Here is a 72,089-nt window from a genome sequence, read left to right on the forward strand (position 1 = left end):
TTCTTCTTTAAGCATGGGCGTTAAATCAGTAATACACACATTTGTAGAGGAAATGGGCACAGCGGAAATGAAATTCAAGTTGGTTAACAACCCATTTGCCATCTGGAAGGGGTGTTTTCTCCTTTCTGCTGAGATCATCATCATCATCATGTGCTCTATAAATGTTTTGCACCCTGACAGCTATATAAATTAATACTAATTATCAGGGCTTCTTTTTTAGCAGGAACACAGTTCTGGCTGGTTTGGCATCAGGGGGTGTGGCCTGATAAGCAAATGAGTTCCTTATGGGCTTTCTCTACAAAAAATCCCAGTGTGGAACAATGGTGATATCAGGGGGCATGGCCTAATATGCAAATTAGTTCCTGCTGGGCTTTTTCTATGGAAAAGTCCTGCTAATCATGCTAATGTTGGTATAACCAAAATATTATTAATAATGTTAACTTACTGCTATCATCATTACAAAACTATTTAAAGTCATAATTGAAATTTAAAGTAGGAGGAAAACTGAAATGGCTGATTTAACAAAAAAACTGCTTTGAATGCTTCAAGTGCTACATAAAAGTACTATGATTTTTCAAGGCAAGAAATGAGCATAGGTGCCTTCCTCTGTGTAGCAGCCCCGGACTTCCTTAGTGGTTTCCCATCCAAATACTAACCAGGCAGGCCCAACCCCTGCTTAGCTTTCAAGGTCTAATGAGATCAGGCTAGTCAGGTCTATTTAGGCTGCTAATCATTAATTACTAACCATTAATATTAATGAGATCAGGCTAGTCAGGTCTATTTAGGCTGCTAATCATTAATTACTAACCATTAATATTAAACAAAAAATAATATTATCTAGAATTAATAATGTATTAGGATGTATTATTAATATATAATTAATGCCATTTTATACTATTTTCCCTAAAACTGAAGTTGTATATAAATCACATGGTTACATGTTATTTTTACAGCTCTGAATCTATTTTAGTTTTTGCTCTGTTAGGTGAAATTTAAGGTATTTAAAATGTTTTATCAGAAGTGGTGACAAGGAAGTAATAAATCTAGAAAGACAGGTCTCCGGACTGCTGGGGTCTGTTTTATTTCCTTCATACAGAGTTCAAGAAATTTTCCACAGTAGAACCTAACAGGGTAACCTAAAAGTGTAAGCTAACAGTCATGCTTGGTCATTCTGAAACGATAAATTGCCAATGCGGCATAAGATTCCCAGGCAGGAAGATTATTTATCATGTGCTCCTAAGGAAACTTTTTGGTGGTTGTTGCTTCTCACCCCTTTGTTTTAATTAACAGAAACTGCTGAATATGTGAGCTTTTTTGCACTCGAATATCCATGTCTACTCATACACATACAACAAAGTAATTTAAGAGGTGTGGTTCCACATTGATCCCCAAGTATAATATGTACATTACACATTCCTGCCCAGAAACAAAGTCCCATGAATGGTGCTCACATTCATGCTTGAGTTGCTGCACACATTGCTAGCTTTCCCTATTCTCTTCAGCAGAAAAGGCAGATATGTGGCTGTGCTCACAAAGCCATGAAACAGCTTCTTCCCTTAGGAATGGAGCATGTGTAGGAACTGATACACCCACTGCAAGGTGCTGAACAGAGCTGTTTACTGTTCATTTGTGAGAACTTTTCTATAAACATACAGACACGATCAATCGATTTCAACTGATGTCAGAGTAAGAGAGAGATCTTATGGAAGTGAGTCACGGACTATTCAATGAGGTTTACTCATGATGCTGTGTGCACAAGCTTTCCATTCAAGACAATGGGAATTGAATGGGGATTGTGCCCAGTATATTCTTCAGCTACTACTCCTGTAAGCAAAAATAAGCTTCCAGTCTCGTGAGAATCCCAATGTCTGTCTGAAAAGTACTAAGTAAATAAATCTCTAAGACCTTCCCACCTTACAACATGACAGGGGACTCAGATGTACATGAAAAAGTTGCTAATTTTGGTGTAGTGGTTAAGCACACTGAATCTTATCTGGGAGAACCAGGTTTGATTCCCCACTCCTCCACTTGCAGCTGCTGGAATGGCCTTGGGTCAGCCATAGCTCTTGGAGAGTGGACCTTGAAAGGGCAGCTTCTGGGAGAGCTCTCTCAGCCCCACCTACCTCACAAGGTGTTTGTTGTGGGGGAGGAAGGTAAAGGAGATTGTGAGCTGCTCTGAGACTCTAAGATTCAGAGTGAGGGGCAGGGTATAAATCCAATATCTTCTTAAAAAAGAGAAGAGGTGGAGAGCAGAAGACCAGCTTGCTAGTTGCATTATTTTTTTTTTATTATCTGAAGGGTCTTCTCCTTGATCCTAGACATGCTCAGCAGTGAGAGACATGCATTCTACAGAAGCTGATTATTATTATTATTATCATCATCATCATACCACTATTGTCAAGGATGAGTCTTGGGACTGAAAACAGAAAATGTGACGCATTACAAAGTCTTTTGTGTCTACCACAGATCTAGTTGCCATATCAAATCTGGGAATTCCATGCTCCTCCAGGCAACACATGGGCCCAAGTCAGATCAAGGCCATGAATCTTAGGGTTGCCAGCTTCCAGGAGGCACCTGGAGATCTCCCACTATTACATTTGGAGAAAACAGATATTTTAGAGGGTAGATGCTATGACATTAGACCCTGCTGAGGTCCCTACATTCCCCAAACTCCACCCTTCCCAGGCTCCAACCCTAAAATCTCCAGAATTTTCCCAATCCAGACCTGGAAACCCTAGCTGTGACACATGGCTAGAAGAGGCTTAACCCTTTTCCCCCATTATACTGCTTTCCAGAACCAAAATGCCTCTCTGTAGGAGCTGCTATTTGCCCTCAGGCCCATGAAGTTGCAACCAATTTATGGCAATCATAGCAAGGGATATTCCAGGAGAATGAGAAGTAGTTGTGGTTTACCAGTGCCTTCCTCCAGAACAGGGGTGGCCAAAGTTGCTTAACGTAAGAGCCACAGAGAATAAACGTTGAATATTTGAGAGCCACAAAACATAAACTTCAGATGTTTGAGAGCTGCAAGACAGGAAGGAAAGGTGGAAAGAAAGCAAATCTAACTTTAAATGCATTCTCCAAGCCACTGGCTGGTTTGACTTGGAGAAGTGATTTAAAGAGACAAATGCTTCTCCAAGCTGGCCACTGGGGGAGTGGGGGCTTCAAGAACCACACAGTATGTGTGAAAGAGCCACATGTGGCTCCTGAGCCACAGTTTGGCCACCCCTGCTCTAGAACATACATAAGAGAAGCCATGTTGGATCAGGCCGATGGCCCATCCAGTCCAACACTCTGTGTCACACAATGGCCAAAAAAAACAGGTGCCATCAGTGTCAGCATATGCTTGCTAGTAAGAGTTCAGGCTGGAGTCTAATGCAAATGACAGTTCATGATCTGTGACAGTTCGTGACAGCTTCTCTTAGCAGGTGCATACCGGTTCTGTCTAGAGTACTTGTGCCTATGCATGATGACTCAGCACTGTGTGCTGATTGGTGCTTGTGTATAGCTATATGTATATAACTGGGAAAAACTTCTACAATGTATGCTCTGCTCTCAAACATGGTGTCTGGTGACGCACTTTGTTAAAGTGTGTACCAGAACAACTATAAACTTGTATATTTGTAAATAAATGTAAATAGTTAGCACACATCAGTGTGCTGTATATTATTAAGCCTCACATATCCAAAGCATACCAGTGGATACGCCAACAGGGTTATGGGCCCAGCACGCTTCCGCTGCGCCGTGCTCTGGAGATAGCTGGGGAGATAGAAAAGATGGAAGGTCCACAACAGGTTATGCTGTGTATATGCATGGAGCTCTTGTATTGTGAAAATCTTTGAAACAACCACACGTCTCAACTAGCACTTGTGAAGCAGAGTATTCTGCATTAAGTGATTGTGCTGTTCAGCTGGAATGGTTATATCAGCTACTAATAGACCTGAACATGGACTGTAACTTACCTATATGTGTATTTTGTGACAATACTGCTGCTCAACAGTTGGCAAATGCACAGGGTGTCAAAACAAGAAGCAGACACGTCAACATTCGCTATCAGAATGTCAGGGAGACTGCACATAGAGGTTTGATTATGTTACAGTACTGTTCTTCTGATGTAAATGTAGCAGACATGTTCACTAAGTGTTTAAATGTGGACAAATTTATAACTCTGAAACAAAAACTGGGACTCACCGCCTAAGTCTTAGGGGGAGTGGCAGCATATGTTTGCTAGTAAGACTGCAAATGACAGTTCCTGACAGCTTTCCTTAGCAGGTGCATACCAGTTCTGTCCAGAGTACTTGTGCCTATGCGGGATGACTCAGCACTGTGTGCTGATTGGTGCTTGTGTATAGCTATATGTATATAACTGGGAAAAGCTTGTACAGTGTATGCTCTGCTCTCAGATGTGGTGTCTGGTGAAGCACTTTGTTAAACTTGTATATTTGTTAAACTTGTATATTTGTAAATAAATGTAAATAGTTAGTATGTTAGTGTGCTGTATATTATTAAGCCTCGCAGATCCAGAGCATACCAGAGGATACGCCAACAATCAGGAGGTTCACCTGTGAGACCAGGACACTAGAAGCCCTCCCACTGTTGCCCCCCTTCCCAAGCACAGTCTTCCTTGGAGGCCTCCCTTCCAAGTACCAACCCTGCTTAGCTTCTACAGAAGATCTGGCTATACCATGCCACTTTCTCTTTCTCTGGGGAAACTTACAGGTAGTCTGATTTTTCAGTCAAGACTCTGCAGCTCACATCTGTCAATAGGACTCATAAGGACTCTGCAGCCTGTTGTGATCCTCATCCTTGGCTCACACGAAGGCCCCTGAAGGCTACAAAATGGTGATGCATTGTTTTTCACTGTTCCACAACTTGATGCTGGTTTAAGTATGCATATTGCTTAGATTACACAGAATTCATCTGGAAGAAGAGTTCTGTGTTAGCTTCAAAACTTGCATATTTTTAAAAACCAGACCACAAGGAGATACCATCACCTCTCTTATTTCACATCCTGGGTCCACAAGAGAAGAGAACAAGCCAACAGAGCCTTACCTAACATTTTCACTGTTTGTGTATTGTTTTTGTCTCTGATGGAGGTCTTTGGTCCGATATCCTTTCTTTTTCTCCGCCAGAGTTTCCTCACAATCAGGCTGTACAGGACAGTCAAGCAAAATACGGGCAGGAAAAAAAAGACACTAGAAGTCCACACCATGATGGTCAGGAGGCCCGAGTGGATCGCATATTCGGTGGCCCTGCATTCGTTGGTCTCCAAGGGATTCGTCCCGTTCTCATGCTCAACCCCAACCAAGACAAAGATAGGGCCCGCACTGACAAAAGACACCACCCACAGCACAAGGATAACCAATTTGACTTTGCCTTTAGTGATCACCACTTTAGCCCTGAGCGGAAAGCAGACGGCGAAATACCTTTCCACGCTCAAGGCGGTGATGTTCAGGATGGTGGAATAGGTACAGCACTCGCTGACAAACTGGAAGAGCTTGCACAGAAGGTCCCCGAAATTCCAAGGCCGGTACTGCCAGAGGCGGAAGAGATCCAGGGGCAGGCAGAGAAAGATCAGCAGGTCCGAGAAAGCCATGCTGGAAAGGTAAAGATTGGTGGTAGTCCTCATGTCCTGGAACTTGGAAACGACCAGCATCGTCATCAGGTTTCCTAGGATGCCAACCACAAAGAGCAGCACACAGATGACAGTGACGCCAGTAAGCAGCGGGGCGGGGAAGAGGTGCAGCGGGTAATCCGGCCACGTGTCATTGTGGTAATCCATGATGGTAAGCCCCAGATCAAATCCAGGCTGCGGGTGGCTCTTGTTGTACATCCTTTGGATCTAGAGACCTTTTCTGAGCACAAAGAGGGTTCTGAAGATCTTGAGAGGCAACGTCAGCAGCTCGTCATGTTGGTGGTGACCACGGTGGCAAGTGGGCATGGACATCCGGGTGGGGCTGTACAAAAGCAAGCCAACAACAGGTGAGCAAGATAGGGAAAGGGGGCCAGAAGAGGCTGAGATCTGAGATAAAGCCAAGCTTGCCTTTTCTGCTAATTCATCTGGGCTAACTTCATCAAGTTTCTGCATTCATGACTCAGAATGGAATTATCAAAAGATCAGTTTACAGACAGAAAACGCTGCTTGAAAACTGCCCCGGAATGTGTGATCTTATTCACACAAGGACATTACATGAGCCCTGCTGGATCAAAACCCATGTGGAGAAGCTGTAGCTCAGTGGCAGAACATTTGCTTGGCATGCAGAAGTTCCCAGGTTCAATCCCTGGCATCTGCAGTAAGGATCACATGGGAGCTGAAGTGGAAGACCTAAACCTGAGACTTTGGAGAGCCACTGCCAGCCTGAGTAGACTGAACTGACTCTGGAGGGACAAGAGATATGGAATAGAGGCCAAGGCCTTCCTTCCCTTGGTCTTGCCTCCTAGCACAGCCTGGGAAAAGGGTGGTAACCCATTCATACATACACACAAGTCATCGATGGCTGTTGCACTGACAAACACGCATGTGTAATGTAAACAGGATCATAGAATTAAGGATCTGAAAGAAATGTTGTCCAGTCCCCTCCCACAAATTCTAACAGATCAAAAAGCAAGAACCAGTCTGGGGTTGCCCTGATACGGATAGCTCAGGCAAGCCCAATCTTGTCAGATCTTGGAAGTTAAGCAGGGCCGACTCTGGCAAGTACTTGGATCAGAGACTGTCCTTGAAATACTCAGTCAGGAGGCAGAGGCAGGCTTATTCAGCCACCTCCCTGAATATTCTCCAGGCCCCCAGCAGGAGTCAGTCACCAGGGGTCACATGACTTCCAGGTGCACGCACATACATACACACAAAAAAATACCAAGGAAGGAAGGAAGGAGCTTGGCGTAATGGTTGGACTAGGAGCTGGGAAGCCAAGATTCAGCTTGCTGGGTGACCTGGGGCCACTGACACACCCTCAGCCTAACCTACCTCACAGGGTTATTGTGAGGATAAAAATGGAGGAGAGAACAATGTAGGCCGCTCTGAGTCCCCACTGGAGATCAAGGCAGGGTATAAATGAAGTAAAACAAACAAATATAAACCATCAAACGCTTGTGATCTGTCTTTGAAATTTCTAACATTTGTGCTTAAAACAGAGAGGGAGTGTTTGTGGAATGAGAATCCAAGGTGAGTCAGAATAGGAAGCCAGCTCTGTTCTGTACTGGGGAGACACTGCTAGCTCCACTGCAAAAAAGGACCCCCATGCTGCAAAAGCCAAGTTGTGGTAGGGGGGAAAGTAAGAACATAAGGAGAGCCCTGCTGGATCAGACCAATGGTCCATCTAGTCCAGCATCCTGCCTCACACAGTGGCCAACCAGTTCCTCTGAACAGCCAACAAAAGGCATAGAAGCTGAGGCTTCCCCCTGATTTTGCCTCCTTGCTCTGGGATTCAGAGGTTTAGTGCTGTGAATGTGGAGGTTCCCCTCAGTCACCATGGCTAGTAGTCACTGACAGATTTATCCTCCATGAACCATGCATTTAAAGCTGTTTATTCCTTTGGCCATCACGACATCCTCTGGCAGTGAATTCCACATTTTAATCATTCTCTTTTATAGTAGTATTTTCTTTCTGTCCTGAACCTACTGCCCATTGCTTCATTGGATGCCCTCAAATTCTAGTATTTGGGGAGAGGGAGAAAAAGTTCTTTGTCAACTCTCTCCACCCCAAGCATAATTTTATAAATCTCTATCATGTCCCGCCCTCTCAAGTCATCTCCTTTCTAAACTAAAAGTGGGGAAAGTATTGTACCATGAATTCCAACATTCAGATCAAGGGGTCAACCGAGTGGCTCAGGGGAAGAAATCATTGGATTTATATTCCGCCCTCCACTCAAGAGTCTCAGAGCAGCTCACAATCTCCTTTATCTCCCTCCCCCACAACAGACACCCTGTGAGGTGGGTGGGGCTGAGAGGACTCTCACAGTAGCTGCCCTTTCAAGGACAATCTCTGCCAGAGCTATGGCTGACCCAAGGCCATTCCAGCAGCTGCAAGTGGAGGAGTGGGGAATCAAACCTGCTTCTCCCAGATAAGAGTCCACACACTTAGCCACTACATCAAACTGGCTCTCTTAACCACTTAACCACTACACCAAACTGGGATGACCTTGGATTCATCATTCTCTAACCTTCCCTCAGAAGGTTGTTGCAATAATAAAACAGAAGATAGCTCCGTGCATGCTACCTTGAAGAAATGATGAGAGGCAAAGTGAGAAATGGAAACGCTAGAAGAAATCACACACTGAAACATTCTTGCCCCAGTCAGTGCTGAAGAGGAACGAAGGTGGGGTGACACCTTTGCTTTCTGCACTCAGGTGTGCTCCGAATGGCCCTTGCGGCTTCAAAGAGGCACTGGAGGTCATGCGAATGAAACAACCAACCAAAAAAAATTTCTCTCTTGCTTTGGGGCCGCTTTTTAACCCTTCCTCCTCCCACGTTCAGCCTGGAGCACCTCACCAATCCATGTGCAACGCAACCAGTTAAAAGTCAAAACAATCACAGGCACAAATTCAGTGGCTCTCCACCAGTAACGCACCTCAGAACGTGAAGGGGCCATGGCTCGGGGGTAAAGACTTTGCCTGGCGTGCAGAAGGTCCCGATCCCCAGCATTTTCAGTTAAAAGGATCAGGCAGGAGATGATGGGAAAGACCTCAGCCTGAGACCCTGGAGAGCCGCTGCCAGTCCGAGTGGACAATACGGACCCTGATGGACCAAGGGTCTGATTCAGTACAAGGCAAGCTTCGCGAGTTCATGAGACTCCCATGCCAGGGATAAAAAAACGGCAATCCTTGCTTGGACATAAATCCCCCTGCACTTGGTGGGACTTGCTTCTGGGTATACACCAAAGAGGAAGGAGGTTGTCGACATGCATTAGAAAGGCTGAGAATCCCCTGACTTCTTCACCCTCTTTCCTGCCCTGATAATTACACAGGGCACCTACAATGGATGGAAAGGCCACTTACTCAGGCTTAAGAGGGCTTGTCTTGCCAGGAGGAGAAGGCAGGGGTCCTGCCCCTGAGATCCTTCCCTCTTGCCTGTTGACACCCTCCCCTCCCCCCAAAAATCAACTTTCTTTCTGCAAAGTCCTGGTCTGCAAAAGAGCAACATCAAAGGGAAGGAGAGGGGTTGGGTTGTGGTGGACAGAGCACCCGACCCCCCACCAGTATTCCCTCTAAGCTGAGTTAGCGTGAGTTAGCTCACAGATTTTTAGCCTCCAGCTCACACATTTTTGTCTTAGCTCAGGATGGAGGACCCCAGAGCACACTAATTTATGCAGTAGCTCATAACTTTAATGCCAGTAGCTCACAAAGTAGATTTTTTGCTCACAAGACACTGCAACTTAGAGGGAATATTGCCCCCCACCCTCGAGCTGCATCTCTCAGGTGCCTGCAAGATTTAGCCCCAGGGCTTGTTTTCAGTATCCGTTTAAACCCGCGGGAAACCGTGCATCAGGAAGAACGGCTGGAGGAGGAGAGACACGTCCTTCGAGCACGTGCAGAGTGCCTTTTCCTTCCCGGCTTAATAGAGGGGCAGAGGGTGAACTTACAGGCAGCTTGGAGTAGAGCCCCGGAGCCTCTCCGGTTTTGCAGCGGAAAGAACGGCGGGGAAGCGAGTCCGGCCGAGGCGAGGTTCAGAAGACCCCGCCGCGTGGCTCAGACTCTCGGAGCGTCTGCGGCAGCCTCGCCAGCGCCCGACGCGCCTCTACCTGCGGCGGCTCCGCCTCCCTCCCTCCAGGCGGACGAGCCGCAGCTTAGCTTGGAGGGACAGTCGGGCAGGTGGGGGGGGGGGGTGAGGTAGGCGGAGGATCCCCCCCTTCCAACGGCGCGTGCAGGCAAAGGATCCCGTGATCTGCCCTCCCCCTTTGGAACAGGGGCTCAGAGGGTGTGTGGGGAGGAGGAGGGCTCATCAAAGGGGTGCAAGCAAAAGTGGGTGTGTTTGGGGGTCGGGTGCGCGAGTGGAGCGCAGCTAGCTGTCGGGTAATCGTGCCAGAGCCTAATCTTCATTCATTCATTCATTCATTCATTCACTGATGAATGAATTAATCGTTCAATCGGCTTCCAGCTCGCCCCCTCCTCTCTCCCCCCCATGGCCCAAGTCGGGTAAACAAGGCAGCGAAGAAGCAGTATTTCCATTCAAGAGAGCGGTGGAGCCCGGAGAGGGGCGATTGCGCAGCAGCTCCAGTTGCTTCTTTGCAAACCAGACGCACTGGTTCAGTTCTGGGCGCCAAAAAAGGCCTCGACCCTGGCGTACTCCTTCCGGGGGGTGGGGCGGACCCTTAACGGATATTTTGAGCGCCGGGTGAGAAGCTGAGACTCAGCCCAGCCGGCCGGATCGGGTCTTGGACGGGAGGGCTTCTTCGGGTCGGTCCAAGGGGCGGCGAAAAGTTGCAAGAAAACCGAAGGAGCGCAAGGTGGTGGGCGGGAGGAGGAAGGCTCTCGAGAGCTGCGAAGTGGGGAGGGAGCTGGTGTTCAGTGGTCTTGGGGAGCGTCCCCGACATGAGCGGCGAGGTGGTATCTGAAGAACCAACCTACCCTTCTATAAGCGACCATCTGCACAATCCTAGACGTGCCTACTCGAAAGTAAGCCCCACGGTGTTCAGTGGTAATTCCAGACAGCAACCTTCTTCGTCTTTAGCCGCAAAATAAAACAGGAGTCCAGTAGCCTCATGTTAACGCTTCCTGTGTCGGATCTAGGGGCCGGTGCCAACTCCAGGCTGGGAAAGTGAAGCCTTGAGAAAGCAGGTTTGGGGGAGAAGGACTTTAGCAGAGTAGAATGCCATAGAGTCTACTCTCCAAATCAGCCATTTTCTCCAGGGGAGCTGATCTCTGGACATGTTATAATTCTGAGAGCTCTCCAGGCCCCACCTGGAGGTTGGCGACCCTACTTCTTCCTCAGAGACATTGGCGTGTACCTCAAATGAACTGAGTGCTGACTCAAATCCTGTGCTTTAGGGCGCCACTGGATTCCAGTTTTGCTGTGTTTTTCTCAGAGCAATGCCTTCTGCAGGATTGCATCCTAACAGTACCAATCCCATCCAGGAATCAAGGGACAGGCTGGAGTGACTTTCCATGGGATGGAACTGTTGCTTCACAAACCTGTGTACATATACATGGAAGTAGACTCATACATTTATTCCCTGCCTTTCTCCTTTGCGGGGACTCAAAGTGGCTTGCCCTGTACTGCATTCTATCCTCATAACAACACTCTGAAGTAGGTTAGACTGTGTGACTGACAAGCTTCCATGGTAGAATGAGGATTTGAACGTGGGTCTCCCAGATCCTAGACCAGGGGTGGACAAACTTGCTTAATGCGAGAGCCACACACATAGAATGAACATCAGATGTTTGAGAGCCGCAAGACATGAATGTCAGATGTTTGAGAGCAGGAAGGAAGGAAAACAGATGGTGGAGGTGGAAAGAAAGCAATTTAAAATGTGTTCTCCAAGCCACTGGCTGGTTTGACTTGACAAAGCAATTTAAAAAGAAATCCCTTCTCCATGCTGGCTGATGGGGCAGCGGGGACTTCACGAGCCACACAGTATGTGTGAAAGAGCCACGTGTGACTCCAGAGCCACAGTTTGGCCACCCCTGTTCTAGACTCTCCAACGACTAAACCGCACCAGCTCTCTGTTAGGTTCAAGTAAGTGTATTCCGTGGGACTTATTTCCAGGTAAGAGAGCAGAGGATTGCACTGCCGGTAAACTAGAGCAATTTCCTTCCCTTTTTCCCGATGCACAATAAGAAATTCTGTTTGCATCCTGCACATCATCATGCACTGAACGAGCACAATAAACCACCTCTCTGTTTTTCAGCTGTTCCTCGTGAGTGCTAATGGTCAGTATAGAAAGAGTAAGGCATCTGCACTGCAGGAGTCTTGAGCAAACACCTCTCATAGACAGCAGAAGTGTGTTCTCAGGGCATGAATGAATGTGAGCAACTAACTGGGGGGCATGAGTCAATGAGAAATAGAACTGCAGGCGTTCATGCATGAGAACAATGAGAAACTAGTTTTGTGATGCAAAGACCAGACATAATCGTGGGTTGCTGGGATAGGATGTCAGGCAGAGAAGTGGTAGTAGAATAATAGAATCACAGAGTTGGAAGGGATCTCCAGGGTCATCTAGTCCAACCCCCTGCACACTGCAGGAGATTCACAAATACCTCCTCGTAAATTCACAGGATCATCATTGCTGTCAGATGGCCATCTAGCCTCTGTTTAAAAACCTCCATGGAAGGAGAGCCCACCACTTCCAAAAGAAGCCTGTTCCACTGAGAAACCACTCTAACGGTCAGAAAGTTCTTCCTGATGTTAAGACAGAAACTCTTTTGATTTAATTTCAACCCATTGGTTCTGGTCCTATCTTCTGGGGTCACATAAAACAATCATGCACCATCCTCTATATGACAGCCCTTCAAGAACTTGAAGATGGTGGTCATATCATCTCTCAGCCACCTCTCCAGGATAAACATGCCCAGCTCCTTCAACCTTTCTTCATAGGACTTGGTCTCCAGACCCCTCAGCATCTTCGTTGCCCTCCTTTGGACCCATTACAGCTTATCTTCTTAAAATGTGCCCAAAACTGAACACAATACTCCAGGTGAGGTCTTACCAGAGCAAAGTGAACTCATCATTTCACGTGATCTTTACACTATACTTCTGTTGATACAGCCCAAAATTGCATTTGCCTTTTTAACCACCATATTACACTGTTGACTCATGTTCAGCATACAAAAGAATGTAAGAGAAAGCATGTTGGATCAGACCCATCCAGTCCAATACTCTGTGTCACACAGTGGCCAAAAAAAACCCAGGTGCCATCAGGAGGTCCACTAGTGGGGCCAGGACATATGAACATATGAAGCTGCCTTAGACTGAATCAGACCTTTGGTCCATCAAAGTCAGTATTGTCTTCTCAGACTGGCAGCGGCTCTCCGGGGTCTCAAGCTGAGGTTTTTCACACCTATTTGCCTGGACCTTTTTTTGGAGATGCCAGGGATTGAACCTGGGACCTTCTGCTTCCCAAGCAGATGCTCTGCCACTGAGCCACCGTCCCTCCCCACCGTCCCACTGTGCCCCCCCACAAGCACCAAGAATACAGAGCATCACTGCCCCAGACAGTTACAACAATACACTGTAGCTAATAGCCACTGATGAACTTCTGCTCCGTAAGTTTATCTAATCCCCTCTTGAAGCTGTCTCTGCTTGTAGCCGCCACTCCTGTGGCAGTGAATTCCATGTGTCAATCACCCTTTGGGTGAAGAAGTACTTCATTTTATCCGTTCTAGCCCAACTGTTCAGCAATTTCATTGAATGTCCATGAGTTCTTGTATTGCTAGAAAGGGAGAAAAGTACTTCTTTCTCTACTTTCTCTTTCCCATGCATAATCTTGTAAACCTCTATCATGTTACCCCTCAGTCAATGTTTCTCCAAGCTAAAGAGCCCCAAGCGTTTTAACCTTTCTTCATAGGGAAAGTGTTCCAACCCTTTAATCTTGCTAGTTGCCCTTTTCTGAACTTTTTCCAATCCTATCATATCTTTTTTGAGGTATGGTTCTCTAAGACCCCTAGATCTTTTTTGCACATTCTACTGCTAAGACAAGTCTCCCCCATCCTATAACCATGCATTGGATTTTTCCTACCTAAATGCAGAACTTTACATTTATCCCTGTTAAAATTAATTTTATTGGTTTTAGCCCAGTTTTAAAGCTTGTCGAGCTCATTCTGGATCCTGTTTCTGTCTTCTACTGTATTTGCAACTCCTCACAATTTAGTATCATCTGAAAATTTAATAAGCATTCCTTCATCCAAATCATTTATAACATTTGTTGAACAAAACAGGCCCTAGGACAGATCCTTGAGGACCAGTTTGGTGTAGTGGTTAAGTGGGTGGACTCTTAGCTGGGAGAACCAGGTTTGATACCCCACTCCTCCACATGCAGCTGCTGGAATGACCTTGGGTCAGTCACAAGTTCTCTCAGAGCTGTTCTTTCAAGAGCAGTTTTTGTCAGAGCTCTCAGCCCCACCTGCCTCACAGGGTCTGTTGTGGGGAGGAGAGGAAAAGGAGATTGTAAACCACTCTGAGACTCCTTTGGGTAGTGAGGGGTGGGGTATAAATCCAATCTCTTCTCCATTAAAATAATGTTAAGCTATGTAACTTAACTATGGAATAGGTGTGTTTTCAAGATGGAAAACAGCTAGCCAGGTTGCTCAGAGGCTTAGCAAGAGCAGCTGGCCAGTTGGAATGTGCCCACTGCCACTCCTCCTTAGCTCTGTTTGCAACCAAATCCAATAAAACGTACCAAGCAGATAGATCAAGATGGATAGCCATGTTTGCCTTTTGCAGTAGAAAAAGAGCAAGAGTCCAGTAGCATCTTAAGACTAACAATATTCGTGGCAGAGTAGGAGCTTTTGTGAGTCACTGCTCATTGCATCCAAAGAAGTGAGTCGTGAAGTATCTGAAGAAGATGCTATGTGTGAAGTGAGCAGGGTCTCACCCTACCACAAATGTTGTTAGTCTTTAAGGTGCTACTGGACTCTTCATCTTTTATCCTTGGCAGGATATTGCTGCTGGAGGAAGAGAAAAATGGATCTGTGTGAAGCCAACAATGTTTATTTACACGGCAGCTGGAGCAATGCATGAGAACTGTGAAAATTCTTAATTTCCAAAGGTATTCAAGGTTCATTGCCATTATTAATTCATCCTCATTCTGGGCTAGGGAGCATAAAATTGGGAGTCTGCCCAGACTTAGAAATAACAGGTTATTGCAGACAAGAAATTCTGCTGCTCATCTTGTTTAGAAATTAACCTCCAGTTGATTAGCCAGTTTCTCATAGGCTTGGTACAGCTGAATGCAAGAGTAGAATTCTGAACTGGTTACAATGAACTACACAACTTCAGACTGCTGGTGGACACGTTTTAACACTCAGTTTTAATGCTCCATGCAAGGAGAAAGGTTCTAGCACAGCCTATCTTTATGTAATGCTTATTTACATACAGAGCCAGTTTGGTGTAGTGGTTAAGTGTGCAGACTCTTACCTGGGAGAACCGGGTTTGATTCCGCACTCCTCCACTTGCAGCTGCTGGAATGGCCTTGGGTCAGCCATAGCTCTTGCAGAGTTGTCCTTGAAAGAAGAAGATATTGGATTTATAGCCCGCCCTCCACTCCAAAGAGTCTCAGAGCAGCTCACAATCTCCTTTACCTTCCTCCCCCACAACAGACACCCTGTGAGGTGGGTGGGGCTGAGAGAGCTCTCACAGCAGCTGCCCTTTCAAGGACAACCTCTGCCAGGGCTATGGCTGACCCAAGGCCATTCCAGCAGGTGCAAGTGGAGGAGTGGGGAATCAAACCCAGTTCTCCCAGATAAGAGTCCGCACACTTAACCACTACACCAAACTGGCTCTCCCTGCTGTGAGAGCCCTCTCAGCCCCACCCACCTCACAGGATGTCTGTTGTTGGGGGAGAAGATATAGGAGATTGTAAGCCTGTTTGATTCAGAGAGAAGGGCGGGGTATAAATCTGCAGTCGTCTTCTTCTTCATGTTTATTTTGTATTTATATCCCACTTTCCTCCCTAATGGGAACCCAGCATGGCTTCCCACTCATTGTTCTGCCCTCCTCTACTTTAGCCTCACAACAAGCCTGCGAAGTAGGTTAGGTTGACCAAGTGTGCCAGAGCCCAAGGTCACCCAGCAAGCTTCCATGGCAGAGTAGGAATTCAAGCCAGCTCTTCCGGGTCCTACTTTGACACTCTAACCCCTATGCAAGATTTCCATCAGCTGGGATATTTTCGTTTTTACACAGGGCAGCTTTCAAGAAGTGTAGTGAAGGAAGGAAAGTTGGCTTTTACACCCCGCTTTTCTCTACCTTTTAAGGAGTTTCAAAGTAGCTCACAATTGCCTTCCCTTCCTCTCCCCACCACAGGCACCTTGTGAGCAGGGCTTTTTTTGTAGCAGGAACTCCTTTGCATATTAGGCGACACACCCCCAAGAGCAGCCAATCCCCCAAGAGCTTACAGGGCTCTTAGTACAAGGCCTACTGTAAGCTCTTGGAGGATTGGCTACATTAGGGGTGTGTGGACTAATATGCAAAGGAATTCCTGCTTAGGGGTGTGTGGCCTAATATGCAAAGGAATTCCTGCTTGTGATGCAGGTAAGGCCAAGAGAGTTCTGAGAGCTGAGACGGGGTGGAGGGGTGGGGAACCAAATCCTGCTCTCTAGATTAGAGTCCGCCGCTCTTAACCACTACACCACACTGGCAGCAATGCAATCCACTAACTGCAGTTTAAGCCATCATCGCACCAATCAGGGTCCTGCCACCCCACCTTGCAGATTGGAGCTCCAGAGTCATTTTCTGTTGCAGCATAAGGCTTTTGGCCAATCACATCCTTGAGGAAGGAGTTGATAGCCCTTGAAATTGCTTTCTGATTTTGCTTCCTTCGACGTTTTGCCAACCAGCTGGCTCACGCAGCTGCAAGACTTTGGGCTCAGCAGTCCTGGAGAAATGTTTCACGGCCTCAAAATGTGCCACATTAGCTGGCGCTAAAGGAAAGAAGAAATGACACAGACCAGAGGGACACACAGGAACGTGCACATTGAACAAAACAGAAATAAGCCGCAGCAATTGAATCAGTCACACCAAGGCTGACACAAAAAGCTGTCTGTTCACCTAACAGCTATGAAAACCACTGAGCTGAAAGGCAGAAATATTCTTTGTTCCTTGCTTTTCTGGAAAGTGCGGCTAAAGCAAACAGGCTATGTTGCTTTGGTCAGCATGCATGCTACTTACGCCTACAGATATAGTATCCCGGGGAGAAAGGTTTTTGCATAACTGTTTTCCATACACGTTAGGTATTACATAGTAGAAGGGTTTTTTAATGTGGGAAAACATTGATAGAAACAGCCTGAAGCAGGGCAGTCCAAATCTCATTGTGCATTATGTAGTCAGCGTCATCCTTTTTTGCCAGATAAATGGTTTGTAGCTCATTTCCCAGCAGGCGAGATGGACTTCCATCCAAGAGAGATGGACTGTACATATCCTGAATCTTTAGTAAGCAGCAGGGGCAGCAGACATATGAGTATATCTGTCAACCCAACAATGCTGTGAAGCAGGTAAAGCTGAGTCACTGAATTATTCAAGGCTGCCCAGAGAAATTCAGACCTGGGAAGGAATTTCAGCCCAGATTACACTCAAGTCAGTCTAAATCTAACTTCTTTTTTGCACCATATCGATCTTCAAAAATCCTTATATTTTCAACTTCTTGCAAAAATAGATCCAACATCCTGAGAGTTAAATACACTGCAATCTTATCCAATTTTGAGTCAATTTAAGTAGCTCTTCCTTTGATGTATTTATTCCTTCCTTTCCCTTCCACCTTTTAATTCAAAACAGGGTTGTTACATCACAGTAAGTTGTCATGGAAATATTTTTAAACTCACTGGTTTTATGGGTAGAAATGGGGGGGGGGGGAGATGACCACCAGCAGAACTAAAAGAGAAAAATTATCAATATGTATTTTTTTTTTTTAAATACTTCTATCAATTCATGGAAGGGTAAAAAAAAAAGGGGGGGAGACTTATTTGATCACCAACTTTAGCCAGATTGCTCATTTTCTGCATTTTACTTGAACAGAAGCTCTCTTTTGCTGGAATACAGCTGCATTATGAAATTTTCTTCTGCAGAGTATGCTTCAGTGATTTGTGGTAAATTTGCAACAGAACAGGGTGTTCTTGTGCTGCTGTAAAAAGGGTCCCCACTGAAGACAATACCATGCATGCATCTGAGCACCCGGATCCCATAAATTGCTCTTGCTTTAGCCAACTAATGGCTGCACGTGAAACCTGGAAAGAGATTGCCAGCTATTCTGCTGATCCCGCACTGGTGCATTGACCAGCAGCTTGCTGTACAGGGACATGTTTTTCCCACTGCATTTTTCATAAATTCATTTATTATTTATTTAATTCAATTTGTATTCTGCCTTCCCTGCCGAGGCAGGCTTAGGGAGGCTCACATGGTCATGCGTATGCACGAATATAAACATATAATAAAACAGTAAAACAGTAAAAACAATTTAAAACATAGAAACTGACATTTCATTTCAGGTGCTATGATCTTAAGTGTGTTGTCTTGCTATTCCAGCTAGGTGTTCTCCGTAAAGCAGATCTTAGTGGTCCGGATGTTCTATATGGAGCAGATTGCAAGAGGTGGTCCAGATATTTTTCGGAGACTGTAGTAGCCAATGATCTAACTTGCAAATGCCTGGTGGAAGAGTGCCATCTTAACAGGCCCTGCGGAACTTGTACGAGCTTTCACAAGGCCCTGACCTCCTCCGGGAGCTCATTCCACCAGTGTGGGGCTGCTGACCCAGATTGAGGTGCTCTCCGGGGAACATGTGGGGAAAGGCAGTCCCTAAGATATGCAGGTCCCTGACCATATAGGGCTTTGAAGGGAAGAACCAGCACCATGAAACGAATCTGGTATATGCAATGGGCAACCAGTGCAGCGCTTTCAGCACAGATTGAATGTGCTCACCTCTTAGCATCATCATAAATGATGCTAAAGGGTGTGGCTGTGATTGTGAAAGGAGTGCATGTCCCAAATACCTTGGTGAGTGTATGGAAGTCATTTCCTAGTTTCATACTGCAGACCCCTGGGCAGCATTAAGAGGATAAATTTGCTACAATTTCCTCTTCTCTGTGCATGTGCAAAGATTGACAGCAGACTTACAGTGACCCTGTTGGGTTTCCAAGGCAAGAGATGAACAGAGGTAGTTTGCCACTGCTTGCCTTTGCATAGCAACCCTGGATTTTCCTGGCAATCTCCTATCCGGATCCTAACCAGGGCTGATCCTGCTTTGTTTCTGAGAGCTCTCGAGACCTGGCCCCTTTCTGTACAGCTACTAAAAGTGAAGGCAGCTATCCTCCATGAAAGCACATCAAGCTGGTGCTCTCTAAGCCATGGCGCCCACCAAGTGTTTTTAGAGTGGAGCTAGGTGGGGGCTCTTGCGGGCATCTGATTTACCACTGATCCGTCGATGAGACAGATTAACATAACATTAGAGCAGTGGCAGCTGCCTCCACTGTTCATTTCATTCTTTTTAATTACACGTCTTCCCTGAACGTGGGCTTCCCCTATATATGTGGCTCTGCCTCCTGTGGCAGCCATTTTATGGTTGGCTTGACCTCAACGGCAGCCATTTTGAGATTGCACCCACCACTCTGTCAACATTCCAAAGGTGCCTGCAGTCTCAAAAGGGTTGGGATCCCTGCTCTAAGTAGTTATCATGACTCAGAGAAGCCAAACACATAGCTTGGTTGTGATAGGACACACAGAAAGGGAAGACTCCCATTTTCTTCAAGCACTGGGGAAACATGATTTCCCTTTTAAGAGTGTCAGCTTTCCGGGAAGACAACCTAGTCCCCTGCAATGGTTACAAATGCAATCTTGATTTTTCCGGTCTGTTCTGTCCAGCTGTTGTGCTCAACCGCTGAAAGTTCTTCACAGATTGCAGATACAACACGATCATGGTGGCGTTGCTGCTGATCAAACCAGTTGAAGGCCATTTCAACAACCCAGCAACCCTAACCACCAGTTAGGGCGTAAACAGAAGAGACCAGTTTTCACACTGGTGCAACAAGGAAGAGGAGAGTCCCTTCACACACCTCTGTCCTATGTGGCTTTTTATACAGTGGAATCCTCCCAGTTCCCAGGCAACCATTTCAGGGTCCACAAAAGAGGCTCCGAGTAAAAGAGCTAGAACAATCCACCCTCATTTTAGCCATCTACACACTCACAGGATTCCAGACTTGCCAATTTTTCTATCTATAGCTGTTCCATTAGACAGTAGGTTGACGCTCAGGCTTAAGTGAATGACAACACTGTGTCTCTGAGAGCCAGCAAGAATAAGCAGAGCCAGCAAGAAACACAGGGCTGCTTTAGGTTCAGGCTTCCTACTCCCGCCCACCTCCCCTGTCAAACCTAAGAATGTGGTGTAAGAAAAGACCTTTAAACAAATTGCAACTTTCATACAAGCAAAAGACGTATGGTAGTGAAAAGACAAAACACATGGTTTGTGAAAAGTCATTTCTTATAAAAAATACATTTACAAAATCAACAGTATCAAGGAAAGTAAATGAAATACAAACTGTAAAAAACAAAACAAAAAACCCCCAGAAATTCAAATTAACAGACATATGGTAGCTTTTTCTTTTTCACCTGGCACATCTTCAATACAACAACACACAGACAGACAAGTGAATCTGCTACATATGGGAACTCATAATCAAGGGACACAGAGGAAGACCTGGGAAATGCAGTAATGGGAAGCCCAAGGTATTTCAGTAACTCAATTATGTTCTTTTATTGCAATCTGCTGGCATTCTCAGAAAGAGCTGTACTAGTAATGGCAAACAGTCATCTTGTGGGGTTGTTTTAAACCAGGTCACCCTGCCCTAACCTTATGGGCAGGAAGGAGCTGTGCATATGTGTGGGAATGGGGAGGGAAACACGGGTCACTTCGACCCCACCAAATCAACACAGCTGCAGAAGGGGTGAACAAATGCTGGAAAGATAAGGGCCTTTCAGCTCCGTACTCCCCATAACCTAAGATGGCTCACATATAGGCAAGAGATTCCCTAAAATGATGCCATCAACTTTCTGCACCAGCTCAACATTCTTAAACTGGTCCTGAGAATGAGGCATATAAGCCAAGGAAGCATTTCCCTCTGCAACTTCCATATAAATATATGGATCTGGAAAGTGGCACTGTATTTCTCTGCATCTACTTGTCAGGAGAAAACCAGATAATACACAGCTGACGCACACAATGGGTGTTAACATCTGTCCTGATTTATCCTCATCTGTTGCTCTTGTGATGGCCCTCTCCAAGCCCCCAATTGGTTTCCAACTGTATCTCCTGGAGAATGGTAAAGACAGTAGCTAAAGGGCTACCACCTTTTTTACAGGACAGAAGCTCCGTGCTTTAAATAGCTGCAGGACAGATGGAGCAAAAAACGATCCATGCATCTTATTTCAAGGTTGCCCAATACAGCCCCTGAAAGATTTTAAAGAGGTTTACACGGTGCAATCCTGAACAGAGCATTACCCTTCTAATTCAAAGGATTTAGAAGGGGAGTACTTTTGCTTAGGATTTGCACTGGCATAAATCACGTACAAGTCACTCGGAAAGGAAGGCTTTGTCAGGAGTCCCGCCAATGGGGAAAGCCACATCTGATGTCTTCCTTTCATTACAAATCCAGACTTAACAGTTCTCTAGAAAAAATAGACTAAAAGAAATCAGCAAGCACGTTATAACCTAGAGACTGCTTGCTAATGCCTATATAACCTACTGTTAAAAACTGACAACAGTGGATGGTTGTTATTATGAATTACTATATTCCAGTCACATTTACTCTGCTTTTTGCTTTAAGTATACCTTATACCAGTGATCCACAATACGATGCCAATGGGCACCATAGCACCTGCTGACAGGTTTCCTCAAAGCACTTTTAAAATGTTGCTTCTTAAAAAAAAACAGTATTGTATATACATTCAGTTTCTCATGTTACGAGCATGAAGATAAATGTGATCTCTGCAAGAGCCAGCACATGATCAAGCCAATGTTATAAACTCTTATAAATGCAATTACTTTCATGGGGAACAATGAAGAAGCACCTCAGCTGTGATTTTTTTCCCATAGAAAAGAGCAAGAATTGGAGCGTGAACAGATTGCATTGGTTTCCTTTCTGTTGATTCTAACAGCCTCGATTTGCCTTATAGCATGCAAGGGAGAGAGGTTCTTCTTCTTCTTCTTTTTAACTCTTCAGCTTCTACTACCAGGCTGCCAGAAGCATTTTAAAGGAAGTGTCCCTCAAAAACACACCTTTCCCACCTTTGAAAGTTAACAGCAAAACAGGGAGCTCGGATTCAACATGGGGAAACAAAATGAACCAAGAACCAAGGACAGTTACTGTCATCACACAGTTTGAGAGGATGGCTGCTCAATTATCCTTTTAGTGTTCTCTTCGAAATTCTAGCCTCCAAGCGTGATATGCAGAAATCAGCAGGTAGCCCCAATCAGCTGTTAGGCTGAAACAGATGCAAGTAATTTCAGCAGCCTTTTTCACTCTGTCCAGTTTGAACCAGGCTGTCCAGCAGAGCCCCAACCAAGGCTGCGATGGCAGGCCTTGCAAAAGCCATCCAAGTGAAGTCCAACCAGTGAGCTCACCTGAAAGTGAGTGAACTCGCCTCTTGGACTTTACTTGCATGTGGCACGCCTTGCAAAAGTTCCTTTAAATGGCTTTTGCAAGGCACGCCACATGAAAGTGAAGTCCAAGAAGTGAGTTCACCGGGTCACGAACCTCACAAAACAAACCTCTTTTCCCAGTTCATGGCTGACCTTGGTCTGGGTATCTGGCTGCTAGAAAAAGCCAGGGCAGTAAAAAGGTGATGCTGCAAACATCAGTTCGGTGCTTTGGAAGCACCAAAAACATGAACATCCAGTGGTTGTTTCAACGTTTGACTTCCTCCCCACACCACATTATTTATACCTGCTGGAGTAGCCAAACAATCAACAACACTCACCATTTCAAGTACATCTGCATCACCGCAGCCTTCAACGATCTTTGGGTTGCCAACTTTTTGTAAACCAGCTCCGGTGCCAAATTGGGAAGGAAGGTCAGCTGGCAAACCTACCCTCAGCATTTATGCTTACAATGGTTTTGCTGGGCTCATGTGCATGAGTGTATCATTCTGGATTGCATGTCTCTTTAAAAACCAAAAACAAATCCCAAAGCAATGTAAGAAATGAATGAGGTCACTTGAAACAAACAGGAATAATTTGCCTGCTGCTAATGTGAATCCTACGTGGCGATTTGAAGTGATCTCACAGTAATTTAAACAATCAACCACCATTAGAAACAATAAAGAATTAAGAGTACAATCCCATGTATCTAATGCCCAGCACTGCATTGTTTCAGAGGTCAGGAAAAGGATCCTTGTTTGCATGTTTCCCTACATGGCAACTTCACATGAAAAAAGCTAGCACACCCGGAAAAGAGATCTGGGCCTTCCTCTATGCGATTCCACCCATTTGCAGTTGGGAAGGGTACAACCATAGGAGGGCTGTTTTGTTCCATCTTTCCTGATGTGGAGTTCACCATAAAATCTCACCAACTTGCCAATTTCCATGCAAGAGCGGCACTGGGCAATTATTGTCTTCAGAAACTTGTGTGGTTGAGAGCTGTTGTATGAGGGCCAGGCCTTCTGTGGCTCCCTGTCTAGAATATGATTGAGAAACATGTTGCATTTTTTTGTTACAGTTTCATAAACACAAAAGGGCAATTGTTAAAGAACTGTCCTTTCTTGCAGAGTGGGATACAAGGGGGTGAAGGTCATTTGTTCCTCAGCAGCACCAAAAACTCTGAATGCCCAGGAAAAAATGAAAGGAATCGGCACAGCTGGTTCAGTTCTGCAGACAGTTCTTCCAGTTCTACAATTCTTCAAGTTCTACAGTTCTTCCAGTTCTGAAGATAGGTGGTTTTCTTCTTTAAAAAATGGTTCATGAGATTCTTTCAGACACCCCTTCAAAGTTTCTGGAGATCACTTTCCCTCCCTTATCTCTTTTTTAGGAGACCAAGAAAGCTCCAAAGAAACTTGCCTCGTTGTCCATGTCTACAAGCTGCTCATTATTGATAGAGACAAAAATCCGGTCGTTTTCTCTTAGCTGAAACACTCCCCCTTGGTAGATGGAATAAAGTCCATACCCGGCCTTTTTAGACCAACAGCTTGTCCTGGCGCTTTTCATCAGCAGGATGGGATCCGGGTAGTTTGTGAACTTGGAGATGTACTGGACCATCTGCTTAGGGTTTCTGAGGCTGTCCGAGTCAGGCTCGGCATCAGGGGGCATGCCATCTGGTTCCCGGAACCGGAAGTAAGTTTGAGAATAGATGTAATAGAAGCCCGTCTGGGGTATGATGAGTTCCCCATTCCTCAAGTTGACATTGTAGAGGAAGGAATGAGCACCTCTTGAGGTCTCCCACGTGTTAATTTTGGTCCCGATGCTACTTCTGTATGAAGAATCTGTGATGAGTTGAGAAACAAAGAACAGAGCTCTTTAAGGAATATGTAAATCAGAACGATCCCCAGTTCCAAAACCTCACATCTGTACATGCCAAATGGACCCTTCCCATACACCAGGGGGCCTCAGCTTTTCTGAGCCTGCAGACCCCTCTGGAATTCTGACAAAGGGCAACAACAAAATGGCTGCCTCAGGAGATGTGCCAGACCACAAAAACGTCAGGGAGAAAGGTTATACATAACTGTAATAGTTACTCTTCAATATTTTAGGCAGAAACTCTGTTTAACAGGATGTCTTTTGATCTGCCTAGCCAATCAGAAGGCAAAAATAGTACCTGGCCCACCCACTTTCTAAAAATAATTCCTGGCACCCTCCAAAAAAAAGGTATCAACAGGCACAATGGGACCATGTTGGGGCTCCAGTATACACGCTGTAATGCTCCAACACCTGTTATATTCTATGAGAACTAGCATAGTGTGTGGGGGTTACGGTGTCATATTAGGGTCTCGTAGACCCACGTTTCAACCCTCACTCTGCCTCCTGAGTTCATTGGGTTACAGGATAAGATGAAGGAGGGAAAAATGATGTTGGTAAGCCACTTTGTATCCCCTCTGGGGAGAAACGTGAGGTAAAACTATCTAAATCAGTGTCTGTTTCACTAATGAGAACCTCTCACACCAGTACCAGGCCCCTTCCACCTGGGCAAGGAGAACATTGCTTGGTGGTGGCAGAAGGGTTCCTGGACTGGGGAAAGTCTCCACCCTTAGCGGGATGGATATCTAGGATCCACACCATAGCTCCAGGAGGCACAGGTTCACTGTGATGTAAAGAAAAAGAATGTGCTGAAGAGTTGCAAGTAACCCATGGCAATCCCGTCCAAAGCACATTCCAGGCAAGAGATGTTCAGAGGTGGTTTGCCACTGCCTGCCTCTGTGTAGCAACTCTGGACTTCCTTGGTGGTCTCCCATCCAAGTACAAACTGTGCCCAGCTCTGCTTTATTCAGGCTGTTCCACGCAAGACAAGTCCAAGCATTCCGACTTGTTCACATGAATCAGCTTGGATTAAAAAAATATATATATATTCATTGAAATTGGAGTGGAAAGCTTTTTCCTTTTTCTTGCCGAGTTAAAGAAGGAATCAACACCACAGATATTAAGAGAAAATTATCTGCTCCGGCTTTATTCAGCCTAGCTTCTACTACCCACCAACTACCCAACTTCTACTATACCCACCAGCCTCTACCAAATCATACATTAAGTTTTTGTGGGTGTCTCAAAATATAAAGAACATTTGCAGTTAATAGCGGATGATGGATTTTTGTTGTGGGGTAGGTTTTCTGGGTCAGTGTAATAAACTTCATTAAAAAAAAAAATCGGTGACCTGACCTGGATAGCCCAGGCAAGCCCAATCCTGTCACACCTCAGAAGCTAAGCAGAGTCACCTCTGCCAAGGACTTCGATGGGAGACCTCCTTGGAATATCAAAACCTGGAGGCTGGGGCAGGCTTCATTCAGCCACCTCTCTGAATATCTTCCAGGCCCCCATTAGGGGTCAATCACCAGAGGTCACCATGATTTCCAGGTACACACACCCACACATACACAAAAAAGAAGAAAAAGAGGCAAAAACATGCATTTTTCTTCTTAATGAAAAACAATCCCCATTCCCTGCTATTTCTAATTGTAACAGCACAATTACCATCAAGTCAATAAGCAGAGAAAATGTACCCATCAGCCTTGGGTGGGTACAATCAGTAACAAAACACTGCTAAGTGTGTAATTCCCAATCTTTGGTACATTTCACCACTTTTAGCAAGGTAACGGCGCCTCTTACTTTGAGGGACTAAAGCACGCTTCCTGTTGGCAGTTAAATGAGCTGCCACTCTGGGCACAGAATTCTCATCTGCTTCTCTTTCAACTGTGGTGGGACCTCGAAGCCTGCCGCCTGAAGGGAAATAAAGAAAATTGTCAGTATTTTTGTCTTCAGCTAGACTCAGACCAGAAAGGCAAACTCTGGGGGATTATTAGGGAAGGGATTGAGAATGAAAGGAATTGAGAATAAAAGAGCCGATACAGTAATATCCCTGTATAGATTTGTGGTGTGGCCTCATTTGAAATATGAAGTTCTGGTCCCCATCTCAAAAAACGAGTACTGAAAAGCTGAAAAAAGTGGAGAAGAGGGTACCCGAGGTGATCAGGGGGTTGGAGCACCTTTCCAGTGAGGAGAGCCCACGGCAATACTCAGGATTTGGAAGGTTGGGGGATATTTACATTTGGGGGGGGGGGGCACTGATGCCCCCCAGTGCCCCACACGACCTTCCCTCTAGTCACGCCTCCCTCCCTGCCTCTCTCGCCATCACCCTCCCCTCTGCCCCAACCAAACTACTTCCAGGCCAGGGGCAGCAGTCCCGGCCTCCCGCTGGAGCTGAAGGACCTGCCTATCAGCTGATCAGTGGGCCATTTAACTCATGTGGGAGGCTGCGCTATTTTAGTGGCGGGGAAGGGAAGGCTGTGGTGAGAGCGGCAGGGAGGGTTCCCTGCTGCTCTTGCCACCACCCATCTTTCCCAGCCACTAAAATAGCATGTGGGCCCAATGGCAGAAGCAGTCCTCAACCTCCACACAAGTTAAAGTGCCCGTGGAACAGCTGATTGGCGGGCCCTTTAACCCTGGTGGGAGGCCGGGACTGCTTCTGCCCCTGCAAGCGACCTCTCCACCGCCCAAATTGCTCATGAGGCCAGCAGCAGCCCCTAGAGTCATGTCAGAGGCCTCGGGGGCTGATTGGGGCCCCTAAGTCAAGGAGCCTCGCCCAGAAGTCGGGGCTGTGCCTCCACAGGCCCCCTCGTAGCTATGGGCCTGGGAGAGGCTGAAGGGAAATTTTGGTTTGGAAAAAAAAATGCAAAGGGGGGGATATGAAACTGGTTTATAGAATTATGCAGACCATGGAGAAAGTTGCTAGAGAGAGCTTTTTCTTCTAGCATAATAAGAAAATTTGGGGGTACCCTGTGAAGTTGGTGGGCAATAGGTTCCCGACGTACAGCTCAATGAATAAATAAATTGTGGAATTCACTGCTAGTAGAGAGACAGCTCTAAAGGAAGCTTAGAGGGATTCATGGAGGAGGGTTCCATCTATGCCTTCTAGCAATGGAGAATAAAAAAGAACCTCCATATTCAGAGGCAGTGAAACCTCAGAAACCCAGTGCTAGAAGGCAACACCAGGGGAAGGTCTTGGTGACCATCCCGTCTGTTGACCTGCCTAAGGCAACTTGTGGGCTACTGTGTAAAACAGGATGGTGGACTAGATGGACCACTGGTCTGATCCAGCAGGGCTCTTCTTAGGTAGTTAACCACTGTACCAATCAGAGTTCCCTTATTCATTTCCAGAAGCCTCCAATTAAAGGATCTTGGTTGGTGGTGATCATGGAAAGCTACCGCCTGAGGGCCCCAGAGGGCTCCTTCCAGGTAAAGAGTTCTGAGCTACATAGACCAATGATATGTGACAGTGTACATCAACTTCCTATATTCACTGTTTTCTCTGTTTATGCACAAGTCCGGAAGGGCTAGTTCTGTGCCCAGCTTCTCCTCAGCTTACACTTTTCACACTCATATTGAAACCTGGATACATTAACATCACTCACTTACAGCCGAATTAGTACATTCACAACTGATCTATCATCTGTTTTTTTTAACTGATTTGTTAGTTATTTACCATCCAAGTGTGAATAAAAAAGTACCATTTGGATAGGGGAATAAGCTGTATCACTGCATTAGTACCTTTTGCCATGGTGGCAGTTTTTTCCATGTAGTTCTTGGAGATCATCTGCAATTGTAAGCAGTATTTTGTTAGCTTTTCCCTCCCAAGAATTCCAGAATATTAAAAAGAAACAAGGAGTATTCGTTATTTCCTTCTGCAACTACGTAGCGGGAAACCCAAATACTTAAAAGAGAAATGCAACCAGTCATGACCCTGGAGACTTTTGGGGTAGATTCCTCAGCTCTTATATTGACCAGTATTAGCTGGTGATAACATTTGCCTTTCAGTTGCAAAGCTTCACTTGCAGAACTGGTTTCCTTTCAAATCAGCTGGCAATCCCCCAAAACCTGTGCTCACCACTAACTGTGCAAGCTTATTTGGTATACTTTTTCAACCCTTTTTCCAAGGAGTTGAGGATGGCTTGGGTGGTCTCCCAACAGCTACCTAGTAAGGTAGATTAGGCTGAGAGTGAATGACCCAAGGTCACCCAAGTGAGTTTTATGGTGAATATAGATTTGAACCTGATCTTCCAAGGCGTTTCCAAACGCTCTAGTCTCTTGAAAGACTCTGAAACCACCGCTAAAAAGAAACAATCACCTACCAACAGTCATGTGTGACATGGACTAAAGGTCTTGTAACCCAGTTTGACTGTTTTCATCTGATATCAATCACCTTTTTAATTAGCCTGGACAGCTGCCACTTGACTTGCCAGCAGGGGTCGCTGTCCTCATTATAACTTGGATCCAGGTCCTCTAGGAAGAAGTTTTCTCTGGTAAAACAGGCGAAGCTGCTTTTGGAGTAGGTCTCACGGAGCTGCGTTTGAGAAACAAAAGACAATAGTTCGTTTATCTCATGCAATTCAGTGTCTGGGAGGGACAAAGTTTACAGATAAACGAAGAATTTTCAATTCAGTGTCTGGGAGGGACAAAATTTACAGATAAACGAAGAATTTTACAATAAAAAGTATTCACTGATAGAGATTTTCACAAATTATTATTTAAGAGGATTAACCAGTTACATCTTTGCCTGTATCATTTTTTTTACCATATCTCCTATCAGTTGTTACTCTTGATGAATTCTGTTCATACATTGTTCTATTTACACTGCAATCTTACAACACACTTACAGGAGACAAATAATCATCAATCACGTGAGGATTATTTCTGAGTGAACACAGACCTGGTTAAATGTTGGGTATAGATTCTACTGTTGGTTTTATTGTTCATAAATAAACTCTGGAGGCAAAAGTTTTTTGAGTAGAATCTGGTAATTTTAAAAAACCAACAACAGAAGAATAATTGCAGATTTATACCCCACCCTTCTCCCTGAATCAGAGACTCAGAGCGGCTTACAATCTCCTATGTCTTCTCCCCCCACAACAGACACCCTGTGAGGTGGGTGGGGTTGAGAGGGCTCTCACAGCAGCTGCCCTTTCAAGGACAACCTCTGCCAGAGCTATGGCTGACCCAAGGCCATTTCAGCAGGTGCAAGTGGAGGAGTGGGGAATCAAACCCTGTTCTTCCAGATAGAAGTCCACACACTTAACCACTACACCAAACTGGCTCTCAATAAATAATAAATCTGCAATTTCTTAGTGTGTATTAAAGGTTGGTCCCCCCACCCCCAAACCCTCCCCCCAACAACATGATTTTGGACTGCACAAGGAGCAAGAAAAACAGAAAGGGAAAATAGAAAGGAGTGGAAAAACAGAAAGGGAAAATAGAAAAAGAAGGCATGGAATTACAATAAACAGTAAACCAATTCATATGCTAAAGCAAGGGTAGCCAAACTTGCTTAATTTAAGAGCCACACCAAATAAACAGTTGTTTGAGAGCTCCAAGACATGAATGGCAGATGTTTTGAGTTGCAAGGAAGAAAGGAACATAGAGGGAGGAGGTGGAAAGCGATATTAACTTTAAATACATTCTATAAGCTGCCAGCTGGCTTGATTTCAGTGATTTAAAGAGACAAATGCCTTCTCCAAGCCCACAAACGGGGCAGCGGGGGCTTCAAGAGCCGCACAATATGTGTGAAAGAGCCACATGTGGCTTCCGAGCCACAGTTTGGCCACCCGTTCTAAAGAAATGCATACTAGTCTACATTTAATTCTGAACCTGGACTTTGGTGTGCAGATCATTAAATCCACACACATGGGGGTCAGATACCAGGTAGTGAGATGTCTGTACAAACCTGGGTCAGTTGCTAGGTTTGCATAAAAATGAAAAAGAACATGAAAAAATTGAATTACGGGCATAAAAACTGAGATCTCGCAATCCTACAGGGCAAGATATCAGCCACTGTGTGAACTACAGAGGTCCTGCAAGTTGGCAGTGTGACTGGTAAGGGAGGGAGGATGGGATTCCCCCTGAAAGCCTCAGGGATCCCTCATTTGTTGTGTCTTTGTTGTTGTTCAGTCGCAGTCGAGTCCGACTCTTTGCAACCCCATGGACAAAGTCACGCCAGGCCCTCCTGTCTTCCACCATCCTCCAAAGTCTGCTCCAATTCGTGTTTGTTACATCAGTAACGCTGTCCAGCCATCTCATCTTTTGCCATCCCCTTCTTCTTTTGCCTTCTGTCTTTCTCAGCATCAAGATCTTCTCCAGTGAGTGCTCTCTTCTCATTCCAAAGTATTTGAGCTTCAGCTTCAGCATCTGACCTTCCAGGGAACAGTCTGGGTTGATTTCCCTTAGCCCTCTCACCACATCAAGGCAGCAATCCGTGAGAGGGATTTGTTTGTTTATGTTATTGTTTGTTATTTATGTTATTGTTCTGTCTAGTTCTAAACAATGGCATCAAAGTGAGGATCCAAAAAGCTGCAAAATTGGGCCATGTATAGATTTGTGGGAAGGGGGGGACTCTGGTTTGCATAAAAGTATAGTTTTTTAAAAAAAACAACTAAAATCATAGGAGGAATACCTGCTTCTTTAAGAAAGGAACGCCATCAAATCTCTTGAGACTACTTTGTGAGATCTGGTGGCCAACATTATCTAGTGTCAAGAGAGGGGAGAGGAAGAGGAACAGAGTAAGTTGAAAAAAGTAAAAGTCCAGAAACACCTTAAAGACTAACAAAATTTACAGTAGGATATTATGAGTGTGACTAATAAAGGGAAAAGATGGGAGAAATGGAAGGTAAAGCTTGAGCAGACTGAAAGAGGGAAAGGGAAGGTGACGATGAGAGGGGGAAACAAAAAGGTTGGTGAGGAAGAGGCTGCCGGGGGTTTGGAAAGAGGAAAAGCAAGGAGAGAAGGAATGGGGAAATGAGACACACACACACCCGGGCTCCTCAATGGCCCCCTCTGTTTGCAAAACCAATTGTTATCAAACCAATGCAAACCTAACAACATAAAAAGTACTCTTCCACAATTCAGCAAACTTCACAAGAACAAATCAGAGAGTCAAAAAGCTGGACTCCAGGGTCCACATCCATGTCTACTTGCAATTGGTTGAGCCTTTCAATTTTCATAATGGGCTGGCACACTGCTACCGAGCCCTATAGCATTCCTCTCATATGCAAGCGTTGCACGTATGGGCAAATGAATTACACCTTTGGAATGGCTCAGGAGAGAGATGTGTATGAAAAGAGTCACATAGCTCAGGAGCCACAGGTGGCTCTTCAGATCACTGTTCCCCAATGTGACAGCTACCCAGGAAAGTCGGCAAGGTCCTTGCCCGGTAGGGGTTGGGGTCAGCAAGAGGTTTCCATCTTGAAATGGTGACTGTCAGTGAAACTGGTGATCTGTGAGTCTTCTGAGGCTCAGGCCTCACACAAGGGATGGAAGAAAATGTAGTTCTTTCAGTGGAGTCTTAAAAAACAAGGAAGAGGAGATTGGATTTAGACCCCACCCTTCAACATTTACAATCTTTCCCTTCCTCTCCCCACAACAGAAACCCTGTGTGGTAGGTGGGGCTCAGAGAGCTCTGAGAGAACTGCTCTTGAAGAAGATATCGGATTTATATCCTGCCCTATACTCTGCATTTCAGAACGGTCACAATCTCCCTGTGAGGTAGGTGGGGCTGAGAGAGATCTTACAGCAGCTGCCCTTTCAAGGACAACTCCTACGAGAGCCAAGGCCATTCCAGCAGCTGCAAGCAGAGGAGTGGGAAATCAAACCTGGTTCTCCCAGAGAAGAGTCCGTGCACTTAACCACTACACCAAACTTGCCATTTGAGAGCACTCAGTCCCACCTACTTCAGTGTCAGCGAAGGTTAATTGAAGTTACCAAAATGAGCAGACTTGGTTATTTGAAACAAAGTTGCGTTTATTGTATTCTCCAAAGTTACTTCAGCATGAAAGACATTGGAACTGATGGCTAGCCGTTGGAGTCATTGGTATTTAACATTATACATCAAAGCATTCACATCTACCCCCAATTCTCATAACAAAGGCTGTCTTTGCATGTGAGACATTTCACACGGCTCCCCTTTATCTCCTACAGTTGGTGGTTACATTTCCCGGCGGCAATGTCCTTGCTGCCTCTAGGGGGGGGAGGTGAGAATCGGCCAGGCACTGTCTACTTCAAAGACTGGGAAGCTACTCTTGGGCTAGCCCCTACTTGGCCCCCCTTCTACTACTATACTAGTATGAGTTAGTAAGCATATATCTTTATTAATCAGTATGGTTAGTGATCAATATTCAAGACGAGTATCAATGAACAGAGTCTGACACACAGGGTGTCTGTTATGGGAGAGGAAGGTAAAGGAGATTGTAAGCCGCTCTGAGACTCTGATTCAGAGAGAAGGGCAAGGTATAAATCTGCAGTCTTCTTTTGGCTAAACTAAAAGACTCCGAGGAGTACCCTAATCAGATCAATTACATGCCCAAAGATCTGTGGTGATTTTTTTTTTGTACCTTGTATTGTACTGTATTGTATTGGTGGTGTGTGGACTGCCCCTTTGAGAGATCTGTAGTTACAGCCACTGTTTCCAAAGTTTCACTTGTTTCTATGACTTCCCTGGCATTATCTGGGCTGTGGCTAAATTTCTGGCAGCAATGACTTCTATGTGAGGATGGAAAGAAGATGGTGGTATTTGTTAGAACGGTTCTGTCCAAGACCACTGGGTTATTGTTCAATGAAGATAAAGGAACAGCCTCTAGCCTCATTATGATGCTTAGTAAATCATCTTTGAACAATCCCCAATCAAGGCTTAGGGAGAAATCCTGTATATACTTACCTGGGAGTAAGTCCCACTGAATATAGCAGGACATATTTATGAGTATTGTGCCTAGAGTTACACTATCACCTAATTCAAAAGCTGTTAGTCCACCTATGCATGATCATATGATCCTGCTGAAGTTTTGTAAATTAGCAGTGCAGACTCTTTTTGGGTCAGCCAGAGTCTGGTAATCTGGAATGGGACAGCAGTATTGAAAAATTCTGAGCACTGGCTGGATCATACACTACACCGTATATTATGTGTGTCCCCCCCCCCCAAAAGTCATCTTGCAGATATAATCTTCAAATCTCAAGGACCCATCTAAAAACCATGCATGGATACAAAGTACTCAGGCTATAAGCTAAAGCAATGTCTACTGAGTGAGCTTGATCCTGAAACTGTCTCAGCATGATTGCTATATTTTGAGATTCACAAGTAGTAGCTCCACTCCTTTCTTGAAGGTGAGCTGTGTAGCAACTAGAGCAGAGCCTTTTCAGTCATGGCATCCCGTTTTGGAATGCCTTCTGCTTGGGTGTTCACAGGCATTGGGTTTATTATTTCCAGTACAAAGTAAAGACTTGCTTATTCTCTACCCCAGGACTTCTTGTCAGTTTTTTCCCTTTTCTCCTCCTCTGTAAACCTTTGCAGAGTGACTCCAATTGAAGCCCACCAATTTCAGAGAGTCCCAGCTGTGGTAACTCTGCTGTGAATTATGCTATTAGTCTGTCCTTTTAAAAATTATTATCATTATTATTGCTTTTAATGTTTCTGGTTGTGTTCAGCATTTTCTGCTGCTTAAATATGGTTCTATATTATATTTTATTACTTTTTATTATTTTATTGTTTTTATTATATTTTATTATTTTGGTAGCCATTCCATTTTTTTGTTGTTATAAAGGGTTTTTTTGGGAAATAAATGTTCAGACAGATAAATACTAAATTTATCTGTGGCAAATCCTTCCATACGTGGACGTGGAAGAACAGATTGTGGATTGAGATTGAGAGGAAGAATTTATATTTAAATTTACAGCAATAATTTAAACAAATAACCAACATTATGACTACAAATTAACTATATGGCAAACACAAACAAAAAAACCCATCATGTAAAAAAACAAAACAAAATGCATCATACTTTATTAATAGGAGTATCTATTGTTCTTTTTAAAAAACAGAAACAAAACAAAACCAGTTAGTTCTTCTATTGAGCCCAAACACATTAACATTATGGAATTTCAGATTGAGTTTCCAAGACCTTTCAGATGCTCCAGCATTTAAAGGAAGTCTGTTTCACAGTTTCAACGGAGATGCTGTATCTCTCTTGCCGCCATTTTGTCTTCACCTGGGGAGGGGGCACCACCTACAGGAGCAAAACGACAAAGCATTAAGGGACACTGTGCTGAGCCAACCTCCCCCCCCCCCCCACTACGAGTCCTCCTCCTCCACTGAATCTCCAACATACAATACCAAGCCAAGTGTACCGAGTGCGAAGATTCCCAGCCATAGCATCCAGCTGTGAACTCTTCTCTCCCTGAGCAGTTTCAGCATCATCTCCTGAGGACCTGAAATTCACAGGAAGAATAAAATTATAACCTCCTTCAAGACAGACCTTTCGCCTCAGCTTTTTCTCACCTCATCTAGAATCTTCAATCCTAGCAGTGCCCGGCCTAGAATGTCTGGCACCCCAGGCAAGGCTAATTTCTGGCACCCCCCCCCCCACTGATGATGTCACTCAGTCACATGGGGGGGCGCCCTAGACAATCACCTGGTCGGTCTGCCTAGTGGCAGGGCAGGCCCTGGTTAGTATTTGGATGGGAAACCTTCAAGGAATACTAAGGTCACGATGCAGAGGTAGGCAACGGCAACTCACCTCTGAACGTTTCTTGTCTTAAAAACCCTACAGGGGTCGCCATAAGTTGGCTGCGATCTGACAGAACTTTCCACCACCACATGGAAAGTTACTCCAAAGATGTGAATGATCTGTCAACTGAATGGCTGATTTATCACTAAAAAGAGGTTCTCAAATAATCAAGCAGGTCTTTAAACATTTAGAATTCATTTCTGCAGCAGGCAAGCACCGTCTTAGAAGAGGCATCCTCCCGTCTGTTGAATGCAGTGGGGAACGCCTCTTCTACAGTCTGTGTGGTACAGTGGTTAGAATAGTTAGGCTATGGCCTAAAAGCTCAGGTTGACTGATTACAGACCGGCACTTTGGGCCGACTCAGAGACACCTCTGAAATTGGCCCAAAAAATCCTTGCAGATGATAACATCTACCGGCCATCCCAATTCCATCCTCACCCCGTCTGTTAGGTCGATCCACCAGGCCCAAACAGCTACCACTTAGGAAGTGGTCACAAATTTTTGGGCTGGCCACCAGTCACTTCTGCGCTGTTTGGAAGGGGAAGGGTGCACACAAGGTGACTTGGCCGTGTGGAAGCGCCAAGCCAACCCGAGCTAGTTCTAGTGTTTTTTTCTTTACTGGCCAGTCAGAGCGCTTCTGCGCATGAGTGCTCAACCCATTTTAAAAAAAACATGAGTAGGGACTTCTGAGGTGCCTCCCTGTGTGGAGGCGCCCGGCTGCCTGGCCAGGGACCATGTGGGGGCTCTGGAATGGCTCTTTTTGGGCCATCCCGCTTTCGGCCACCTCCCAGCCGCCCGAGAATGCCCTTCTGTTCTCAGCCATTCAGTCCTATTCAGCCATAAAGCTCAGTGGGCCAGTCAATCTCTCTCTCAAACTAACCTACCTTACTGAATTGTTGGAAAGATACATGGGAACTGTGCTTATTTAGGAGTACCCAGAGCCTTTTGGAGGAAAGTGGCATCAGATAGTCTACACTACAGGCACGAATCCTGTTCAAACAAAGGAGAGACGTATTTCCCTTCAAAAAACGATTATTTGTCTCATATTTCTGAATTGCCCAATTGAGCAGCTAATTCTTCAACTCACAACAACCTTAATTTGCATACATACCCATGCATTTGTCAGCAGAAGTGATCACCAGCTCTTCTGCTTTCCTCCTCCGCAGAATTCAGAAATCTTCCCAAATGAAGTTCTGTGACGACTCATTCCTCCCTGTCTCTCTCTCTCCGTGTTATTGCTTTTTCAGGGTCCTTTAATACTGTTCCCCCAAACAGGCTGCTTTATGTTTCACCCAGAAACACGTTAGCTGTGGTAGTCTAGTTACAAAATTATGGATTTTGAAAGGAAGTGAACTGGCACTTGGTACACAGAGTGCCTTGCTTGTACATCCTCCATGATCCTCTGCTCCACACACACACACCTGCTATGAAAGAAAAAACACAAACTGAACAGGACTACCATTTTCCATCCACATAATTAGAATCTTTTACACAGGAGATTCCCGACTATACAAAGCAAGAAAAGGCAGAAGGCACAAAAACTCCACAAGTTTTGGAGCTATGGAAGATGGTGCGTATCTTTGAAAAGTAGAGTTGCCAACCTCCCAAGTGGCACCTGGAGATCTCCTGCTATTGTAATTGATCCCCAGATGGCCAAGATCAGTTCCCCTGGGGAAAATGGCTGTTTTGGGTGGTGGACTGTATGGTATTGCATCCTGTTGAGGTGTCCTGCCTTCCTCAGATTCCACACCCCCAAATCTCCAGGTACTTCCCAAAATAAAGCTGGCAACCTGAAAGCACCTAAAAGTCACAGGCCGGCCAGAGACAACCAGAATGCTACAAGGTCGAAGTACTGGTTCTATGCCACCATACCCGAGTCTCCTCCCTTTCTCTGTAGTTAGCCAGAAACAACAGCCAAGTTAATTTCCCTTTTAACCTGACCTGTTATGACTCCTCCTTCAAGCGATACCAGGGGTGGGGGAATCCAACAGGCACTCTCTGCCTCTGGGCTAAGCAGTTTCTCATACTGTATGTGTCAACATGTTGTACTAACACTAGGCAGGAAGAGCTGGACATTAGCCCTGGTCTGCAGTGTCCTCAGTTCAGGCTCTCTCCTCCAAGCCAGGCCTCTTAATCAGTTCCTTAACCAGTGGGCTGGAACGCAGACGTGGGTGGCAGAAGCCTCTGAAAGTAGATCATGGGCCAGGTCTCCCTAAGGGTTGCCTAACTTTGCCACTGTTCTCGTTTGAATTTTAGAAACCAAGATCTGACCCTGGAAACAGTTGTCTTCCATACACTACTTAGCATTTTTTTTCTTCACTGCATATAAATGCAGTAAAACATGTCTTGATGAGTTACTACAACGAATCTTCGAATCTTAGGGAGGCAGGGCTTTTTTTGTAGCAGAAACTCCTTTGAATATTAGGCCACACCCCTCTTATGTAGCCAATCCTCCAAGAGCTTACAGGGCCTACTGTAAACTGCAAGAGGATTGGCTACATCAGGGGGTGTGGCCATAAAAGAACAAATAGCATTAGCACTTTTACTAATTTAATTAATTAATTTTTAAACTTAATCAGAATTTTAATGTTTAAATGTAATTTGTTTTCTTTGCCTTTCTTTGTATAGTTGAAATTTAAATGATGCTGTTAGCCGCCCTGAGCCTGCTCTGGCGGGGAGGGCGGGATACAAATAAAATTATCTATCTATCTATCTATCTATCTATCTATCTATCTATCTATCTATCTATCTATCTATCTATCTATCTATCTATCTATCTATCTATCTATCTATCTAATATGCAAAGGCATTCCTGGTACCAAAAAAGCCCTGCCTCCCTAAGATTCGAAGAAAGTCATTCTAGTAACTCATTAGATTAGAGGGAGTAACGGAGAGAGAGGTGGTTGAAGGCTGGAATGGAGCCTCCATACACAAAGGCTGTATGTCAGAATGCCACCTGCTTAGTATTCACAGCAAGGGAAGCTGCATTCTTTGTGCTATATTTGTTGGTTAGCCACTGTAGAAAATGGAAAGCTGAATTAGGTGGGTGACAAGGTCATCGTTTGCCTAGGTGCCAAAAAACCTTGGGGCAGCCCTGGCTGGGTCAACGTACCAAGTAGAGGTGGATTCATGGGTCACCACATCAAAAAGTTTCAGAACCACTTCAGGTCAGGTGTAAAGCCACTGTAATCTATGAAGGGTGGAGTACAATAAAGGAGAAAGGGGAAAAAAGACTTCTCAAACATGAAGACCACTCCTCACATTCTTCTTCTGCTAAAGCCAGAAAGGAATTTCCTAAGCTCAAAATCCTGCTGCATTCCGGATCAAGGACAAAACTCCTCCAGGGCAAAATTCTTGGTCAGTCAGGCCTTTCCAAAAGCTTTATTGTAGTATGAAACGCCACAAAATCAAGATTCTGTTCCACTATCCTGGTGCATCTGTATGTGGTGTTCCCAGGTAGGTATCCTCTTTACCCCATTCCAGATCGAGCATTATGCTGTTTTCTTCACAATTCTGTTGTATGCCAAAACTTCAAATTGGGTTACAAATTTAACCCATATTGTACATTTCCAAGGGTCCAAAGTCTGAAACACGCTATGGCTAGGAGCTCATTCACATACTCTACTTCAGGTTGGGGTTTAACTTGCTTACCAGTAATGATTCCAGATAGCTGTTCATATTGGTTTGATGCGGCAAAAACTGGAACAAGAGTTCTTAGGCAATTGTTTAACTTGGGGGTTCTCAATTTTTTTGAGCTTGCAGGCAACTCATTCTGATACAGCATGGTGGGTGCAGCCACAAAATGGCTGCTGCAGCTTACCTTCAGGCAAACAGTGAAGATGAGAAGGAAAATTGGTTTTTATACCCCGCTTATCTCTACCCTGAGGAGTCTCAGAGTGGCTTACAATCTCCTTCCCTTCCTCTCCCCACAACAGGCACCTTTTGATGGGTAGGATTGGGAGAGTTCTGAGAGAATTGTGACTGGCCCAAGGTCACACAGCAGGCTTCATGTGGAGGAGAGAGGAAACAAACCCAGTTCTCCAGATTGGAGTCCACCGCTTTCAACTTTTTCACCACCTCGTCTGTTGGTGGGCAGCTGCCGCCAAAGCAACATTTTAAAACATTTGCACAGGCAATCCAATCTTTGCTGGGCAAATGCCCCACCCACTTTCTAAAAACACCTGGTGGGTGCCAGGAAAGGAGGATGGCATCATGGCACTCACAGGGATCATGAAGGGGACCTCTGGTTTAATTAGTCCCTCTAATACCAGTTTGATCAGAAGCAAACACAAGGTGATGTTATTCAGGGGTCGAATTCTAGCAGGAGCTCCTTTGCGTACTTGGCCACACACCCCTGATGTAGCCAATCCTCCAAGAGCTTACAAAAAAGACCCCTGCCAGCTCTAGGAGGATTGGCTACACCAGGATGTGTGTGGCCTAATATGCAAAGGAGTTCCTGCAACAAAAAAAGCCCTGGTCATGTGCTAATTTTTTAAAGGCCTAAGGTAGACAGACATACAGTGTCTCAGATTGTATATCTAGAGGGCATGGTGAGCAGTATAAAAGAACTTTCTCCTCTGCTGCCTTTCAGAAGCCCATTGTGAGTAAAGAGGAGGGGATATTTCATCTTCTTGAGAACTCCCCACTCTTTTAGAGGAAAAGGAAGCAGGGGAAAACTGAGGGTTAGCCAGTGCATGGTTATTTCCAAGCTCTGACTCAGAAGCTCAATGCAGATGCCACACAGCGCTATGTTTGGACAAATCCTAATTTAGAACCCAACCATCCTAAACGACAGGCTCATCACAGCAGATTATCTGTTTCACCTTTCCACCTACTCAGAAAACTGTAATCCACCAGGTTTGGTTTGGTTTTCCATCTGCTCAGCGCTCTCATTGCTCCACCAGCCATTCTTCCCATTTTACAGAGGGGGGAAACTGAGGAAGAGATCTGTGATATGCCGAAGATGCAGCTGTGCTAGTTACATATCTCCAAGATGACAGGCTTTGTGATTTTTCTTTCAACTGCGTTAGCATTTTGGGATCACAGCAGTTTCACCTTTGAGAAAGCTTTCATTCTTGATTGGAATGCTGATGGTGCATTTTAGGCAGGGATGTCAGAGTTTGCTCAATGGCTGCTCCTATACCATGGATTAGCCTTCCTAAACTCTTAATGGGGTGCCCACATTGCCAAGATTCCACCAGTTGTGTTGGGCAGAATGATTCAGAAGAGTTTTTTGGAGACTGCCACCTTTCTGACAGCCGCTACTGTGTTTTCATTCTGATGGAATACAGCTGGAGTCCAGTAGCACCTTCAAGACCAATGAAGTTTTATTCGAGGAATAAGCTTCCACGTGTACACATACGCTTCTTCACATGTACACATGAAAGCTTATAACTTTGTTGGTCTTGAAGGTGCAACTAGATTGGGGATGGCCAAACTGTGGCTCGGGAGCCACATGTGGCTCTTTCACACATTTTGTGTGACTCTTGAAGCCCCCATTGCCCCGTTGGGCCACTTAAGAGAAGGCATTTGTTTCTTTAAATCACTTCTACAAGCCAAGCCAGCCAGAGTCTTGGTGAATGCATTTAGTTAAAAGTTGCTTTCTTTCCACCTCTCACTTCCTCCCCCTCCCCTCATCTATTTGTTTTCTTTCCACCTACCTACCTTCCTTCTTTCCGTCCTGTCTTGTGGCTCTTAAACATCTGATGTTCATGTTTTGAGGCTCTCAAACATCTGACATTTATTCTATGTGGCTCTTATATTAAGCAAGTTTGGCCACCCCTGTACTAGACTCTAACTTTACCCTGCCGCTTCAGACCAACACGGCTGGTCCGAAGTGCCTGGATCTATATTCATTCTGATGTGTTCTTAATTGTATTTTATTATTACTGCAACCAGTTTTTAACCCAGCTGTGGAAAAAAGCAGGTTAAAAACGTTCTGAATGGAACAAGAAATTTGGCATCATGTCTGAATTTGAGCCTATTGCTGAATAATCTCCTGGGATCCAGCTTGGTCTGTTCCAGACCTCTGTTCCTTCTTGCCTTGCTCCCTCAGCAAACCACTCCCCTTTGCCAAACCTCATGAATTCCTATCCAGGCCTGCCTTCTTTCCTACTTAAATGCCCCTGGTGCTTCTTGATCCTATCTCACCCTCCTTCAGCCCTGGAACAGAACCCACCTCAGATCTCACCCAAAAGGAAATCGGTTGAAAGTGCCCCTCACGTTTAAGCTCATGTATGGCAACCCCACAAGATTTTCAAGGCAAGAGATGCTGGAGCTCCTTGGTGGTCTCCCATCCAACTACTAACTAGAGTCAAGCCTGCTTAGCTTCCGAGATCTGATGAGACTGGGCTATGCTGGGCCATCCAGGTCAATGCCCCAAGATGAATGATAAATCTTTTACTGGAGGAGCTGGCCAAAATAAAACTAGCCTTTGACCAAACCTACATGATTCTCCAGCTCACTCACTATTTTGAAACAGTGGGCTCAGGGCCAGCTCTAGACTGTCTGGCACCCTAGGCAAGGCTAACATCTGGCACCGCCCCATGCACTGATAACATCACCGAGTCACATGGGGGGCACTCAATTTGGTGCCCCCAGAAGGCCGGCACCCTAGGCAATCACCTTGTTTGCCTAGTGGCAGGGCCAGCCTTGGATGGGCTTATTTCCACAAGGGTCTGAGATCACTAATGCTATGTCTACACGCCACAAAAGAAATGAGATATTAGTCATCAGTGAGGTAAACGAACAGGTGTGAACATCTTCTGGCACATCTACGCTACATCCAACTTCCTTTTTTTGTCAAGGGCTTTCTTGAGGTCTCCTCAGGAAGTTTCTGTGAGAGGAAGAAACTGGATATGTAATGATTCTTCTGTGTTTCCCCATCCTGCTTTCACATCCTGCGGGGGGGGGGACCCTTTGACACCCCCCCCCACACACACACATATCCTTTAGAAGCCTCAAACCTTGATGATATCACGATACCAACAGAGAGGGGGTGTAGGCCTGTTCAACAGCAGGATAAGGCCAGTTCAAAAGCAGAAGACGAGTTTCCACCAAGCAACCAGCAGAAAGGAGACCTAATATGGTCCATAGTTCACCATCTTTGTGCTATAAGATGTTCCATAACTGATGCTAAAAGTCCATTGACTCTTTTCTTCCCTTAACCCACAAGAGATTCTGTGGGGACTCAATTTGTCATTTGGAAATCCCCATTATGTATCAATTCCAGACTGAAAGCAACACTGTGTCTCCGTGAGGGGTGTTTTCGTTATTATTTTCAGAACAATTTGCCGCAGATTAGCTGAAGCAGCACTTTGTGTGGGAGTCCCAGTCTTGCGATAGCGAGAGCTCTGTTTAAGGCATGAAGCCTGGTTTGCACAGGCTGACCAGAGACACGGTTTCAAAACCATTCTTAAACCATTCAGTCAGAATTGCTTTTTTTACTTAAACCATGCAATCTACTTATCCAATTCCAGCACATTTGTATCCCTCCCTTCCTCAAAAGCATGCTAGCAGGCATGCATAAGTTCTCCCCTCCCCTCCTCATCTTTACAACAACCTTGTGAGGTAGGTTAGGCTGAGAGTGTGTCCAGCTCAGGATCACCGAGTAAGCATGGCAGTGAGGGGATTCAAAGCTGGATTTCCCAGGGCGGAGTCCAACAGTCTCCAAACCAGATTGGCTCAGGGATCCTGGAGGTTTTTGGCTTCTTTTGGGTATAGAGGCAGGGGTCACTGGAGGAGTAGAGGCATAGTTGTGAACAGGGCTTTTTTTGTAGCAGGAACGTCTTTGCATGTTAGGCCACACACCCCTGATGTAGCCAATCCTCCAAGAGCTTACAGTAGGCTCCGCAATAAGAGCCCTGTAAGCTCTTGGAGGATTGGCTACATCAGGGGGTGTGGCCTAACATGCAAAGAAGTTCCTGCTACAAAAAAAGGCCCTGGTTGTGAATTTCCTGCTTTGTGCAGGTTTGGACTAGATGGCCCTTGATGTCCCTTTCAGCTCTATGTTTCTACCATTATATCAAACCAGCCCTTGAAATGTTTTTCATTGTATATAAAGTCACAAGAAACCCCAGTAACTATACCATCCATTCACTGAAATTCCTCCCAGCTCTTCTCAACATAGTTAATAAGTGGAAAGAAGGGGGAAGAGAGAGAAGAAAGTTAACTGACCTAAGAATAGCTGCTCAAAGAACTGTTGAACTTCTGTTAATAGCCCATCAACTGGGAGCCATCTGCTCCTTACCAACTAAGTCACAACCAGCCTTACCAACCAAGTCCTAAGAATGTCAATTGCCTGAAAACAAAAACCAGTCCCACCCCCTTTCATAGAGACATTATTTATCTCCATGTCGTGAAAAAAGTAAACTTCTACTAAAAGGACAGGACATATTTCTCCAGGCTTGTTGGCAACCCTTTAAATCCCCCATCCTCAACCTTTTAGTGTCCAAAGAATTTGGTCCAGATGCACCAGGAGAAAGGAATCCTTTATGCACATAACTTTTCAACAATAAAGCTGCAGGAATGGACTTGGCTTTTTTTGTTCTTTTTACACAGCATAAGAACATAAGAGAAGCCATGTTGGATCAGGCCAGTGGCCCATCCAGTCCAACACTCTGTGTCACACAGTGGCCAATATGTGTGTGTGTGTGTATAGCGTGCTTAGAGAAACATTCTGCTCCAAGGCAACCCACATCCTGTTATTAGATTAGCAGTCCCATCCTAAACAGAGGTACACCTTTCTAAATGCATTAAATAAATAAATAAATAAATAAATACTTAAATAAAATCCTTTGAAGTCAATGAGCTCAAAAAAGGGTAATTCTGCTTAGGATAGCACTAATGCCAGAATCTTACACACCCTTGCTCTGGGGTAAAATATGTAGAATTTTGGGGGGCACTTCATTTTAAGCAAAGATGCACAGGAAAAACAGCTAAATTTAGTCTACTTCCTAGGTTTTGAAGAAATTTGGAATGAAAAAGAGGCAGGATTGAGTCTAGGTTAGGTTAGCAGGCTATAGGATATGGACTCATCATTCTCTAGAAATTAGATATCCTGCCTGGTTTTCTGATCAAGTGAAACACTGACAATGCAATCCTAAACAGAGCTGCTCCAGCCTAAGCCCACGGAAATCAATGGCCTCCGACTGGCATAACGTTGTTTAGGATGTATATCATCATATGCTTCCTGTACGTATAAAACAAATCAGTAGACAAGTTTCACCTTTAAGACCAACTAAGTTTCATTCAGAATGTTAAGCTTTCGTATGCTCTAAACAGACTTCATCAGACAAAACTGGAATGGCAAGCAGCAGTTCTTAATATAAGTGGGCAGTGAGTTGGTATAAACGCCTATTTGCATACATGCAAGCTCTTCCCACTTCTACTGCACCCAGTATTTTGCATACATGCAAGCTCTTCCCACTTCTACTGCACCCAGTTAAGGGGTCCCCCCACCCCTTACAAAATTCTGAACTAAATAGATTGCATCATTGTAACCACAAACTTCCCAAGAAGTCACACACCAAGAAATATATGTGGCAGAACTCTCAGATGCAATTGGAAAGCAGCCAGTTCCAAGATTATGAACTCTCTGACTCTGATTCTGCTTTAGCCAGCCAGCAAAAATGCACTCTGCTTCTAGGGAAACAGATCCACACATTTAACAGAAGGGGAGGGACATGTTCAGAAGAGGGTGTGTCTAAGACTTCCAAGCAATTCAGTTAAACTTCTGCCCTCTAGTAAGATACAAGCATCTTTGAAAAAACAAAATAATGTGATGCTCTTTGTGAAAAATGTCGCCCACAAACACAACACAAGTTTCTGAACCAAACTGCGTGGAACAACTGCCACCTTTATCATGCCATAAACTTCAATGTTTTCTTTGCCATAAGGTTGCCAACAAGCCTGGAGAAAACTGCTCTATCTCTTTAATAGGTAGAAATGGACAGCTGAAGCTCTTCATAGCATCACTGGACCTCTATGAGAGGGACAGGAAATTTTAAACATCCAGGCAGCTGGCATCCCCAAGATCTAAAACTTAACTTTTTTATTTTTAGGAGAAGGAAGGCTGTAACTCACAGGATGGCAGAGAGATCTCATGATTCTTTAAGAGGCATGCAGAAAAGAGACCCCATTCATATGTGTGGCTTCAATTTCCTAAACCCTTGATGGACATCTAATTCCTGTCTGCTTTGCAAAAGAAACTGAAGCGTGGCTGAGCAGGAATCCTGAATGTCCAAACCTCTGCTCTTTCACACATATTGTGTGGCTCTCGAAATCCCCACTGTTAGTTATTTTTTAAAAATCACTTCTCCAAGCCAAGCCAGCTGGTGGCATGGAGAATGCATTTAAAATTAAAGTGGCTTTCTTTCCACCTCTTCCCCCCCAATCTATTTGCCTTCGTTCCTTCTGGCTCTCAAACAGCTGACATCCATGTCTTGGGGCTCTCAAACATCTGACTGTTTATTCTATGTGGCTCCTAAGTTAAGCAAGTTTGGCCACCCCAGCCTTAGAGGAAACCCCTGCCTCTACTTTGAAGGGTTTGTTCATATAAAGTTTACCATAGCAGCTTGCTAAAACAAATAATATCTTGTTTAGAAAACTAAACACAAAGATCACCTTGGAGGTATCTCAGTTCTTCATGCAGGAGCTAAACAAGGCACTCTTGGCGTTTGAAAGAATAGTATGTGCTCCATATAAAGCTAAGGTACACACACATTAAAAAAGAACCCAGGAATATCTCTGTTCATGCAAGCACAGCCTTGCTCTCCAAACAAGAAACAGGATCTTTATCTGTGTTTCAAAGGCACTTTGGTAGTCTGAACTGCATCCAGGATTATCTGTCTGACTCTGATGAAACAGGCAGGCTGTTTCAACATGCTGGAGTTCATGGGAAAACATGGCTTTGAGAGCAGAACTTTGCCTTTCATTCCACACACTGGCTTTTATAATTGTTTCTAGCAGGGGTCCTCAACCTTTCTGAGCCCATGGGTACCTTTAGGATTCCAACAAAGGAAGCAGCCACAAAATGGCTACCCCAGGAGACGGAGCCAGCCACAAAACGATTGGCATATCTTTCCTTCAGTCACACAGTGAAGATTCTTGTACTGTGCTGGCAGCTGCTACTAAAGCAACTTTTAAAAAAATCTGCATGGCCAATCAAATCCCCAATAGCCCTTCAGAAGCCTTGCTGGGCAGAAGTCCTACCTGCCCCACCCACTTTCTTAAAAAAAAGATACCAGAAGAGATAGGTGGATGCTATGGTGATCCCTGGTTTATAGATTGACAAAGGGGAAAAGGGGCAGGGTGTGCCCATCTAGCTTTGTACTTCCAGTTTCCCATACTTCCCTCTTCACCAGAAAGAACCTGTGCATCTCTTTGAAATAGATGTGCAAGTCTCATTTTGGATTAAACCAGCTTAAGTGCAAAATACATTGCAATAAAACAATGCAAAGCATAGCACCAGCTAGTTTTCCCTACATTGTTGTTTTACTATCACAATTGTTACAGGGTGTGCTTTTATGCGCTCAGGATCTATTTTTATTGGAGTCTATTTTAGGCTAGAAAGGCAGCCTAACAAACAGGATGTGCAAACCCAGGGGTGTTTCCTGCTCTGCCCTCTTTTCACTGGAAACAAAATGGACCCACACAGCACATATATGTCTCTGCTGGCACAAGCCTAGAAAGTACTCCAGTCAAGGGTTTCAGAGAGCCAAAGGCAAGAGAGAAATTCCACTTAACTCCACTTCAGTTGACACCATTGGTGGCAAAGAGGAAACAGTCGTGCCAGCTCCTCTTTTTATCTATTTGCTTCATTTTTGTACCCCGCCTTTCACCTCAACGAAAACCCACAGCAGCTTACCCTGTTCTCTTTTCTGTTTTATCCTCACAACAACCCTGTGAGGTAGGTTAGGCTGAGAGAGTATGGCAGTCAACTGGCCCAAGGTCACCCAGTGAGCTTCCAAGCTATTTTTGAACAAGTTGTTCCTTCTTTTTTCCCATGTGATTTTTGTGTACAAAGAGCAGAGGGGGCATGATATCTGCTCCCACATAACCCCCCTCCAGGTACATTTTGCATCAGAGTTCACGGATGATCAAACAAAAAGAAAATGTATGGACCAGAGACTTTTCTGTTATCTAGCCAGAAAAGAAGTGTTAATCTGTGAGAATGAGAGAGAAGGGTCATCTTGAAAAGCAAGCAAACTCTTATCTGTTTAAAAAAGATAAAGTGAGCTGGGGGAGGAAATACTGCCAGCTCAGATTTCCAGGAAATGTGCTATTTTCCAGCCCAAAAAATTTACTCCCTTCTTCTTACAAAGCATACAAAAATAGCACTTTCTGCCTGAAACACCACTAAATTTAGTCACTGTATGAAACAAGAGTGGTTTGGAAGAGGAAACTGTATCTATTTTCATAGATAAGACTTGGTGTTACTTTGCCTAATTTAAACGCTGGAAAATAAGTTTTGCAATTTTAGCACTGCGACGTGGCCACTGAAGCAAATACACGCCGAATTCTTAAAACCATTCCTCCAGGCCTATCCATGTCCCGCTGAGTTCCATGGGGTTGACTCCTAACCAAACATGCCCAGGACTGCGATGCCAGCCTCCAGGTGGGGCCTGGGGATCCCCAGGAATTACACCTCCTCTCCAGCCTAAAGATCAGTTCCCCTGGAGAAAATGGATGCTTTGGAAGGTGAACTGCATGGGCACTGTACACCATCCCCAACTCTCCAGGAGTTTCCCCACCTGGATCTGGAAAACACACACCCCCCCCCCCCATCCCCGACCGATGGCCAGGCAGGACTTGGCAACCGTCTGAATTCAGAGGCGTTTACTCTCTAGCGAGCGCACGTAAGATCCCAGCTCTGCACGCTCTATCTCCTGAAAAGGTTTCTGCGGCTTTGAAACCCGATCCCCTGCACCCTTGGGCGGAACTAACTCCCGCTGAGATCAACAGACCTTAATTGGGATTGCAGGAGAAAACCTTCGCAAAGACGCCACGCCAGACCGCTGCCACGGGTCTTTGTCTCCTGCTGGAACCCAATCTGATTACTCAGATGTTTCTTTTGCAAGGCAGGCATTTTTTGCAGGCCTCCGTTTGTTACTCCTTGTTCTGCTGCCAGGCATCCCTGAAATGTACTTCCAGGTAAGCCTGGCTGCTCGGGATCGTACGCCGCAGCCCTAGAATTCGACCCAGCAGCCTGGATCCAGCGGGTGGAGAGACTTTCACAACTCCCTCAAAAAAAAAGGCACCATAAACACAATTGCAATTTGTAAAAAAGTGAGGGATCTGGCGCTGAGTTTAGGAAGCGTTTGTGAATGCAGCAATGGAAATCCGATGCGGCGGGGGTGGGGGGCTCGGAAAGTAAAGCTGCAAACAAAAAAAACTTGAGAACGTCCCACACGATTTCCCCCCTCTCCCCGAGGCAACAGAGCCGAGTTCCATCGCAGGCAAATCCAACCAAAGTTTTGCACGCCTCCCATACTGACCTGCTGGAGCTCGTTGGTAAAGTAAAGGAAGGTGATAGCCACGCATATGGACTGCACCAGCACGGCGAAGATCAGCACCAGCCCACAGGTCTGCCCGGGGCTCGGGCCCGCGTTGGCAAACATCATGGTGGTTTGCAGACAAAAGGCGGACGGCGACCCCCGGGCAGGCCTGCTGCTGGGCCAGGCGAGGCGCTGAAGAGAGGGAGAGGAGAGGAAAGGCAGTTGTGACTGGGTGGAGACTGCTTTTTTGTTTTGAGGTGGAGCTCTTTCCTGGCTGGGTGGCTTCAAAATCGGCCTCCCTTCCCCACCCCTTGGGAAAGTTATTCAGATCGCCAGAGAGTTGCCATGCAGGAAGAGAAAGACAAAAGCGTTGTTTAGGCGCCCCGCCGCCATACTTCTCTTGCCACAAAACAAAGTTCACAGCGGCACCATTAAGATCAACAAAGTTTTATTTTAGATGTAGGCTTGCACGCACACAAAGTTTCTGGGGCTTTGTTCTAAGGGGCACACTATTTTCCAGGTGAAAATGCAAAGAAACTCCATAACCAGAGTAGGATCCATACTGTTAAGTGGCATGCTGAGTATCCATGGCCCGGAGGAGCACATAGGCATGTCAACAGGCCGGGAGGGGAGGGGAATGTTCAGTGTGGAAAATAGGCAGCTAAAGCTTCCCATGGCATAGAGGTAAATGACATTCCCTTAGGAAAGGAAAGGTCCCCTGTGCAAGCACCAGCCGTTTCCGACTCTGGGGTGACATTGCTTTCACAACGTTTTCACCGTGGCAGACTTTTTACGGGGTGGTTTGCCATTGCCTTCCTCAGTCATCTACACTTTCCCCCCCAGCAAGCTGGGTACTCATTTTATCAACCTAGGAAGGATGGAAGGCTGAGTCAACCTCAAGCCAGCTACCTGAAAACCCAGCTTCCACTGGGGATCGAACTCAGGTCCTGAGCAGAGCTTAGGACTGCAATACTGCAGCTTTAACACTGCGCCACCGGGCTCTTAACATCCCCTCAAGCCTCTATTAAAAGGGCATTTTTTCTCCAGGTCTGTTGACAGCCATCAATCTACAATGGGCTGCCAGCCTCCAGATGGTGACTGGAGATCTCCTGGTATTACAGCTGAGATCAGTACCCTTGGAGAAAATGGCTGCTTTGGAGGATGAATAATGGAACCATTTTTTTAGCCTGCAGGTACCTTCGGAATCCTGACCTGGCAGTGGGCACAGTCACAAAATGGCTGCCAGAAGAGGCAAGGCCAACCACAAAATGTCAGGGAGTGAAGTTATGTGTAGGGCTTTTTTTCGTAGAAAAAGCCCACGAGGAATTCATTTGCATATTAGGCCACACCCCTGGTGCCAAGCCAGCCAGGACTGCATTCCTGTGCATACTTGCTAAAAAAAAAAAGTCCTGGTTATTCATAACTATAATAGTAACTCTTCAACTTTTCAGGCAGAAATTCTGTTTAACATGATGCCTTTTAAACTGCACAGCCAATCAGAAGCCCTGCTGGGCAAAAGCCCCACTAGGAACAGTGATAGTAGGGGCAATGGCGCCCGTGGACACCACATTGAGGACTCTTGCACTCTGTGGCATTATACCCTGTTGAAGTCCCTTAAGACCTCACCTTCTTCAGGCTCCACCTTCAAATTTCCAACTTGGAGCTGGCAGCGCTAAGTACCTGACCCTAGCGCAGCCTGCATCTGCCTTGGTGAGCCTATTTCAGCATGACACTGAGGTTGTGGAATCTCACATGAATTTGGGCATGAATTTTCCACAAGCTTGGCTTAGATTCAGGCCTCAGTTCATGTTTGGCTTGTCGTTGCTCACCTTGAACTCAAAAGTGTGCAAACATGCCCACTGATTCACCTGTAGCTGCGCACTGCAGAAGATAGACAGCAGTACGTGGACTGCCTTTCTGGGAAGTATATCTGCTGCTTCTGTCTCCCTCATCGAAGAAGCCCAGATAAACTTCTAAGAAATGCCAGAGGGGTTTTCTTTCCAGTAAAATGGTAAGGGTCATGCAAGCACCAGTGATTTCTGACTCCGGGGTGACGTCGCATCTCAACGTTTTCACGACACACTTTTTACGGGGTTGTTTGCCATTGCCTTCCCCAGTCATCTACACTTTCCAATACACAGTATGAAAACCCCAACCTATGTTGTCTTTTGCACAAAAATATGTTAACTATTCTCCACGCCCTCCATTTTCATATATAAATGTACTCTAGATTTGCTAGTCAAGGGATCTCCTGGAATTACAGCTCATCTCCAGACTACAGAGATCAATTCCCCTGTAGAGAGTGGGACTGTATGGCATTATCTAGGGTTACCAGGTCTGTGTTGGAAAATATCTGGAGACTTTGGGGGTGGAGCCACAAGAAGCTGGGGTTTGGGGAGGGGCCTCAGCATGGCACAATGCCACAGAGTCAGCCCTTCCAAGCAGTCGTTTTCTCCAGGGGAGCTGATCTCTGCCAGCTGGAGATCTGTTGTAAAAGCGGGAGATCTCCAGGCCCCACCTGGAGACTGGCCACCCCATGGGTCCCTGTCCTTCCCAGGCTCCATCCCCAAATCTCCAGGCATTTCAAAGCCTGTATCTAGCAAACCTCCCCCCTCCCCATCCCTTGATGGCCAGGGGCAACCTGGCACCCTAGTTTTACATCTGAAGTAACTTTGATGGCTAGTGCCATTCAACCAATTAGAGTTCTTAGGACTGAACTATTAGATCCCAACAAGGCATCAGTACATTTCCTGGCTAGTGTAAAGAGGAGACCTGGAAAGTAGCTTACTGTGAAGGAAGCTCATTCTTTTCCCTCCAGGCAACGCATCCCTGCCCCCTTGACTAGAAAACTGAGGACTCTGTTTTCATACCAGATGGCACAAGAAGGACTTACCCTCTGTCCTTAACAGGACTCATGGACCCCATCTTGAAGTAAACCCAGAGGTCCCCAGGCTCCAGTCTGGGCAACACAGATGTATAATCTCTGGGAATTGTTTCAGCAAGAGTTGATTTCTGGCTTCAAGCTAGAATCGGTTGCTTATTTTTCCTGCTCTTTCTGTTGATAGCATTTGGCATTAAAATGTGCTTTGAATCCATCAACAGCCTTCCTTCCTATCAATTTGAAAAACTAAAAAAAAAAAACCCTCTCAAAAGTCCAACAAAATTGTCCAGAGTATAAGCTTTTGTAACTTCACTGACTCACAAATGCTTATACTCTGGAGAATTTTTAAGGAAAGGTTCCCTGGGCAAGTACCAGTCGTTTCCGAGTCAGAAACGACTGGTGCTTGCACAGGGGACCTTTCCTTTTCCTTTTCTTAAAAGGCTAGTTTTGAGTTTTGTTCTGCTATGGCTGCCCATCTGGGGGGGGGGGGGGGATCTGGAAAAGTATCTGACGATGGGAGCTTTGACTCATGAGGTTGTCCCATAGAAAATCTTGGTGTTTCAGGGCGCTATTAGACTCAAATCTTGCTCTTCTACTGCAGACTAACACAGAGAGTTGCCAACTTCCAAGTGATGGCTGGAAACCTCCCAGAATTACAACTGGTCTCCAAATGGCAGAAGTCAGTTCGCCTGGAGAAAATGGCTGCTTTGGAAGTTGGTCTCTATGGTATCCTCTATAGTATATCCTGCTGAAGTCCCTCCCCTTTCCTCCCAAGCCCCAACCTCCCTAGGCTCCGCCCCAGAATCTCTAGGAATTTCCCAACCCAGAGCTGGGAACCCAACCAACATGTCTGAAAAAGCTGCGGAGGAGAAGTAGGCAGTCTTCTCAAACAGCAGGACCTCATAGTCCTTTCTTCCTGCATTCATTTCTTCCACTGGCATAACTGAAGTTATTCTTGAATGGCATGGAAGAAACCAGATCAAAGCTGGTTGCAAAATGCCTACTTAACAATAATTAGACTGGAGAGGCATTAGCAATAGTTTCTTTGTAAAAACTGAGGCATAAGACCATTTATGATGTGGTGAATGGTGAAGAAAGCATTATCCTGTGAGCTGAGATGAACATCTAACCACTTATGACACAAACAGATGGTTAATCCAGTTGGCTTTCTGCCTGCCTTGCAGAGTCTCAAAGCCCCAGTTAGATCAGCATGAAAAGCAGCCAATGTCTTCAGCAACCCGCATGTGCTATTCCCAACACTCACATGATGGCCTCAGCTTGTGGTTACCAGCACACGTGTGAAGCAGTGACCACATTGAGGATAAGCCTGTGGAGCAATGTCTGATTCACAGTTTCTGCAACCAGTATATTTGCTGCCGATACACTGATCTTTGGGGAGACAGATCTTAAATGTGTAGCATGGAAACGCATGATCATAAACATGCAGTGGCCCATATGCTAAGGGGCCATGGATCATCGGTGCTCTCTGATACATGTCTGCTTGTAGATCTGGAGGAGTTAGCTGTGTTAGTCTGTTGCTGCAAAATAGTAAAGAATCCAGTAGCACCTTTAAGACTAACAAATCTTATTGTAGCATAAGCTTTCTAGAAACACAGCTCTCCTCATCAGATGCATGGAGGGTACATAGAAACTGGCCAGAGATATATAGGTGATGGTAAAGGAGGGGGAGTAGATGCAGCCTTCCTGCTCAAAGACAAACGCCGTGTGTATTCAGAGCCCACTGTGTTCCCTCTAAGTTGAGTTAGTGTGAGCTAGCTCACAGTTTTTTAGCCTCCGGCTCACACATTTTTGTCTTAGCTCAGGAAGGATTGGCCCCAGAGCAAACTAATTTATGCAGCAGCCAAATCGCTCACTCACAACTTTAATGTTAGTAGCTCATGAAGTAGAACTTTTGCTCACAAGACTTCGCAGCTTGGAGGGAGCATTGCAGTGCCTGTTGCAGAATCTACCCCCCAGGTCCTGTTGACCAACATGCTCCAGGAAAAGAACAAATTGGAGTCCGGTAGCTCCTTTAAGACCAACAAAGTTTTATTCAGAATGCAAGCTTTCGTGTGCACGCACACTTCATCAGACAATGAAATGGGGTACAGTGAGCAGTGCATGCACACAAAAGCTTAAATTCTGAATAAAACTCTGTTGGTCTTAAAGGTGCCACTGGACTCCAGTTTCGTTCCATTGCTTCAGATCAACACAGCTGCCCACCTGGATCATGCTCCAGGAAATCTATCCTGGGAACTGTATTACCATGCTGCCTTCCCTCCCATAAGCCTCCAAACCAGGGGGCTAATTATGGCTAAGCTAGATGAGGGGTCCACGTAGTCAGCTGTGTTGGTTTGAAGTAGTAGAACAAAACAGGAGTCAAGTTAGACTTTTAAGACCAACTTAGTTTTATTCAGAACGTAAGCTTCCGTGTGCTCCCTAAGCACACTTCATCAGACGCGGAATCCGGAACAGAATCTTGTACCAGATTCCTCGTCTAATGAAGTGTGCTTAGACAGCACATGAAAGCTTAGAGAGCACACGAATAAAACTAAGTTGGTCTTAAAGGTGCAACTTGACTCCTATTTTGTTCTAGATGCGGGGTATAAATCTGCAGTCTGCAGTCTCTCCCTCACAGGAGGTCTCTTTAAACTGAGCTGGACAACCATCTCTTAGGAATGCTTGTTACCCAAATAGATGGAGGAAATTAGCTTTATTGGAGACAAAGAGGCAGGTAACTTGGAATCCACACTGATGTATACCAGGATTCCACCCCCCCCCCCCCAGAACTCTAAAATAAACCAGGCAGATGTTCAAATGGAAAGGCTTTTTATTACAAGAGAAATAAAAGGGGTAAACACACACTTAAACACATGCAAGAGCTACCTAGGAGGAAAATCAGGCAAGAAAGAGGGAAAGCTTTTTTGAGAAAGGGTAATATTTGCTATATTTATACCCAAAGATGTTCCTTGGGGCTGTGATGAGTGACTGCCTCAAAAATAAACAGAGGTTTGGGGGAGCGTTTGATGGCTCTAAGTTGTACTCTCGCTGTAAATATTGCTTGCTGTTTGGTGATCCTTTGATCACAGGCCAGGAAACTGATGGGGTTGTTGTTAATTATTGTTAAACAGGTCAGGAGGGAGGACTGGATTAAATCAAGGTGAGGTGATATGTTTTCTTAGGAGATCCTTTGTGTGCATCTTCCCAGGGTGGGGGGAGGGTTGTTAGAGGAAACAAGCTAGGATGGGGGAGTATGGCCGAGCATGCATGTTTTTTCTGGGAGGCACAGGATCTTGTTTCTGCTTAGATTTATCGGGGAAGATGTTTTCAAAGTACCATTTTTCCAGCAGAGCATTTCTGGAGATCCCTTGTCTTGATAACCTTTAGGGTAGGGAGAGGTTGTTGGTGGGTCAGCCAGCCGCTATAGTTCACCTTCCAAAGATATGTTCCCAGGCTGTTGCTTGGCAGCAACCATTTTGTTTGTCCAAGTTGTCATTTTGATTTCTAGGCTGGGCAGTGCCCTGCACATCTGATTTTGGGGTGATATTTCAGAACACCTCTCTCTAGGGCTTTTTTTTCCCTTGGGGAACGTGGCGGAACGGTTCTGGAACATCTTCATGGAAACAAAATTTTCTAAAAAATGCTTAAAAGTTCATGAGGGGCACTCGTGTGTTTCTCCTTCATTTCCCTCTTGAGAGATCCGGTACCTCTTTTTCTGGAAAAAAAACCTGCCTCTCTCTAAACGCAAACTGCACCTCCCGCAGGAGGGAGGGACTGATTGTTAACATGTTCTGCCTTTCAATTTATTTCATTGTGCCAGGGATTAATGGCCTATATCAGGGGTGGCCAAACTGTGGCTTGGGAGCTACATGTGGCCCTTTCACACATATTGTATGGCTCTTGAAACTCACCACCTTGTCAGTCAGCTTGGAGAAGGCATCTCTCTTTAAATCACTTCTCTAAGCCAAGCCAGCTGGTGGCTTGGAGAATGCCTTTAAAGTTAAAGTTGCTTTCTTTCCACCTCTCTTTCTCTCCCCTCATCCATCTATTTCCCTTCCTTCCTCCCTCCTTTCCGTTCTCAAACATCTGACATTCGTGTCTTGCGGCTCTCAAACATATAACATTTATTCTATGTGGCTCCTATGTTAAACAAGTTTGGCCACTCCTGACCTATATGGACTACTCTTCAAAAGGATACCATGTGAGAAAAAGAGAAGGAAAAAAAGGAATGGATAATAATGTAGGGAGAAAACCACCTTGATTAAATATCTAAATTGGATAAAGTGTGGAGGAACAGATTGTGTTTAGATACTCCTTCAAAGTGCAAGCGGAACTGGATTGTATGAATATTTACTTACTTGTTTGTTTGTTTGTTTATTAGATTTATATCCTGCTCTCCCCACCAAAGCAGGCTCAGGGCGAATATCTGGGGCAATGAGAAGCAGATAAGGGGCCACCACAAAAAATGAATATAGAGGTGTTAACTTTTGTCATAAGAAAATGTATGGTCTAACTCAACTAGGTAAAAAGGTAACTCAACAAAAAGGTTAAAAGGTAAAGGTAGTCTCCTGTCCAAGCACCAGTCATTTTCGACTCTGAGGTGACATTGCTTTCACAACGTTTTCACGGCAGACTTTTTATGGGGTGGTTTGCCATTGCCTTCCCTGGTCATTTATACTTTCCCCCCAGCAAGCTGGGTACTCAAGTCAAGTCAAGTTTAATACGGTCATAGACCAGTCAAATTAAATACAAATAACTTAATAAAATACAATCAGATAAAACAATAATCAGAATAAAACATACACAGTATGCTATAATTTCCCTCCAGAACACTAGTTAGGTACTCATTTTACCGACCTCGGAAGGATGGAAGGCTGAGTCAACCTGGAGCCAACCACCTGAGCCAGCTTTCGCTGGAATCAAACTCAGGTTGTGAGCAGAGGGCTCCAATGGACTCTGCACTCCATTGCACTCTGCGCAATGGGGCTCTTCAACTAACTTTAGCCTTTTCCAAAAGTTATTTTTTCTTTCCCAAGAGAAAAATAACTTTGGAAATGCACATTTTTTGGTTATGGGAAAGCATGAACAGTATGAGAGATCAGTTCCACCTCCTGTTCTGCCATAGTTAATCACCCAAACACAGGGTTGCCAACTTCCAGGTGGGGCCTGGAGATCTCCCACTTTTACAATTGATCTCCACCTGGCAGAGATTAGCTCCCTTGGAGAAAATGGCTGCTTTTAAGAGTGGACTCTATGGTATTACACCTTGCTGTGGCCCCTTCCTTCCCCAAAGCTTCACCCCCAAATCTCCAAAAATTTCCTAACCCAGATTTGGCAACCCTACCCACACTCCACTCCACCCTGCTTTATATGAGAACTTGAGATGGGTGGTTTACTGGTTTTGTTACACCCAAAGGATGGGTTCCAACTAGAGTTTGCAGGGGCTGTTGCTAAAATTCTAGGGCAAAGCTCCTTATTATGAGAGGCACATGAATTTACCCATAATTCATACATGAGGGTTATGTCTGAACATGGTTTTTACACTTGCTTTGCTTAGTGAACTAATTTCCCTGGGTGCAAAATGGGTATCTATCGGAGGTGACTCCAGAGTGAAGTCAGCAACTTCATCCTTGCATGTAAGGAATGCAGAGGCAAAAATGCAGGTTTTGCAACAGTGGCAGCTACAACTCAGTAAAGGTGTTTGGCCCTTGTCCTCGGCTGGATAACCCTCCCCTAACATTGTGTGCCCTTGTTAAGGCTTGCCAAATTGGTGTTTAAAAATGTAAATCACTGCATTTTGGAAAGTGGAACACTGAAATAAGGAGTTCCCATTTTAGTCCCAAAAAGTTGTGCTGGTTCAGAATAATTCTTGTATTTGTTTAAAATATTTTTATCCAATGGTCCACAAAGGAGGCTTCACATACAAAATTAAAACAGGACAAGGATTAAAACAAAACAGGGAGAGGAATCTTGGCAGCTTTTCTGCCACCTAGGCTGAGCATAGGCTTGCCAATCCCCAGGTGGGGGCAGGGGATCACCCGGTTTGGAGGCCCTCCCCCTGCTTTGGGGTCATCAGAAAGCAGGGGGAAGGGAGGGAAATATCTGCTGGGAATTCTATTATTCCCTATGGAGACTTATTCCCATAGAAAATAATGGAGAATTAATCCACGGGTATCTGGGGCTCTGGGGGGTGCTGTTTTTTGAGATAGAGGCACCACATTTTCAGTATAGCATCCAGTGCCTCTCCTCAAAATACCCCCCAAGTTTCAAAAAGGTTGGACCAGGGGGTCCAATTCTGTGAGCTCTCAAAGAAGGTGTCCCTATCCTTCATTATTTCCTATGGAAGGAAGGCCTTTAAAAGGTATGCAGTGCGGTCCCTTAAAATGTGATGGCCAGAACTCCCTTTGGAGTTCAATTATGCTTGTGTCACACCCTTGCTCCTGGCTCCACCCCGAATCTCCTGGCTGTACCCTCAAAGCCCCCAGATATTTCTTGAATTGGACTTGGCAACCCTAGCTGAGCACCTGCTCCACTTCTGGTGGCAGGTATTTTAGTCTAGGTGCAGCTACAAGAACAAGCCTTTTAGCTTGACTTGGGCCTTAATTCTTATCTTGTGGCAATCCCACACACACACACTGTTCAGTGTGGCAGGAGGAAAATGAGCCCCAAATGGCTTTTGCATCGATGGTGTGATGTCATTTCCGGAGCAAACCCAGAAGTGACATCATACTGTCAATGTGTCACTCTAGCATTCACAGGAAACACTATGGTTCGCCCTGGAACTGTTGCCACACTGTCTATATGATGGAGTTCTTCCATGTCCCCATCTGCCAGCAGGGCCGGATCTAGGGAGGGCAGAGGGAGGTGCTTGCCCTGGGCGCCGACAGAGTGGGGGGCACAAAATTGGGTATGGAGTCCATTGTATTCTGTGGAGCCATAAGATAGAATGGCCCATAAGGGGGTGCCATTTTAAAATTTTGCCCCCCCCTCAAAAAACATGTAGATCCGTTCCTGTCTGCCAGTTGCCCTCTAGATGCCAGCCACTTGTGGCTCTGAGTGATCCAGAATAAGGTATGCTGTGTTGTACTCTTTATTTAATTTTTAATTTTTCTGTAGACTGTTTTGATTCTCCACTGGGAAGAAAAGCAAGGTTAAAATGCTTGAACACATGTATTTAAAAGTTTCTGTTTACAGATTATCCTCAATGCAGCATTCTCTCCTCAGTGCTTTCTATTCTTCTATCTTTATTGAGCTGATAAAACTGGAACTACAAGCATGGACTGGATAATTCAGGCATGCTGTGAAGAGAGAGGAGTTGCTGAGGAAAGCTTGGGGAAATTTTTTTCTCACTAGTCCTTGCTGAAGATTTCAGTTCACTTTCCAGTCATCTGTTGGAAACTGCCCAACTGCTTTCTGGGAAAATGAAACCAATCTACACAGCTTCTGACTAAATGCCTAGACAACCTAACCAGAAACAAAACTGAAAGCAAGGATGTTAAATCCCAGATAAAGTATTTCCAGAACTCAAGCACTCCCTGTTTGGGTTTTTCTTTTTCTAACCCCCCACCGCACCCCAGCTTTATCAGTACAATAAAGAGAGGAGAATATAGTCATAATCTCTGAATCGAAAAGAGCTTTTCTTGTGGACTTCTTCTTTATGTGATCAAGTCAGGTTCCAAATTCTTGACTGAGAGCCAGTACTGTGAAGTGCTTAGTAGCCTCTGACTGGGAGATACCTATCAAATCACGTGGGTAGCCATATTTGTCTGAAGCAACAAGAGGTTTGAGTCCAGTGGCACCATTAAAACCAACAAAGCTTAATTCTGATAAGAAGATGAAGATATTGGATTTATATCCCGCCCTTTTGTGTGCATGCACATGAAAACTTATATCCAGAATTAAACGCTATTGGTCTTAAAGGTGCCAACAGACTCAAACTTTGTTCTGTCTAATCCATGTTTATATCATTATTTCTCCAAGGAGCTCCGTATAAAATAGTATATGCTGCCATTGATTTCTCAACACCAGTATTGCCTGCTGGGACTGGAAGCAGTTCTCCAGTGTCTTAAGCGAAGATCTTTCATGTACCAGTTACTTGATCCTTTTAATTGGCGAAGACTTGGGACTGAACCTGGGAACTTCTGCATTTTAAACTCTGCCACTGAAGCACATTTTAAACTCTGCCACTGAAGCATGTGCTCTCTCCCTGTTATGGTTCTGCCTTTCTCACTTGGCAATTATTTTGTTTTCATCTTATTGGCAGTGAATGAAATCTAGTTAAAGGCGCCATGACCTGGATGGCCCAGGCTAGTCTGATCTAGAATTGCAAATCCCCAGTTAGGGTCAGGGGATCCCCTGGTTTGGAGGCCCTCCTCCCCTTCAGTTGTTATCGGGAAAGCGGCGGGGTGGGGGGGGGGGGGGTGGGGAGTAGAGTTGCCAAGTCCCTCTGCCGCTGCAGTGGAGGACTGTTCTCTTGTGTGTGCTTTGTGCACACAGTGTAATGACATCACCCAGAAGTGACATCATTGCACAGGGGACAATTGCACCAGGGACACTCTAGGACTCACAATAAAACTCTATGGTGCCAGAGTTTTGCTAGCAACGCCCTAGGATTTACAATAAAACTCTCTGGTACCATAGAGTTTTACAGCGAGTCCTAGAGCATCCCCGACGTGATAACGTCACTTCTGAGTGACATCATCACACCAGGGACAAGCACGATGGTGATGGAGCTCTTCAGGTTGGTGGCTGACAGAGTTTTGATACGCGTAGGGAAGTGTCCCCTGTTGAGTAGGTAGTAAAGTGCAACTCCAGAACACTGTGGTAAAGAAAACAAAACTCCAAGACAGCCGAGTAATTCAGTTGTATTGGGTTAACACGTAAGAAGCAGTCTCAGGCAAGCCAATGGTCATAACACATTAAAGTCAGTCAGTCCAATATACAGTACCAATTCTTAGTCCAAGTAGAGAAGTCAGAAATCCAGTCCATACATCAAATCAGTAGCTAAGCAATCCTTCAGAGTTTCAGTATGCAAGCAAGATGTTCCTCCTTCACACACAACGTCTGCTCCTTCTCTCTCTCCATCAACACCATCAACCATCAACCATCAACCACACCCACACAGGGCAAGGCTTTTTACTAATATAGTACAGCCCACCAATCATAACACTGATTGTTTTCATTAGTTGCACCTGAGGTTCTCGTGACTCCTGTATAGTTTAGGTTACATAACAAATGATTCAGCAGTTTTTAGTTGTCTTAAAGCAACTTAACACTGACAGGGGCCCTCCAGACTGGGTGTTCCCCCCCGCCCCCAGCAGTGAGCTTGGCAGCCCTAGGGGAAGGAGGGAAATGTCTGGTTGGCATTCCATTATTCCCTATGGAGACCAATTCCCGTAAGGCTATCATCAAGAATTGATCTATCGTATTTCGAGCTCTGGGGGGCTGTTTTTTGAAGTAGAGGCACCAGATTTTGAGCATATAATCTGGTGCCTTTGCACAAACACTCCTCAAGTTTCAAAAAGATTGGATCAGGAAGTCCAATTCTATGAGCTCCAAGAGAAGGTGCCCCTATCCCTCATTATTTCCAAGTAGAGGGAAGGCATTTAAAAGGTGTGCAGTCCCTTTAAATTAGATTGCCAGAACTCCCTTTGGAGTTCAGGTTGTGCTTGCTCCAGCTTCACCCCAAAGTATCCTATATTCCCCCCCCCCCAAAGTCCCAGATATTCTTGAGTTGGACCTGGTAATCCTGGTCTGATCTTCTCAGTTCTCAGAAGTTAAGCAGGGTCAGCCCTGGTTACTACTTGGATAGGAGAGCACCAAGGAAATCCAGAGCTGTTATGCACAGGCAGGCAGGTAATGGCAAACCACCTCTGGTTCGTCCTTTCCCTTGAAAACCCCTACAGCAGGGATCCCCAATCCCCAGGCTGTGGACCGGTACTGGTCCAAGGCCTGTTAGCAACTGGGCTGTGAGTTGTATCAATTATTTCATTATATATTACAATGTAAGTAAACAATAAGAAGACGACGACATTGGGTTTATATCCTGCCCTCCACTCCAAATTTCAGAGTTTCAGAGCGGCTCCTTTATCTTCCTCCCCCACAACAGACACCCTGTGAGGTGGGTGGGGCTGAGAGAGCTCTCCAAGAAGCTGTCCTTTCAAGGACAACTCCTGCGATAGCTATAGCTGACCCAAGGCCATTCCAGCAGCTGCCAGTGGAGGAGTGGGGAATCAAAACCAGTTGTCCCGGATAAAGAGTCTGCACACTTATCAACTAAACCAAACTAATAGAAATAAAATGCACAATTGTATCATCTCAAAGCCATCTCCCCCCGCCCCCGGGAAAAATTGCCTTCCACAAAACTGGTCCATGGTGCCAAAAAATTTGGGAACCGCTGCCCTACAGGATCGTCATATGTCAGCTGCGACTTGACATTATGCTTTCCATCACCACCATTTAAAGGTATTTCAGAATTACACAAGCATCTTAGAACTCAGCTTAAAAGTCTCTCTCCTGCTAGAACACATACCTTCTCTCCCACCATTGAACTTTCCTCAGCCTGCTCCACAAAATTCTAATTATGGTTCTGTCTACATCCAGGAACATTAATGCTTTCATTCCTAGCTTTACATCATGCTAGGACATGAACCGAGATTGCCCTTAGTTGAGGGTAGCAGGAACTTGTGCTGGATGACATAACACATTACTCAAACCCAATATATACACCAAAACCCATTTGTGACAATGGGGCTCCTCTCCTCCTGTTTTTTATTCTGGGTCAAGAACCTTTGAAGGAAAGGTGACTGTTTTCCAAGTCATGCCGGGTTTTTCAAGGAGGTTCAATGTAGGCCATGTTTCACACCCATCTGTGTATCTGTTTTTAAAATACAGTTAGTGAGTTTTTTAGTGATGTGTTCACTAGAGATTGCTGGTGTATATTTAATTCAATCCTATTGTTAGAGCGCATCTCTGCAAATAGCTATTTGGGGGAGAAACAACATCAGATGTTGTGTCTGCTTTTAAAGTTACATTAGAACATTGGCAAAGGAATGAGCATCTTAACTGGAAGTCCTTGATTAAAATCTCAACACAACCATTAACACTGGATGACTGTAAACAGAGACTCTATTTTGAATACGGAGGTAATCATAGCTTCCTTTACTAGAGTTATTCAGGGATGAGACAATGCAATGGGATGTTGGAAAAGCACATCAGCATTATTTGGAACTAAATTGAATATATGAGTCAGCAATATTCCAGATATAATTTTTGGGACTCGGACCAAATAAATGGGTAATGAGGCTAGCTGTTCTAAGTCACTAGACCTTCCCCCGCCCTTCCACCAAGGATCTCAGGCGGCTGTCCCTAGTGATCCCCTCCCCATTTTGCCCTCACAACCACTTTGTGAGGAAAGTTGCCATCCTTGAAGTGAGCACAAGAGCAATACAATAAGTATAACCACAAATAACAAAATACAAACTGCAAAAGTTGTAGCAGGAAACTCCCTTTGCCTATTAGGCCACCCCTCCACCCCTCCATCCTCCTGGAGGTTTGCTGTAGGCCCTGTAAGAGGAGCCCTGTAAGCTCTTGGAGGATTGGCTGCATCAGGGGGGTAGGGAGCACTAACTGGAGAAGACCCTGATGCTGGGAAAGACAGAAGGCAAAAGAAGAAGGGGACGGCAAAAGATGAGATGGCTGGACAGCGTTACTGATGTAACTAACACAAATTTGAGCAGACTTTGGAGGATTCAGTCTTCACTTTTTAGGGTACTGAGACCCCCTCCAAAGAGTATCCCAAACAAGGAGTCAACTGAGAACTTGTTTCATATTACACTTCTTCCCCAGTGGGACCTCTGCAAAGATTTGATATCAGTCTACAGTTTCCATTTCATGTAACAATATTCATAACTGCAAGAATTTGTAAATCAATATATATTTTCCAATTTTTCATTCATTAATTGGTATTCACCATGGACTAGAGTCAGTGAATAGAGTTGGTGAGCACAGCAGGATTTACTTGTGCATAAATGTGCATAGACTTAGGCTACCCAGTGGATGTGTATCTGTGGAGAGAAATGTGGTAGGAAAAGACAAATTTCTTCAGTGTTAATACCATGCTTCTTAAAGACTAACAAAATTGGTGGCAGGGTAGGAGCTTTCATGAGTCACTCCTCACTTCAGATTTCTGAAGTCATGAGCACTGACTCACAAAAGCTCCTACCCCACCGAAAACATTGTTAGCGGGGTTTTTTTGTTGTTGCAGGAACTCCTTCTACATATTAGGCCACACACCCCTGATGTAGCCAGTCCCTCTTGAAGTTTACAGTAGGCCCTGTACTAAGAGCCCTGTAAGCTCTTGGAGGATTGGCCACATCAGGGGTGTGTGGCCTAATATGCAAAGAAGTTTCTGCTACAAAAAAGCCCTAGTTGTTAGTCCTTTAAGGTGCTACTGGACTCTTGCTCTTTTTCTACTGCTACACGCAGACTAACACGGCTACCCATCTTCATTTAATACTATGCTTCATATGCAAACAATAATTTTCTTTACCATCTAAGGGCAGTCCTCGTAAGATCTTTCTCCAGTGTCTACCTAACTGCACCACTGTAACCACATTTGGCTACAGTTCTATTTTGAGTTCTTGGGGGACTCAAAGTGACTTATACCATTCTCTCCATCTCCATTTTGTCCTCAACAACAAGCTTGAGAGTTGGGTTAGGTGGAAAGTGTGTATCAGTCCAAAGTCACCCAGAAAGCTTCCATCATGGCAGAGTGAGGATTCAAACGTGGCTTTCCCAGATCCTATTCTGACAGTGTGACCATGACACCACGCTAATTTTAATTTTTATCCCGCCCTCCCCGCCGAAGCAGGCTCAGGGCGGCTTACAAGACATAGTACATCGTACAATGATACAACAATAAAATTCAAAGCGATTAGCAATTAAAATTCAATGACATATAAAACAACATTTAAGTTAATAATATGTCTTATTAATATGTCTTAATGCCTAAAATCACAAGACGCTTTTTCTATTGCCGGAGCTGCTCTGCTAAATGGAGGAGAGGAATGCATGCCTCAACTAAAAATTACCTAAGTTATATTCAATGCTCTGTTTTGGTTAGTTTGTCACTTCCTGCTTCCCCTGGGACCTACTTGCCCTAAAGATCCTAAAGATTATTTAAAATGAAAAAAACAAACTGGAGTAGTACAGACTATATGACTAACACTTCCTTGGTGTAAAAAAACAAAAATCCAGACTCCCTGCACACAGAAAACTAGGTGATAGGGAGAACGGTTCTAGCCTAATTGACCCTTTCCTTCGTGTCTAATTTCTAACTGCAGGGCATTTTTTAAATGGAGAAACCCCAGCCCTTACTATGAAACCAAGCAAATAAGAATCTTATTTTCCTTTAGCTTTGCTACGTTTAAAAATCTGTAATGTTAATGGAAAAAGCCAACATCAAAAAATCAGATGATGTCTTGTGATCGGTCATGGTTTCTGAATGACTTTTCATTATTTCCCCCCAAAGCCCAAACAGTTTAAATTTATGAGTTTGTTTAAAATTCTGCCAGCTGAGCTACATTACTGTGGCATTTAACAGCATTGATCTTATTGTGCTTTGCGGCTATGTGGTTTTTAAATTATTATAATGAGTTGCTAGGCGCTCAGCCCATTGAGCTAAGAAGGGAGGAAATACATTTACAAAATAATTTATAAAAAAAATAAAGCAGGTACTTTTTTCCTAACTGAAAACGGTATTGAAATACAGTAGATGAAGAGACAGAATACCTCAGATGGTGAGAATGAGAGAAGCAGGGAGCTCTGAAGCTAGCATTGATTGGGAAGGCGAGAGCCCTGAAGGTCATGAATTCACCACTTTTGATGGGGTCCCATTGTCTCTCTCAAGTAAAGAATCTTGCGGTGATTCTGGATCCAGCTTAAAGCTTAAACTCAGCTGATCTGGCCACATGGATCCATGCTACATCTATCTCGAAGCTTAACTACTGTAATACACTCTAGGTGGGTCTGCCCTTGTTAGCTCCAGTTGGGTACAGAACACCATGTAATGACTACTGCCAAATTCTAAGCAGAATCTGCATATCACTCTTCACTTTGTAGATACTCTGAGGCCTTTTTTTTTTCTTTTAACAGGAACTCCTTTGCATATTAGGCTACACCCCCCTGATATAGCCAATTATCCAGAGCTTACAGGGCTCTTAGTACTCTAAGTACTCTGCTTATCAGAGTAAAGCCTTCTGAAGCTGCCATCATGCAGACAGGCAAAATCAGAACATTTCAAACTGTGGTTCTGTAAAGAGACTAGAGAATCTCTAATACATATTTCCCACCAGTGCTTTTTATTTTGGATTTAAAAAAAAATACTGGTACTCAGATAATGTTGCACTGATTTCCACTAATTTTCCTCCTTAGGACTTGGGAGAGTCCCCCCCCCTCAAAAAAAGTGGAGTGTTAAATGACAGCATCAACTTTCTGTTTTGCTGGACATGCAAAGTTCCTTGTACTAAGCTAGTTTCAGGTGGAAAGGGGGAGTAGTTGGATTCATACCATGCCTTTCACTCAGGCTGACAACAGACGGCCAGTTTGGGGCAGATGGGAGGCGTCCCAAATCAGGCCAGCTAAAAAAAAACCCATCCCAAAGCGTCCAAACGCTCCCCCGCAAGCCATTCCCATCCCATCCACGGGGTGACTTGGCGGATCAGACGGCTGTTGCACACCATCCCCTGTAGCTTGGTCTGGGCTTCTTTTTTTTCAATTCATTTTTTTGGTTATGTGTATGTGCGCTCATGCACCCATGTGGCTATGTGCTTGAAAGCCGGAAGTGGCTTGGAGTGGCCTGGCAGGTTCATACAGCCAAGGCGCCTCACTTGCACGCTTCCACGTCCAGATGCTGAAGAGGCGACTGGCATACGGCTCAGAAATTTGCTACCACTTCTAATGTGGTAGCTTTTTGAGCCACTCTGAGGATGCCAGAGGATGGGGAGAGGCATAGGATGAGGGGCGGGTGGCAGATGTACTCGTTTGGATGGATTTTTCAGGTCGGTTTCTGAGGTGTCTCTGGGTCACCCCAAACGGCTTGGTCTGTAATCAGCCTCAGAGTGGCTTACAATCCCACTTCTCTTCTTCCCACAATGGACAACCTGAGAGGTAGGTGGGGCTGAGAGAGCTCTTTGAGAACTGCTCTTGAGAGAACAGCTCTGAGAGAACTTTGACTGACCCAAGGTTACCTAGCTGACTGCATGTAGAGGGGGAAGGTGGGGAACCAAACCCAGTTCTCCAGCTTAGAGTCCACCGCTCTTAACTGCTACACCAAACTGAGTAAAGCCATGTTGGTCTGTAGTAGAAGACCAAGCTTCAAGTCCAGTAGCACCTTAAAGGCGGACAAGATTTCAAGGGTATAATTTTTGAAAGAGAGAGCTTTGTACTCTGCCATAACATGTCAATTGACTATTAGATTGTGGGTGGCTATTCTGTTTCATCTGTTTTTTGCACCATCTATTTTAGGTAAATGCATTTAATAGTTTGGGCACTCTGTACCAAGCAGCAAGCTTCTATCCTCGATTGTTCCACATTTTTTAGTAGTCTGCAATCTTACCCACACATCCTTTGGAAATTAGCCCCATCTAACACAGCGAGACTTAATACTGAGTAGAGAGACCTCGTATTCTGCTCTAAACATGTCATTACATTTCCCTCTTGTGCCTCCTTCCTCTCCTCCTCTCCCTCCACCTATTAAGCACATGTAGTCTTTGAACAAAGGGTGGCTGGGAGGGAACTCCCCAGCCTTTTTTTGTTATTTGGAAGGGTACAGGAAGGGTACCTGCCACTAGCCTAAACTAAGCGATTGTCTAGGGCGCCAGCTTTCTGGGGACACAATTGGCCACTCCCCATGTGACTCAGTGATGAGATCAGTGCACCGGGAGCACCAGACGTTAGCCTTGCCTAGGGTACCAGACAATCTAGGGCCAGCCCTGGAAGGGTATAGTTCAAACAAGTCTGCCTGCTCTGGCACATACGGTAATCTTTTCCAAGCTGATTTCACACACACCCTATCTTCACAGATTTTGCATGTGGCAGAGAAATCTGTAGTCAGGGTGCAAAGTAGGGTTGCCAGATCCAATTCAAGAAAATATCTGGGGGACTTTGGGGGGTGGAGCCAGGAGACTTTAGGGGAGGAGCCAGGAGCAAGGGTGTGACAAGCCCGATTGAACTTCAAAGGGAGTTCTGGCCATCACATTTAAAGGGACCACATACTTTTGAAATGCCTTCCCTCCATTTGGAAATAAGGGAGGATAGGGGCACCTTCTTTTGTGGCTGATAGAATTGGACCCCCTGGTCCAATTGTTTTTAAAACTTGGGGGGGGGGGGTGTTTTAAGGAGAGGCACCAGATGCTATGCTGAATATTTGGGTGCCTCTGCCTCAAAGAACACTCCCCTCCGAGCCCCCAGATCAATTCTCCATTATATCCTATGGGAATTGGTCTCCATAGATAATAATGGAGTGCCCAGAATACATTTCCTGCCACTCCGCTTTCTGATAACCCTGAAGTGGGGGGAGGGCCTCCAAACCAGGGGATTCCCTGCCCCCCAACTGGGGATTGGCAACCCTGGTGCAGAGACTTGACCTTTAAAAACAAAACAGCCTCAACTGCCTAGGTCTCGTTTCCTTTGAAGGAGAAGCTCCGGGATCTTATGGTGTTTTTGTAATATTTGTTTCACTTACAAATACGCAGAAATCAAGCCGCACCTTCTAGCGCTGCCAACTCTGGGGTGGGAAATTCCCAGATATTTGGGGGTGTGAGACTGGGGAGGGTGGGGTGTGGGAAAGGGAAGGACCTTACTGAGGTGTAATGCTATAGACTCACCCTCCAAAGCAGCCATTTCTTCATGGAACTGATCCCTTTCATCTGGAGATCAGTTGTAATTCCGGGAGACTTCCCAAGCCCAACCTAGTCTAGCCAAGCATCAGTTTTGGGAAGTCAGACCTCATGTCTTCAGGTATATATTAAATCAGTGAAGGAAGGAAGGAAGGAAGGAAGGAAGGAAGGAAGGAAGGAAGGAAGGAAGGAAGGAAGGAAGGAAGGGAGGAAGGGAGGGAGGGAGGGAGGGAGGGAGAGGGGGGAGAGAGAGGTGGAAAGAAAGCAACTTAAACACATTATCCAAACTGGCAGACAGGGCAATGGGGGCTTCAAGACCCACACAATAACTGAAAGGGCCACATGTGGCCCCTAAGCCACAGTTTGGCCACCCCTGTATTAAATGAAAATTTTACACAGGGAGGGGGAAAGGGGGAGGGGGAAGAGGAAGAATTCAAGGTTGGCCCCTGGCTGGTAGTCCGATAGGAGACCACCAAGGAAGTCCAGGTTGCTATGCAATCGATGGCAAGCCACCTCTAAACCACCTCTCTTGGCTTAAAACCCTACAGGTCACCATAAGAGGATTGCATCGTGATAGAAAAAGAAAAGGTGCTTTCATATGACTCATAGGTGTCTCTCGCTCTTCCTGCTCAACTGTCATTTCACACATACACAAACAGTCGCATAGTCAGTTAAGAAATCACTTCCCCCAAGCTCCCTCAAGAGAGCCAGTTTGATGCAGTGGTTAAGTGCTGTGAACTCTTATCTGGAGAACCGGGTTTGATTCCCCACTCCACTTGCCCCTGCTGGAATGGCCTTGGGTTACCCAAAGCTCTGGCAGAAGTTGTCCTTGAAAGGGCAGCTGCTGTGAGAGCCCTCTCAGCCCCACCCACCAAACAGGGTGTCTGTTGTGGGAGGAGAAGATATAGGAGATTGTAAGCCACTCTGTCTCTGTTTCAGAGAGAATGGCGGGGTATAAATCTGCAATTCTTCTTCAATTCATTCTTCTCTGATGGATGCTTTGAACAAAGCTGCTGGAGACCCATCTCCTAACAATTATCCTCCAATAATTGGAATTCTTTTGTTACTGGCCCTGGATCATGTCCTTTTAGGGCAAGCCCATTCACAGTGCTCAGAAGGCAATTTCACACCAGTACAATCAGTGATGGTTGAAGTGTGTGAGCAAGGGAGACAGAGAGAGGGAGATGGGACAGAGCAAAAAATACGGAAGGGTAAACTTGGAAGGGGCAACTGAAGTATTAAAAAAACACAAACAGTCAAAAAGTTAGCTATGCCACAGAATACACACAGGACTGAAGGCTGTGTGTAAGTATATACAAAGCTAGGGCTAGAAAGGAAACAAGCCAATATTCAGAAATCAACTCAACGTATTGTGTGGCAATTGCAGGCTTCCTTGTGAAATCTTGACTACATGGTAAATTAGCATTTCTGATTAGAGGAAGAGAAATGCTGATGCAGACACCAAATGTTTGGTTCTGATGCTTTACGGGAAGTGTATTGAAATCGTACTGCTACAGCACCAACCCCAAATCAGACTTTTCCCTGCAGCCACTGTGGCCGGACCTGCCTGCATTGGTCTTGTCAGCCACCAGCGAGCCTGCAGCAGACGTGGACTACTGCACCTTTCTTAAATCTTCGTTCGCGAAGTCAAGCCGAGAGAGAGCGAGAGATTGAAATGCCAGGGACATCAATGCAAAAGCTGCTGGTATTGTTTTGAAAGGAACAAAGTTCCTTGGTATGCAACAAAGTACCTTGAAACTGTTTGATTACTGACAGTCTTATCTGAAGATAGGAAGTCTCTGCCTTCCACAAGACTAAGGAAACAGATAACTCCTTTGCGTGCCTGATAAATGAAAGCAGAGGAGACTGTGTTCTTTTTTGGTAATTTACAGCCTCTCCAAACCAAAGAGGAAGGCTTTGCACAATAAATATAGAGCTCCTACAAAGTCTGAGTCCAGTGACACCTTTAAGACCAACATAGTTTTGTTAAAAGCATAAGTTTTTGTGTACAAGCACTCTTCTTCAGATACAGTGAAACAGAATTCCCTCAGCCATTACATATAGAAAGAGAGAGGGTGGGGGGTTAGTTGCCAGGAAGCTAATTAACGGCTAATTGTTGCTGGCAACTAAACCCCTTCCCCCTTCCCACACCCTGTCTCTTCTGTTTCACTGTATCTAAAGCAGTGTGCGTGCACAAGAAAGCTTATACATCCAAGCAGTAGAACAAAGTAGGAGTCAAGTGGCACCTTTAAGACCAACAAAGATTTATTCAGAATGTAAGCTTTTGTGTGTGCATGCACGCTTCTTCAGACGAGGAATCAGGTACAGTGAGCAGAGCTACATATATTTCTCTTTTAGCTGCATTGACATACTCAAATAAGGGATATTGGCTGTTTATCTCATTACATATACTAAACCCCATCTTCCACTATATTTTAATGTATTTTTCTTCTAATGGCAAACTATATGTTTGTTACATGTTAAAAAGTATATTAGTTGGATGGGAAAAACTTCTGAGAAAGAAATGCCCTCATTTTGGCCCAGGCTTATAACAACAGACATTCTCACATTTTGACATGTTACTGTTTTATTGGTTTCTCACGCTCATGCTACCCAGATCAAAGGTTTGCTCAGTTTGTTAATTTTACTATTATGTCATTGGATTTTAAATTTGTACCACTGCCTACCAGCTCTATGTAGCTCTGCTCACTGTAGCTGATTCCTCGTCCGAAGAAGTGTGCATGCACACATGAACGCTTACATTCTGAATAAAACTTTGTTGGTCTTGCAGGAAAGCTTATACCTTGAATAAAACTCTGTTGGTCTTAAAGGTGCCACTAGACTCAAACTTTGTTCTGCTGCTTCAGACCAACACCCACCTGAATCTATATAGCTTCTAGTTGTGGAAGATGCAAACACCGTTCCCCGAGCCAGTGTGCCTGTTGTGAAGAAATGTTGCTCCTGATCAATCAAATTGCAGTATTTTCTTGTTGACAAAAAGGTCGCTTCCACACGGTTGATGGATATTGCACAATTATTGCACTACACCTTCTTGCAGTATTGTATGAAAAGGGCTCTCCAGTTGTAAATGATTGCAGTAGCCCAATAGTGCAATAGCCAACGAAGTGTGGGGTAAGACAAAAGCGCAAGGCCATCTGGCCTAGTTTGTATGTTCCTTAAGGCCGTAAATGAAACAGATTCCAACATCAGCTTTGCCACTGGTTCTTGGAGTTTGGGGCTATATTTCAAATAATTTTATATTGTTTATTTACATAACGTATGATCAGCCTTTCTCACTTGGACTCAATGTGGATTCCACAGAATAAGTCAATACAATCGACAGGATAACTGAACCAAAGCACAAGTCTTAACAGAGTTGCCAACTTCCAGGCAGCCCCTGGAGATCTCCTGCTATTACAATTGATCTCCAGATGATCGAGATCAATTCCCCTGGAGAAAGTGGCTGCTTTGGGGGGGCATTATACAATGCTAAGGTCCCTCCCTTCTCCAAACTCCACCCTTCCCAGGTACCACCCCCAAAATCTCCAGGTATTTCCCAACCCTGTAACATGATCCAAAAATTACATAGTAGGATCCTAGCTTCAATAAGCCAAACATAGTGGCATAGACCACAGTCCCTAATAACTTGGTGAGTCATTTAGTACAGTGCAACTCTATAGCTGGCATAGAAAAGCCGCCTTGAATAATTCAGCTTTGAATAATTTATGGAAAGCCAGGAGAAGTGGGAGCCTTCCAGACCTCCCTAGGCAGGCCATTCCATAAAGTGGGGGCCACGGCAGAGGGGAAGTGACCTCTGTAGTCCAGGGGAAAGTGACCTTTGTAGTCTGAAGTTCTCTAGTCTGATCAGTTGTGATTGCCAGTTCTGGGTTGGGAAATACCTGGAGATTTTGGAGCCTGAGAAGGGTGGAGTTTGGGGAGAGG

At 45.0% G+C, this 72,089-nt stretch overlaps 2 protein-coding genes across 2 annotated transcripts in view; both read right to left on the reverse strand.

Moving 5' to 3' along the window:
• Positions 1–5,833, reverse strand: part of GHSR (growth hormone secretagogue receptor) — a 14,161-nt gene extending 8,328 nt beyond the window's left edge. The window contains exon 1 of the mRNA XM_060242714.1: positions 5,053–5,833. Within this exon, the coding sequence (XP_060098697.1) occupies positions 5,053–5,833 (781 nt within the window). The remainder of the gene's footprint in view (positions 1–5,052) is intronic.
• A 14,265-nt stretch (positions 5,834–20,098) lies between these two features.
• TNFSF10 (TNF superfamily member 10) lies at positions 20,099–48,589 on the reverse strand. The gene is made up of 5 exons (XM_060242519.1): positions 48,369–48,589; positions 28,530–28,670; positions 27,878–27,923; positions 25,940–26,050; positions 20,099–24,108 (listed from the first exon to the last, which is right to left on the reverse strand). Exons 1-5 carry the CDS (start codon positions 48,492–48,494, stop codon positions 23,654–23,656), a joined length of 879 nt encoding a protein of 292 aa, XP_060098502.1. The 5' UTR covers positions 48,495–48,589; the 3' UTR covers positions 20,099–23,653.
• Between the last annotated feature and the right edge of the window lie 23,500 nt (positions 48,590–72,089).

The sequence above is a fragment of the Heteronotia binoei genome, chromosome 6 (genome assembly GCF_032191835.1).
Source record: "Heteronotia binoei isolate CCM8104 ecotype False Entrance Well chromosome 6, APGP_CSIRO_Hbin_v1, whole genome shotgun sequence".
Classification (NCBI taxonomy): Eukaryota; Metazoa; Chordata; class Lepidosauria; order Squamata; family Gekkonidae; genus Heteronotia; species Heteronotia binoei.

Coding starts and splice junctions, on each gene's coding strand:
- TNFSF10 (XM_060242519.1), bottom strand. CDS start 48,494: ATGATGTTTGCCAACGCGGGCCCGAGCCCCGGGCAGACCTGTGGGCTG. Junction 27,924..28,529: donor TGTCCAGGCTAATTAAAAAG/GTGATTGATATC, acceptor TTACAATTGCAG/ATGATCTCCAAGAACTACAT. Junction 24,109..25,939: donor GCGTGCTTTAGTCCCTCAAA/GTAAGAGGCGCC, acceptor AACTCATCACAG/ATTCTTCATACAGAAGTAGC.